This window comes from Thalia democratica, chromosome 3 (genome assembly GCF_965202585.1).
Source record: "Thalia democratica chromosome 3, ktThaDemo2.hap1.1, whole genome shotgun sequence".
Lineage (NCBI taxonomy): Eukaryota > Metazoa > Chordata > Thaliacea > Salpida > Salpidae > Thalia > Thalia democratica.
In genome coordinates this window covers 41,093,290-41,165,378 of record NC_139167.1, presented here as the reverse complement: position 1 = coordinate 41,165,378, position 72,089 = coordinate 41,093,290, and the positions used below count along the sequence as shown (strand labels likewise).

Genomic DNA, 72,089 nt, shown 5'->3' with positions numbered 1-72,089 from the left:
TTCGTATAAATTATACCTAATTTATTTTATTTTTTTTAATACTTTACGTTTCAAACCTCACATTAAGTAGTGCTAATTTCTAAATTTTTCTCCGCTGGTCGCTTTTTACCGTTTTGAAGTTCACATCTGTCTTTCGCAATTTATATCCCACTTATAATAAAAACACTATCGGGGGACAAAGTTTTACCCTTCGCGGCCCGCAGCTTGCCGACCCCGCGTTGTACTTTAGTTTTAATCTGAAATTGACGTCTTTATATTTAAATTCGTTTTAATTTGTTAAATTATTAGTAAAAAATAATAATTTTTACAACTCAGTTAAAAACATCGTCATACTTCAATAAAGTTATTGCAACATCGTCAAAGTACTTTTTAGTTGGACGTTTTTTACGAAGTTTATTAAAGTTCACTTATTTTTCTTTTATAATTGTATTAGAAATAAATTTTTAATGACTTTTTTTTTAAACTACTTAGAAATGATTCTTTTTTGAATATAACTACAGTTATTTTAATAATTTAAAGTTTTTAAAATTATTAAAAATATTTAATTATTATTACTCAAAAGCTATGAGAAACATTCAAATTAAATTTTACAGGTGTAAATAAATTAGGATACATTGATATTTTATTCAATAAGTTTTAATTAAAAAAAAAACAAAAGGTTTGCAAATATTTACACTAACAGTAAAAACGAAAAGTATAACATGCTTTTTGTTTTTTTGCCTTAGGATTTAAAAAAATGGTAATTTAGAAAACATAGTTATTAATAATGGCTTTTAGTTTTTAAAATAAGTTCTTAGTATAGCTTTATATTTAAAACATCTTTAATATGTTATCTAGAAATGTGTAATAAACAAACAAACATCTTAATATAAACTATCGAAAAATTTTAAACTATTTTATTTGTTTTTATTTATAATTAATTTTTTCAACTTATCGTTTAACATTTACAAACTAATTCGTCTAAAAAATAACATTGTATACAAATTTGAACTTAAAATGAACCAGTTTAGATAACTCATTTAATTTTTTTTCGACTCAAAACTTTGTTCTTTGTTTAAACTTCATAGTTCTCACTTCTCACACACTAAAGAAATAATTTAATAGTATTTCTACTAGCATAAAACAAAATGTCGAAAAAATTATTAAAAAAAAGACTATCACCACTGTAAGAATAGATATTGTAAGAATAACTTCTTAATAATTTTTGTATAATTTTTTTTAAACATTGTTTCATATTAAAGAATGAAATTAAGCAAAAGTCATATAAACATAGTTTTTAAAACTTAGTAAACGATACAAATTGACAAATAAAATTTTTTAAATTGATTTATTTAACATTAAAAGAATAAATTTATCTTAAATTTAATTTTTAGAAGAAAGCTTTATATACTGCTTTATTAGTTATAATAAATATGAAAAAAATAAAGTAGTTAAATTTTTTCTTTTTCTCTACCTATTAAATTTCATAGTCAAAAGTGGATTTGGTAAACTTGTTGTTCTACGTTTTAATATTTGTCTTTACTTTACCTAAGATGAAAACTGCAATCTTTTGAATAATAATGTTTCCTGCTACATCATGAGTAATCTATATTTTAAGTTTTTTAAACTTTATCAAAAACCTGTAATTTTACTTCTATATTAAAATTTTTCATTAGTTTTTGAATTGTTCAACTACTAACCTAAACTTTTAAAAATATCTAATATAGATACTTCAGTAATAATCAATAGAACTTTTGATACTTTTTAGAATGTTGTGGTATAGTTAGAACTTACACTGTTTGCAATAATCATTGTGTCCATGGCAACCAATATTTGCTTTTTTAGATTAAAATTGAAACAAAAGTTTAAACTAAGCCTAACCATAAAACTAACAAATCATTAACTATCAATTGAGGTAAAAAAAGTAATCACTAATAAGGTTGGCACACACTATAACCACTCTTTTTGTTCAGTTTTAACATTTTTTAATAATTCAGGCTTTCTCCTTTCCAAGTGTTTCATTTTTAGTTTAGTTTATAACTCATTTAAGAGTGTATAAGTATTGAATAAAATAATAAAACCAGAATATGGTCTTAATCAATTGAGTAATTAAAATGACAGTTTAGTCAAATTTATTTTGTCTGGATTATTTTGGTTTCTTTTAATGTAGGTTTTACTGTAGAATTAAGTTGCTCTGCTGCATAAAGATTTTCAAAAAAAAAATCAAAATTAGTTTATTTTATTTTATTTGTAAATAATGTTTAATTATAAGTTAGATATGCTATAAAATTTAGTCTACACTTAATGTAGTTATATTCATTGAAACATGTCTTTGTAATAATACTAATTTAGTATGCTTTGTCAACAACTAATTGTGCGTTTACTTTGGTAGCAGTAATCACATGATTCGGTTCTTAGTGCAGGGCTGCCATAAGGTCAGGAAAATTAGGAAAAACTAAAAAAATGACAAAAGTCAGGAAAAAATAGGGGTTTTTGAAAAAAAGTCTGGAAATTTGACAAAATTTTTTCTATTCCAAAGCTTTCAAATAGTAAAAAAATAATCAAAATCTTTTAAAGTCAGACTTAATTTGCAAAATTTTACTGGAAATTTACAAATTACTTATTTTCCAATGCGTTCATCTAATAAAAATTAATAAAATATCCTTTATAAAACTGCAAAGTTTTTCTATCAACAACTACTCTACTTGAACAAGAATTTTCTGTATGGTTTTTAGTATTGCTGATCTGTGGCAAGGACACTTCCATAGTGAAACTGTGATATATACACAAAAGTTTATCTTGCAAAATCATACACAGATGGTTCAATTCAGCAAAAAAAATGTTGTTTTAACCTGTATCAAAATAAGATTGAAAGCTTTATACAGTTTCAAGTGTTTAATTATTATTTTAGAATAAGTTGAAATTAAGGCCATAGGGGGGGGGGGGGGGTACAACATTTTTTTTTACAAAAATTAACGTTGGCTCTTATATGAAAGCTTCAAGTACAAACTACAAGCTAGTTTTTATAGAATTCAAAAGTATCATTTAACTTTTGAGAGATTAATTTTTTGTAAAATTTTTCCAATATAAACGTATGGACCGCAAATTTTTTGGGGTCAATTTTCTCAGAAATTTTAAAATTCACTAAAAATCTATCTCCTCCTTCATTTTTCAAGCAATCTTCTTTAAATTTCAGAAAACCCTTATAATAAAAGGAAAAAACGTTACTTTAGAATTTTAATAATTAAAAAAAAAAAAAACTATCACAAAAATTAAAAAAAAAGTGTTTTTTTTTCAAAAAAAATAAATTTTTACAATTTTTTTTCAAATTCCAAAGTAACGTTTTTTTGTTATTGTATAAAGATTAGACTCTAAGATTTTAAAGAAGATGGCTTAAAAAATGTAGGAAGAGATAGATTTTAAATGAAATAGTCTTTTTTTGCTGTTTTAGTTTTCCCTTCCCATAGGGAACCTATTATGCGGCCCAAATTTGACTGGTCATATCTCAAAAAATAATTTGAATTTTTTAAAACAACAAAAAGCATCTTGAAGCTTAGAAAAAACTCTATGAAATTAAATCAACTTGTAAAAAACATGGTTTACCCCCCCTATGGCCTTAAATTATTATGGCGTTTTATTTTATAAATATATTGCTGGTTCTTGAAAATGTAACATATTGAAGTTATTAATTTCCAAAATACTTAATTCATTATTTTACAGACTTACAGACAGATTTAACACCTTAATAATCAAAAAGTATTAAGACTTGAGTTCAGTATTCAAGAACTGTAAATTTGTTATTCTAGTTTGACAAATCTGGAAATTCAAAAGTTGTTTTTAAATTTTATTGTGAAAAGAATTTTTTAGGGTTGTTTGTTACTCAAGCTAACTTAGACTAGTTTTAAATTAAAAAAAAACTTAGATTGCATTGATTTATTTCAACAAATCTGGATATTTTTATTCTAAATAATGAAGTTTATTAAAATTTAAAAACTAGATTACAGTTTTTGATAACTCAAGTTCTTACCATTTTTTTAATCTGTTATATAATGCTAAGTAAAATTTAATAATATAGTATAACTGCCTTTCTTCAACAGCATAGTTAAATTTTAATCGTTTTTTATAAGAGTATGTAAATTTAGCTAACTAAATTAATTTTAATTCACTCAAATGGCTAATTGTAATTCGTGCTAGTTTTTTATGACTCTGACTGGATTTTTATTCTCAAAAGAGGAAACTTTGTTATACTTAACATTTGATATCTTCTTTTTTTTTTGATTAATATTAATAAATGTTTTTTAGTTGCCTAATTTGTACATAAAATACTCAATGAACTACACACTTATTGCACTCTTAAGTTTTTTTGCAAACCTTGCATGCTGTTTTGTTCAGCCTCCAGATGGTGGATTTCTTAAAAAAGATTACAGCTTAGGAAAACCTTATTCGGGTTAGTTTTTGGTATAATTTTTATAGTATAGTTTCAATTTTAAACCTTATTGCTGATTTTAAAAGTATTATTCTATTATATTTTAGCGTTGTAATGACATAAATTTATACTGTATACTGGACTGACAAGCAGTAGAGTTGTATATTGCTGTATAGTTATGGGTGACTAGAAGTTTAAGCTAAAAGTGTTGCTAAAATATTGCTAAATTTGTTGTATGAACTGGGTTTCTTCTATTCAAAAATGGCTTTGTTTCTTTTCTGTTTTATAGTATTCCAGAAGTTATGTTGGCTTTAAAGATGACAATTTTGTTAATTTTTTCATCCAAAATAACAATTAATACTTTTTAATTTTTGGTAATAAAAGGTAATCTTGCAAAAAAAAATCAAAAATATCCAAAAAAATCATATAAGTCTATTCTTTTACATTTTCTATCTGATATGCAGAATTTCAGTTGAAAAATAGCATAAGTTGTATTTAAACTTAAAAAATTGCAATAGATATATTTTGTTTAAATTGCTCTTTTTTTAAGTCAGTGGTACTTTTAGGGAAATTTAAGGACATACTTAAGGTCATGGTATAATCTATTCTGTTTTTAGGACCACTATTTTTTTTTTCAACATTTTGAATTGTATAATTTAAAAAAAAAAAGGTAATTAAATCTTTTAAATAAGTTGTATGTATTTTATAAATTTATTTATATATTTGATAGAAACTTTACCATATTAAAAATAATATTTAAAAAATCAGTGAAATAACAATTTCTGGTATTTTTCTGTAGTTTTTGTAAATCACTTTTAGAAAAAATTATAATGAATTCTTATTAATATTGAACTGATAAGTAGCCTGATTGCATATTCACTTACATAACTTTTGAAATAGTTAAAGCGAAAAAAAGAAAAAAAAAACAGTTTTGAAAACAAAAAAAAGTAATATCTACCCAACTGTCTATAACACCTTGTTTTATTTTCTTGTCACCAAGGGTAAACACCTTTTTTTTTTGAAATTTGATCTAGTTTCATATAGATTTTACTAAGCTACAAGATGCTTTTTACAGATTTAAAAAATTCAAAATACTTTTTGAGATATAACCAGTCAAAGTCAAAGGCAACAATAGGATCCTTATGGGAGGCGCAAACTAAAAATGCAAATAACTAAAATACTAAAAATCTATATCCTCCTACGTTTTTTGAGATAACTACCTCAAATTTTCAGTAAGCGCTCCTAGATATATTTAGAAAATTCTGTCAGAAAGAATTTGAAATATTAAAAAAAAATTATAATAAAAAAACAAAAAAAAATTTTTTTTTAATTTTAATTTTATTTCTTTTTTTAATTCTTTCTAACAGAATTTTCTAAATATATCAAGGAACATATCCTGACAGTTTGAGGTAGTTATCTCAAAAAACGCAGGAGAAGATAGATTTATAGTGAAATAGTCTATTTTTGTCGTTTTAGTTTGTGCCTCCCATAAGGAACCTATTGTTGCCTCCAACTTTGACCAGCTATATTTAAAAAATTATTTTAAATTTTAAAATCTCCAAAAAGCATTTTGTAGCTTAGTAAAAACTATATAGAATAAGATTAAATTTCAAAAAAAAGATGTTTACCCCCTCCTATGCCCTTAAGTAAAAATTGTTTTTGCTCAACTGCTTTTTACTTAATTTAAAAAGATTTTAAATGTATCTGAAACTAAATATAATAAAAACAAACTTTATAAAAAATGTTTCATTATTTATAATGGCTACAACTTTGAAAGGAAATGGAATGACAATTCCAAACTGGGACTTTAGAGACAATGTGATGATAACTAACAATTTTATTCGGCTCACTCAAGATACTCAAGGACAAAAAGGCTCTATTTGGTCGAAAGTGGTTTGTAAGGGTTGACTGACTATTCTAAGAATTTATTTTAAAAGCCAAAAGAGAGATCACCTAGTTAATTTTTACAAATGGATAGTGATAGTAATTTTTACCAAATGTACTAAATTTGTATAGTTTTAAAAAATCTAATTGTTTGTTTAAATATAAGGCATGAAGACCTTAGGAGTCCAACATTTTTTTACATATTGAGTTTTATATGAAAGTTCGAACTACAAACTATATGACTCTTAAAAAAGTCCTAGTAAACTTTTGATATATAGTAGGTTTTATTAAAAATTTTCAATTCAAATTTGCAGACCAAAATTTTTCAGTGTCAATCTTATTGTAAGTTTAATAGTTTACAAAATTTTATCAACTGGTTTTTTATTCTGATAAGAATATAATTTTTTTAATTACTCTCATTAATTTATTTTCATCTCCTTGATTAAAAAGTAAAATAAAAAGGAAGTTATTCCAATAGGGTTGATCACGCCAATTCGATCATCAGACCACAAGTTTCGGTAGACTGAGACCGGTTTCGTCCTTATTAGGACTCATCAGTCAGTCACAACCGAAAAACTTGTAGTTGTCAATCTACAAACGGTTTATTATGATTTCACATGAATCAACATTTGCTAGCAATGATCAGTGACGTCAGCATTGTCATTTGCCGTGCAACGTTTAAAACATTGTCCACTAAGCAATACATCTGGCACGCTTGTTTTAGTACAATCAACAAAAAACATTGCAACCAATTTTTTGTTGATCGTACTAAAACAAGCGTGCCAGATGTCTTGCTTAGTGGACAATGTTTTAAACGTTGCACGGCAAATGACAATGCTGACGTCACTGATCATTGCTAGCAAATGGTTGATTCATGTGAAAGCATAATAAACCGTTTGTAGATTGACGACTACAAGTTTTTCGGTTGTGACTGACTGATGAGTCCTAATAAGGACGAAACCGGTCTCAGTCTACCGAAACTTGTGGTCTGATGATCGAATTGGCGTGATCAACCCTATTGTTAAACTTGAGCTTGTCTCACGGCAAACGAAAGTCCAGGCTTCTGCTCTGCTGACTTTCGCCGATGTTTTTTGTTGAAGTTATTCCAAATGATAAGTTTTAAAATAAAATAATTCTGATAGTTAAAAGATTTAAATACTAATAAAAAACTTACTTTAAAAATTTATTAAACTTTTAGCCTAATCTTTTTAAACTTTTTAGACTGGTTAAAAAAGTTTAAGATAGGCTTTTAGTATCTTTTGAACTCACAGAATTCGATCCTTTTTATACTAAGAGTTACTTTGAATTTTGTTAAATGATAAAAAGTTAATGACAGCTTTTATAAAAATAAGCAAAAAAAGACCAACTTGTATAAAATAATTTGGATTATTTATAACCCCCCCCTATGACCCTAAGTTGGTTATTAAGTGAAACAATCAAATTTGTTGCTTATGAAAATTTTACGAAAGATCTGTTTTGTTTTACAGTTTTTAAGCAAACCTCTCCATATTATCACATGAAATTCTTGGCTGACTATTAAATTATTAAAGCAAATTATTTTATACTATAAAAAAGGACTCTATTTTCTTTTCTGAAAATAAATATTCTTTATACCAGGAATTCCTAAACTTTTATTCAAACGGCCCCCTTAAAAGAAATTAAAAAAACTATGGCCCCCTCCAACAAGATTACTCAAAAAGCCTACCACTAAAACACCTTAAACTTTTTTTTATCTTCATTATCAACTCCAGAATATCTAGTTTAAGTATTAAATTATGTCCTCATGGCGCCTTGTGGTCCCTTTACTGCTTATGGCCCACTATGAGAAACCCTATTTTATACTGTCAAAAGGGTTAATTATAGGAATTAAATTAATTAAAATTATAGTAAAGTATTTATTGTTATTAGAAAAATCTTAACAGTTGTTTTTTGCTTGATAATAACTCAAAAAAAACTTTTCAGCCATGCACATTTCATGATTGGGAAATCCATGTTCAGTTTAAAGTTCATGGTTCTGGTAGAACAATTGCTGCTGATGGAATGGCATTTTGGTATACCAGGGAAAAGATGGTACCTGGATCTGTTTTTGGAAGCAAAGATCAGTTTAAAGGACTTGGATTGTTTCTGGACACTTACAAAAATGGAAACCAACCAGTAAGTTGGAATATTTTCAATGCCTATTATTAATTTCACAGCTATGTTATAACTTAAACCAATATTATATAAGCCTAGAGTTATAAGTATTTTGATTTATTGTAAAAAAATTTACAACAATGTCTCCTTAAGTTTGCCCTTATAACTAAAGTTTTTTGTGTACACTAAAAGTTTTCTTTTTTAAGATTTACAGAACCAACATTAAATAGTTTTCTTATTTTCTTTATCAAAATTGCTAATACTTATAGTAAATAACAATAAAAACTTCTTTGCAAAAATGTTTTATCCTTGTTAGCTTTATATAAAAACTCTTCTGTATTTTTTTCAAATCAATTACAGAGTAGTTTTGATGTAAACACTTTTTAAAGTCTTATTTATTAAATCATTTAAAATTGTAAAATAGTTCTTTCCTGTAGAGTTGATGTACCTAGCTTTGTCTATGTTGTTTTTTTTTAACAATAAAAAAGCTATGTTTTTTACACATCACACAACAGTTTTAGCTAAATACCCTCTATTTGAAAATGTATTCATGGTATCATTATTCTTTTGTTTATGTAAAGTTATAGATTAATTTATTCACAAGCAAACGGTTTTTTTTTGTGAATTGTCTTGTTTACTGCTTATATCTAATGCAAAGAACTAATTTATTTGTCTATGTATTGTTTTAAAGGACAAATATTTAATTTAGATTTCATTCCCTCAAGTTAGTGCGATGATTGGAAATGGATCATTAAAGTATGACCACGATAACGACAACAAAGGTGAGTTTTTTACAGGTTTTACTTTTAACTTATTGTGAGCTTTAAATAACTGAAATAAATACTTTTTTGATAAATTTTTATCATTATTTTTATACTTTTTAAATTTAAAATGCGTTACTTAAAAGTTTTATTCCGTTGTTTCAATCAAATTTTTATATGATTTAGAATGTAGTGAAAGAAATACAGGTGCATTATTCTTTAAACAATCAACCAAAAAAGTACTATCGAACTTATCAATTTTTTTTCCGTGCATTTTAAAATAACGATTAAAGTTAATTTAAACATTAAGGTTTAAAAATATTTTATTCGGAACATAAAATTTTATTCTTAAAAAAATTTCCAGAGACTTCTATCGGTAGCTGTTTAACATCTTTCAGAAACAAGCTGCATGATACTTATATGAAGATAAGATATTATAAAGAAGAATTGTCTGTAAGTTTAGCACGCTGTTTTGTTTTCGTGTAATTTAAATAGAGATAAAGGTGTATTAGAAACGCAATAGTTGTTTTTAGTACTATACACATAACTTGTTTATGACTTTAAGCAAACAAAGTGAATTTTCTCAGCCGTTTAGTTTTGCAGGTGCAGTTTGATGTTCGCGACGATGGCGAATGGAAAGACTGCATGCGCATTTCTGGTGTTAAGCTGCCAACAAACTACTTTTTTGGATTTTCTGCTGCCACTGGAGATCTTGCTGGTTTGTTTGATTATTTATACTAGCTATCTACTAAACATGATATGTATTTTTTTATTAACTCAACCGTTTAATTAAATATTAATTCTGTTGTAATCAACTTTATGGTTTTCATCACTAGTTAGAATTTATACTTCAACTATTTATCCTTTCTTCTTACTATTTTTACAGAAAGCTCAATAAGTTTTGTTATCTAGTTGTAGTTAAACTTTTCAATTGTAACATTATTTCCTAAATATTTTCTTTCAAATGGTTAGCATACTTAAGCGTTTAATATTAAATTCATTAGTTGACAAAGTTTTCATACGTTATGTAAATATTTTTTTACTACAAAAAACAATATTATTCATTTTACTATTCAACTATTTTCTGATTAAATTGAAATTAATTTATAAAGTATTTGGGTTCACACCCTTTTCTATTCTAATAATCTGTAGTACAATAAAAGTTGGTAAAGATCTAGAGTGTTTGGATGTTTCACAGATTAATGTAATAGGAAAACATATTGAAAAAGCTTTAACATAACAGCTTAATTTTTACCATAAGCATTTAAGGCTCAATAGTTTTGATTTTAATTTACATCGTTAAAACTCCATTAAAATTTATAAATTATTACTTACCATTAGTCAATTAGTTTATTGTATGAGCACAATTGTTGCTATTGACGTTTTCATGGATGTTTATGTTTAGTCATGAATTCGTTTCGTTAGTCAATTGTGTAAATGCAGTAATACATTAAATTTTTTATTGTTTATAAATAAATTTACTTAGCTATCTCATCAAAAAGTAGTTTTATAAATAAAACCTTAATTGTTTATTTTTTAGTTAAGAGATAATCAAATCAATTCATATGCAGTTAGGTCCATATATTTATTTGTAAATTAAAAGACGTGATGTTTAACATGTGTTTTAGTTGTTTACAAGCAAATTCAGAAATCTAAATAAAAGTGTTGCAATTATACTTAGTATAAAAATTGCTTAAAATAAAATTGTAGGCATTCCCCTGTTACTGTTTATAGCAGCAAAATAGTTGTATTAGAAGTTAGTTAGGATCAGAATGATTCATCATATTTCCGTTTGTTAGCTTCTGATTTATTGTTCAATCAAAATTACTTTAAAACTCCTGTGTCAAAAGTTTTTTGTAAGTAATTAATATAACAAATATGTCAGCATGGCGGTTGCTTTAACCTTGATTACACTTTTTTTTTTAAGAATTAGTTAAATTCTTTTAGCATACTATCCAGTTTGAAGGTTTAACTAGTACTAGATTATGTAATGTGGCTAATGAGAACTTAAAGATACAGAAATGTTATAAAACCTCGCATCTAAAATCCTTACCTTGTTGTAGACAACCACGAAGTCATAAGTGTAAAAACTTACGAACTAAAAGCTGATCGATCACAAGAAGAAACTGAGGACTGGAGCTTGGTGTCACCTGGACTTTTAAAACCTGCAATGGGTTAGTGATGACTATAATTTGTTATACAATAACAGGTTACAAATAAAAAATGAAAATACAAACAAAAATAACCTTTTAAAAGATTATTACTAGATTAGACATAATTTATGTTTTTTTTTCTAAGTTGAATATTGGTTGCTATGAAATTATTATAGTAAGTTTCTGTAACAAAACTAACTACAGTAAATTGAGCAATATATTTAGTTAAGACAAATTATCTATAATGTAACAAAACTATCAAATTTCCCAAGTAATTTTCTTAAAAATGTAGATAGTGGTGTCTTAAAGTTTACGATTTATTTATTGTATTTTAGTAGCACACTTTTAACACTTTCTAATCATATAATAATGTCATTTCTTATATAATAGACAACAGAGGGGATTCAGACGCTTACAAAAATTCATCAGTGGGCGGATTCAAAACCTTTTTATTAGTAATAGTTGGTCTTGGAGTGGTGGCCTTCATATTTTACGTTATTTATCAAAAGAACCAAGAAACAAGCCGCAAGCACTTCTATTAAGGAAACTCGCATCTATTTATTTTGTGTTATTGTAAATGTTCTTGTTGTAAAGTTTAACGCATTAATCATAGTTAACCAAGGAGAACCTTACGAAACTTCTTTTATATGATACATTTATATCATCGTATTTTACAAACTTAGACAAAAATACTTTCACTAAAATAAAAATACTTGCACAAGCTTACATTGACCTACAACTCTAACTTAAAACTAGTTTTTGCTTCATTATTTATTTTTTCTCTTATTGGTTATACAATATATTTAAATTTCAGAGAAGAGTTTAAAATTACTCACTTATAATTTCTAATAATATCTTTCATACCTTTAGATTTTTTAACAATCCTCTAGTACTATATTTATTTACTTTTAAAAATAGACTTTTTTTTTTCACTTTAAAATATTCACATAACTTGATATTCTTTTTTTTGTCTCAATATGTTAGATAATTGACTTTTTTTCATTTGATGTGAGGAGTATTTGCGGTCCCTACTTAAAATGAGAACATGAGAAATAAATGCCATCGCTGCTGATATTGCTATGATTATTTCTACACTAGCGTATCAAATAGTGTACATAGAGATTTTTCTGTTGTCTTTTCTAAATATTTATACTTAGTAAAATATTGTTAATTTAAATTATTTTCATACCCTTTTTTAAGAACAAAGTTTTGAGAAAATGCATTTATTTTTAATTAAGTTTCATTAAAAAAATTCCAAAAAAAAGTTGTTCGATTACAAGTTCAGCTTTGCTTGTCGGATTTTTTCATAAATTCTATTTGCAGGACATTCTAGTACCATCTCCTTTTGTTAAGTGATATGATACATTCGAAGTTTTTTATTTAACAAGTATTAAAAGCAAAACTAAAAGAAACGATAGTATTGTTTACAAAGCTACACATTTTGATTCTAAGTTCAAGTGCTTGTTTATGTTTTTTTTGTTAAAAAGTCGCTTATGAATAAATTTATACTTTGCTTTTGTTTTTTTATTATGATGGTAAGAAGTAAAATTTGTAACTAAGATAAGTAAACATTTACTGTAACATATAACCTTTCAAGTTGAATAAGACAAATAATACTAATTCATAAACGATTAAAAGTGCTTAGAGGAGTGGAAGTTTTATTTAAAACAAAAAGTTTATTAAATGTATTTGATGATTATTTTATGTTAAATTTAGTGTTTCTTGTTTAAAAATAAATTTACTTATCTGTTGTAATCAAATTAAATTTACAAGTATATATAAGTGACCGAGGGTTAGGGGTAACAGTGTTATTAAAAAATTAAATAAAAAATAATAATTTAAAATTATAATAAACTCAACCCGTGCCAAATTGTCTTCGTGCAATTTTGTACGCTCGTGCAAGTTTGACAGCTACCCGTTTATATATTTTTAATAACTTAATCTGTCTTATATATTTAGTTGTTTAACACTAAATTTAGTTATTTTGCACAATTTAGTTTTAGTGACTGAGAAAAGTCGAAACGGCGTCAACATAAAATAAACTACGAATTTGTAATGTGTATCTCTTTAAAATTACTTTTTTTTTTTATTTATTTTTTTTTTAATAATGTATATTTCTTTATAATTTTTTTTGTTCTCAGCAAGTTCTATGAAAACTTACTTATTCAATAAATATTGTAATGTTTCAAAGACTCATAAAGGAAAATACTTGAACAAAAATTTGATTTTTGTAAGTTTGTGCACATAAAAAATCGGGAACGGGTCACTTATGCACGCAGGGTCATTTTTGTATGAGAGTAAAAATAATACATAAAAAAAGTTACCGACTGAGGGTAAAGGTTAGTGGTGACAGTGATAGAAAAAATAAATAAAAAATAACAGGAAAATAAGAAAAATTATAATAAATAGATTATAAAAACCAAAAATTTACCGACCGAGGGTGAGGGTTAGGAACAATAATCAATACAAAAAAAAATTAAAGTTAGTTAGAAATAGTTTGTTTTTTTAAACCTAAGTAAAAGTGTCTTAGTGCAAAACTGACGCCGTGCAAAGTTTCCCTTCGTGCTAAAGTGTCACCGTGCAAAAGTGTCCCCTCGTGCAAAAGAGTCGCCGTGCAAAAAAAAAAGCATATTTGAATCTTGGGGACAAAGTTTCTCTATGATAACTTCGATCCTCTAGAATACGATTCTCGGTTAGCATTTTATGATTTAGGTTGTGAACTGTTCCATGGATTCTGAATTCGTAGAAACATCTTTTACGTATGACCAGGAAGTTAAAGATATCTGAACTGTTTTTCAAAAGGTAATACCTGTCAAAAGTAGTAGTCCATGACATCTACAAGATCATATTGTGTAGAATTTTTAAACAACACTATATACAACAGAAAGTCATAAAAAAGTGTTTTTTTGAAATCAAAGTTTTCTAGTGTCACCCAGTAAAAAAACTTAAAAATAGTTAATAATAAAGGAGTTACATTCTAGCTGTATTTAAGTTAACTAAATTTATGTATGAAACGATCATAAGAATGTATATAATCAAACTTTATTTGACAAAAATAAAACTTCAATTTCTTAAAAAATAAAATACAGTAATATAAACATTTAACAGTTTTGTCCTGGACAAGACATTAAAGGTATACGTGGTGTGCGACTCGATAACCGAAAACTTCTTCGTGACCATGTCATAGGACCAATTATTTTGAGCGTCTTTATTTTATCATTCAATAAACGATATATATAAAAAATAAATAAAGGAATAAAGTTTGAACTACTATGTACAGTGCACTGGTTGCAGTTTTAATTTTAGATTCCGAAGCACTTTTAGAAAATATACTTAGATAGTTAACATTTAAGTATAAATTTTACAATTGGACATTTAACTAATTACCATTCATATTACTGAGCACACTTAAAAAAACCTACGATAAAAAATTGTCTAAAAGACTTAAATCATTAATTAATTTTTTCAGCACAAATTTTAATTCTTAGTATCTCATTAGTTTCTAAAATAAAATGAGTTAAATTATATACATTTTAAACTAAACTAAGATCTTTTATTTTTCATGTTATTTACAAAGTTTTAAACTAAAATAAAAAGCATTTAAGAATTTATTATCATAAACTGTATTTTTATATAACTCTCGAATACTTGCATTAGAAATATTTTTTATGATAGAAAGATCAAAATATTTCATATTTTCAAAACTTTTCTAATGTGTTGTTATATAAATAATATCGGTTCAATTTATCAATATGTTGTTATCTATTTTGCTAGTACGTCACGACTCAGGAATTCGTCTCTTGATATAATATAACAACGAAAATATTAATAACAATACATTAAAACCTACAAAGCTAGAGAGAACTTCCGAGCACAAAGCCAGGGCATAAAATTGAAATTCCAGCTGTTGCCCATGCATCTGGATCTCACACTCCACAATGAGAAGGGTTAAGTGGAACAGCAAGGCTAATACAACCGAGATTAATCATTGTCGCAGGAGCTTCCGAAATAACACTCAATACAGAGTCAGACTGCCTACGCGACTCCAGCTACGGATTTTTGATTGGAGTATTGCAACTTCTAACCGCGAGGGATATATTTATAATTTGAACAAGTTCTTTCTACCCCAGTTTTTAAGACTTATCCTTGTCTAATTTGCCCCGAGAGTTTACTACTTAGCTAATTTCAAAGCACCAACAAGTAAGTAGAGTTAGGCAAAGGTTTTACAAAGCTGGTGCCAAATTAGCTCCAAGCTTCCACCCAAATAATGCTAAACTATTGTATTTTCTTGAAGCCTAATTTTAATTTTTTTTCAACTTTTAATATGTTTTTAATTCAGTGGATACTATGTTGTGATTCTAACACGTTAAAAAAATTCGTTTAACTTCAAACATATAAGAGTTTAAGGACTAATTAAGTCTGTAAACTCAAGGTAGCTTTGTACTTTTAAAATAAGTTTTATACCTAAAATTGTATTAAAACCATCTCTCATTTTGATTTAAAGTACAGATTAAAAATTTGAACATTTTTATGTTAAGTTGTTGTTTAAGATGTTTAACAACAATCAAATATGCAGTTCTTAATATCTTAACAATATTTTGTATTCTTTTTTTTTGAGTTAACGTATCATTCCACATATAACACTTTATAAAACTATTGTAGTAACGAAATTTTGCCCCTATTGCTTTAGCGGTTTTTAAGACTCTTTTTAATAACATTAAAATTACCTCTTAACTTATTTAAAAAACTCAGTTTTGTTAAAAGTAACTAACATAAAATACTTTTTTAAACACTATTAATATAATAGTCTATAAGAAATAATCTACTAATCACAAACAAAAGTTTTTTCAAAAACACATCACTTCATTTTTAACAAAAATTGTGTTATAGGTAATAAATATATAGCTTCTGTTAAGTTTAACACACTAAAAAAAGTACATTTTGAGTTAATTTTTTCAATAAAATAACTAGTTTTTGGGAAGGTATACATATTAATAACATTATTTTAATTTTATTTAAGTACTAGTAAAATTTCAGTTTTTTGTACTTATTGAAAAAGCTCATAAAAAATTGCTTTCAAGTAAGTAAGTTAAAAAAACCAAAAAATACTTTAAAAAGTTTGGTCTAAGGACCTGGGGGCACAAAAAAATATTTTTGTCATCGAGTCGCTACCAAATTTAACTGAAAACTAAAATGGTTAAAATAAGAAACACTTAACAGTCAAAATTTAAACTATAAAAGGAATATATATATTTATCTATAAATAATGATACTATTAAACCTTAAAACTAAAGATAATTTTCAGAACAAAAAATATCCAACAAAATGTATATATAACATTTAAATGCTTATTTAAAACTGGTAATTTGACTTATTTCTAGTTTTAACTACAGTGATAGACTACCGAAATAGTATAACAAGTAATGAAAAATCTTAACATTGCTATATAATATTTTTTATTTTTTTAAAAAGTTTCTTAATGTTTTATCTGTCTTTATTTTAGCTTCGCTTATTGCATTTGTTTGCTTTTGTTCTCAATGTTTATAAAAAATTTTTGAATGTCTAACATTAGTGTTAAAATGATCATTGAAGCGTTTAAAAACTTATGGAACTAAAAAATAGAGCTTTAACTCAGCTCAATTAGCATTTTCTTGCAATTTTTAAAAAATGTTCTAACTTTAGTACCAATTATTTACCTTATCTTTAAAGCTATCTAAAATTTTTTTATTCTAGAGAATGCTCATTTGCCTTTAATTCAAAAAAAAATTCCATTAAGTTTGGGTTTGATTTTTTGAGTGGACCCCTTAGAAAACGGTCACTGAAGCAAAAAAAAAATTAACTTTTTATGACTATTTTAAATGTTTTACGCTTTTTTTAATCTAAACTGTTTTAATGTAAAACATGACATTTTACTAAAATTATCATTATTCAAATATGAAATACCTCATATTTCTTTTATGATTTCAGATATAGCTGGATCAAAGTTGGAGACTATAATAGTTTCCTTATTGAAAGCGCAAACAAAAATGGCAAATAACTATAAATCACTAAAAATCTGTCTTCTTCTTCGTTTTTTAAGATAAATGCCTCAAACTTTCAGGAAATGTTCCTTGCAATATTTAAAATTTCTGTCAGAACAAAATTAAAAAAATTAAGACTTTATGAAAAAAAAACTGTTTTATTTGTTTGTTTTTTTTTAATAATTTTATTTTGACAGATTAAACAGGTTGCAAAGAGCATTTCCTTAAAGTTTGAGTTATTTATCTCAAAAAACATAGGAGAAGGTAGACCTTTAGTGAAGTAGTCTTTTTTAGCAGTTTTAGTTACACGGCTGAAGTTGTATATAAATACATATTACAGAAATACAACCATATTCTAATTTTCTATTTATAAATAGGTTTTCCTAAAGTAAACACTAAACTTATTTTTATTTAGAATTTTTCAGAAACACCATAACTATTTTATCTTATTTAAATTAAAAGTTAATTTTTTTAGATCAGTTAGTTCTACGGTGTGTCAAAGTTTTATGTAACTAAGGTGATTATAAAAAGGTGTAACAGTCATTTTTATAGTTAATACCTCTAAAAACTTAATATTAAATTATTTTTTTACATTTTTATAGACAATTTAACTAATTTATCTTCTAAAATTAAGAGATAAACCTTTTAGATCAGTTAGTTCTCTGCTTATAAAACAATGTGTCAAAATTTCATTGCTTTATTGTAACAAGGGTGATTTTAAAGAGGTGTAACAGTAATAATTGTAGTTCATACCTCAAGAAGCTAAACATTAAACTTTTTTTTTACATTTCATATAAGCACCTTAACTATTTTATCTTTTAAAATTGAGAGTTAAACTTTTTAGATCAGTTTGTTATAATATAAAACAACGTGTCAAAGATTTATTGTTTTAACGAACTAAGGAAATTTTAAAGAGGTTTAACAGTCATTCATATTTATAAGTTATAAATGAGAATATGGTTGAATTTCCATGATATGAATTTGTATAAAACTTCAGCCTCGTGTTTTAGTTTGCGCTTCCCGTAAGGAAGCTCCTTATTGTTGCCCCTAACTTTGACCTACTATACCTCAAAAATTATACTGAAGTTTTAGAATCTCTAAAAAGTATCTTGTAGCTTAGTTAAAACTCTTTAAAATAAGATCAAATTGTTAAAAAAGTGATTTAACCCCCCTATGCCCTTAATAGTGATGTAAAAACTCCCCTGTATCCAAAAATATTTGTTGTTGCAAAGGGTAAAGTTGTTGAGACTGATATTTTCTTACCACTGAAAAAAAAAAGTTTAAATATTGATTAAGAAACCTATAAAAACTTTAATTTAAAAGTTGAAACTATCTGGTAGTTTAGTTTTATAGATTCCTTGCTATAAAAGCTATATCCAAAAAACTAAAAGAATTTGATTTTTCTAGTTATATAATCCTCAATATTCCATAAAAGTGCTGAAAAGCATTTGAGTTGAAACAAGCAGTTTTAATAAAATTAAAAAGAATTCTAATATTTTGAGCAAAATAAAAACTTATGTTACTTTTAATGTAAACTGTACTAAAATCAGATAAAAAAAAACAATATACATAAGTATTTTGTTTAGGTGTTGTAAGCTTAAATTTTTACATAAAATTAAGAAAAAAGTATTTTGAGTTTATTTCAAACAAAAAAATTAACCAAAACTGGCCCCTTTTAAACTTAAAATGTTTTGTAATATGTGAAGCAGAAAAGAAACAAAACCAGTTTTAAAAAGAAGAAACCCAGTTCTATCCAACAATGTTTAAAATTTAAGTTTACTTTTCTAGTCATCAAAACAGTCAATCACCTCTTGCCAGCTCACTGTACACCCTGCATATAGTTGTAAAAGTTTGTAAACATACTACTGAAGACCTATTTCAAACCACTTCTTAGTTTTAAGCTGATCCATTCAGTAATTGTGATGCCATAACATAGAAAAGTAAAAAAAAAATCTAAAAGAAGAATCATCAGTCCTAATTAAACTAGCTTGTTAAAAAAGTTAATTTTCTTCTTAGCAAAATTTTATTATAGCTTGAACAGGTTGAAAATTATAAGAAAAATGATTTATTTTTAGGTTATTTGTAATTTCAAAGCTAACAAAATCTTTTTATTAGTAGTTTGATTTATAGATTTAGTTTTCATCAAATGATGAAACAGAATAGTTATTTTGTTTAAATATTTATTTTATAAATAGTTTTATTTGACTTTTTATATTACTAAGTTAAAGTTTATATCTAAGACAACAGATTGCAGTAGTTTTAACCGTTAGTTTCAAAAATTTTGAGTAACTGTAAACATTAGCCTGTTATATTAAACTACTAGAGGCATTTAATTTAACTTATTGCTAATAGAAAATACTTTTGATTCTTTTATTAAAAACTATTTAAACTATTCACCAAAACTAATTTTAAGCTAGCTAAAATATATGTCAATGAAAGTAAAATCAACTAATAAATGTAATAAAACAAAGTTAAAAGCAAAAGAAGATAAACAGTCTCTTCAAACAGTGGTTCTTTCATTTTAAAAAAATTTTTGAACAGTAGCACATTTTAAAATCACTGAAATCCATTAAAAAATTCTTACCTTTTAAAGTATAATAAAAATAAATCTAAAAAAGCAATTAAAATAAGTTCTGATAAAAAATATGTCTTCAAGATGATAAAGTTTATTTCAAAGAAGATTAAACTAGAGTTTGTTCTCAAGCACAATTTGTTTTTGATTTTTTTAATTTTAACTGGGAAAAGTGTAGAAACAAACAAGAAACAGGGCTACTCAGGAATGATCAGGATAGTTTATAATAAAATAAAACTTAGGCTAGTTTAATGTTTTATCAGATATTAGAAAAGATTAGACTTGTTTCAAGATTTTTTTGCATAACTCCAGGTTAATAGGAATTATTCCTAAATAGAATGGCTACCTTTATTGATTTTAAGAATAAGAAAATAATAATTTCAAAAGATTTGAGTAATTTATTAACAATAAAACATAATTGTTTTATTTTTAAAGTTTTTGGCTCTTATGGTTTTTTTTTTATCTTTTTTTACAGAATCAGGCTATTTTTATGTAACTTAGGCTATTATTTTGTCACTTAGGCTTGTTCTTTAACTATACGGAGTGGCAACCCAGTGAAAAGTATCTAATAGAATAGTAAAATGATGAAATAAAATAATAAAACCTGAAAAGTATCTAAAACAATTAGCTATATTAGATTATACATGTCCGAAATGGTTATAAGCTATATTAAATACTTAAAGCTTAAAATATAGCTATTTTTATGCTAGTTTTTTTATTTGATACTTTTTCAAAAATGTTATTATGCAGTTTTTATATATTTTATTAGCAATTTTTTACATTATTAATTAGATGTTTATTTAATAATACTAAAGAAGTATTAATACTTATATATAATCATAGGACAGTTTGTTAATTTACTTTATGTTTTGATGCACAAATCAATGATAACACTAACAAACTTATATTTAAAGTATTTTCTTTGTAGAAAACGTAAGATTAAAAAAATGGAATGCTTATTAATAAATGAATCAAGTGGATCAACTACAGTTATTTCTTTAAATAATTTGAGCTTTGACACAGTTTTAACTTATAAAGATAGCATTGGTAGTGTTGCAAATTCCTTGTGTACAATAAAAAATGATTACATTATTTGGGGAAATGAAGGTAAATCAACGATAACTGTTTATCATGCTAATAATTCGGTACAGCAGGTTAGTTATTTTGTAAACAACAAATTTTTGCATCAAAAAATGTATTTTTCATTAGTTTTAAGCGAAGTTTTGTATACTGCTACTTACTTTTGATCTCAGTAACAATGTTAAAAACAGAAATTAAATGTTACCTATAAAAAATAATTATATTTTTATACAAAAAGTTTAAGTCAGTTACAGTAGAAGTTGAGTTGCAGTTATCTTTTTCTGATAAAAAGACTCTACAAACTGCTTTTATGCAGTTGTACCTATTTGTCCAGCTAAATAATTAGTTTTTACTTTTCGATAGAATTTGTTAACATGTTTTTATATTATTTTTTCTTGCCTTACTCTTAAAACTTAAAATAAAGTTAAATGATTTCAATATAGTTTTAATTTTTTGTAAAGTGAATATTATTAATCATATTTAATAAACATTAGACTGTTTTTCTAATTTCTTTTAAGTTGAAAAAAAAATTCTAAATATGAAATCTAAAATAAAACCCACCAAGTTAATTTATTAACTTAACATTATATCTAGCTTTATTTTAAATCAAGACAATTCCTAGTTTTAGATTAAGGCTATAAGGAGTTCAAGTTGTTTTCTACAAGTTTATCTTATTTTGTAGAAATTTATTTTAGACATCAGAACCCTTTTGCCCCTAAACAAAGTTTAAGGATTATTTTTGAGATATAATTTAAACAAGTTTTTAATGTTACAAACTAATACAACAGATTAAAAAGACGGTGTTAATATGATATATTTTTCCTCATTTTTAAGCAATATTATTCAAACTTTTACAGCTAGTCTGTTGCTAATATTTAAGAAATTTACTTGAAGGCTGGCTTTTAAGTCTGAAAAAAATTTTTTATAATGTTATCAAAAAACTACTTTTCTTTTACAATTATTTTTCTGTAGTTGAAAAAAAACAATTTCTAAAATGTTTAGGAAATGATTTATGAAAATTTCAGGTTTCTAGGTCATAAACAAAAGTATAGATAAGTTATAGTTGAAGCTTTTGAAAACATTGATGATAAAAAGTTGGCAGTCAATTGTTTGTGACAACAGATTTTACAAAATTGACTATCTCAAAAGTTAAAATTTTTGTATTCTATAAAAAGTGACTGTTATGCTTTTTATCTTCATTTAAAAGCCAATATTATTTTTATAGAAAAACTATTTAATTCCCTGTGGTCTTAAATGTTTTATTTTATTATTTCAATATATAAACAAGCTTAGCTGTAGTTAGAATATTTTTTTAATTTACTAACTTTTAGTTCTAAATGTAAACATTTTAGCTTTGATTTAGATATTGTATGTTTAAAAATTCTAAAGCTGCTGTTTTCAATATGTAGACTTTATTTTTTAAGAAAAAAAAGTTTTTTATTAATTACCAAGATTTTAAGTCATTATTTAAGCATTTCTCTACTTTTTAAAACTGAAACACAAACTTTACACAAATAATAAATTAAATTTAGATATATCTTCTGCTCTTAAATTGGCATTTTTAAAATTCCTCAATAAAATGCTTATTTAACACCTTTAGTAATTTTTGTAATATTAAGATTTTTTATTGTAGATGGATAAATATTCTAAAAATTTATTGTTTTTTTTGAAAGTGTATGTGGCTGATGTATACTTATAAATATAGTAAATATTTTATAGAAATATAGTTTTATGTATAAAACTATACATGGTTAAAGTATATACATGTTAATTATAAAATATATTTAAGTTTTTGTAACATAAAATAACGCAACTAAAGATTTGTTTTAAAAGGATAGTTTTGTTAAACTAAATTGTTTAATTTATTCAAACAGGTAATTCGGAAAGTTATGCCTGGTTGTATAACATGTGCTTGTGTAAGCGATAATGGTGAATTGCTTTGTGTTGGAGTTGATAAACGAGTAAGTACTTAGTATTGATCAACTTTTACATAGTAGTTGTTTTTGTTTTGTCTTAATTATGTTTAAAGTTATTTAATTTATATCACTATTAATATATTCCACTATGTATAAATTAGTTTTCATATAATTTTACCTTTGTTTATCGTATGTTAAAATATTTAATATCTTGTATTGTAAAACTCATGTTTAAACATTTTTCAATGACGTAAATCAAATTTTTACTTTTTTTATTACAAATTTAAAATTATACAATTTTGTTAACTCAAACCCAGTTTTTTAATGATATTATATATAAAATTGTTGTACTAAGCTATAAAGATATATAAGTAATGTTATTATATGAATGGGAGTATATTGCAATCTTTTTGTAATAAAAGAAGCAATCCAAGGGTAATTAAAAATGTTAGTAGTTTTTAAATAAAATTAGTTATAAAAGAATATTATATAAATTATACTTTCAAGCTTGTTTATCAATTAAATTATCTTTTTGTTACTTTGAGGGTATTTTCGCCTATAGAATATAGTTTTTAAAATAAAATCAAAAAGTTAATATTTCATAATTTTTATACGACACTCACATCTATCATTGATACTATTTATACATTTTTAATCTTTTTAAAAATCAAATGCAGACTTTCATTAATTTTTTAGGTTTTTCTATTTGACATTGAGTCAGGAAAATTAGTAGCAACAATGATCAAACATTCACGATCTATTAAAAAAATCTGCTTTATCAATAATGGCCAATATATTGCAGTTGCCGGTTTAGATGGTATTCTTACTATTTGGGACGTGTCTTTGATGCTTGACTCTTATCCCGAAGAAACGCAACACGATTCACCTTTCAAATTTAAACAAATATCAATGAGTCAAATCAATGATATTTGGTGTAGCTCGGCAACCGGTTTATCACCTAAAGTTTACGTAGCATGCGGTAAAATGGTTTATGTGTACCACGTTGAAAGCGATTCGTTTTCGATCAAAATGACATTTTCAAACATTGCAACTGCTGTTTGTGTCGATTCAAATGAAAGATCTGTGATAGTTGGTTTCAACAACGGAAATATATGTCAAGTTGATCTCACTGCAGCCGAAGACAAAGCGCGTATCCTCAATGACTGCACAATCGATTTTAAGGTCAACTCCAATCTAGATTGCTCTTTTTGGAAAGTGGGATGTCACAAAGCTGAAGTCACAGTCCTGAAAACCTTCTCTACTGTAAACGCTATACTTTTTGTCAGTGGTTCTATGGACAATAAAGTGAAAATTTGGAAGTACTGGAATGAAGAGTGCTTGAAAGAAATTAAAATGGCCAGCTGTGTCCAATCTTTACATCATTTCTTTTTTAATAAGAAAATATTTGCCACAAAATGTAAACCGAGGTATAATCTTCCCTCAAAATATTTACCATCAAGTCTAAAAGACAAGTCTGAGTATGAAGTTGGTATATTGAGAAGCTGGAACAAAAAAGATAAGAATTGTGACAGCATTGAAGTCGATAATATCACAATGGATCAATATTGAACTGATCGAGTTTTTGAAAACTTCTAAATTAGAATTTTTAGATTTATGTTGAATGTTTAACTATTTTTGAATGATTTTAGAAGTATTAGTTGAAATTTATTTAGAAAATTAGAAAAGAAAATTGTTTATGTTTTTTTAGATTAATTAATGTATTAATATTGCTATACTTTAAATTTGTAAACACCATAAAGAATACAAATATTCTAAGAACTTTGTTTATGAATAATTAAAAAAATTAAGTTATTAAAAATTGTATTTTATCCTTTTTTTAAAGATGTAAAATAACCGAACTAGTTTAAAAAGTTTAAATGAAGTTGTCATTACTGCTTAAATATGTTGAATTAAATTAATCTGTTCAGGTATATTTAAGATCCTTTCAAAATAAAGTTTACATTGAAATATAGTGTAGTTACAAATTGTTATGATAAATTTTCATACTATTTAATAACGTTTGGTATCTGTAGGATTAACTTCTGCATCCTACACAACATTCACATAGTCTTAGTTATATAAAATTTGCAACAATTTTCGATTGTATTATCTCTAAAACAAGTTTTCTAGTTAAAATACAGATTTTTTGCTGGAAGTAAAGTTTATTAAATTTAAATTTGTAAAAAATAAATCAGTTTCCCAAACCAAAGAAATGTTCTAACTATAACAAGTACTTCAAACTTATATATGCGGATAAGTATTTGTATTCTGTTAAGATAATGATAATAAACAACAAAAAACTAAATAATTTTCTTAGAGTTTTTTAATACTTTTTCTAATTTATGAAAATTTCGTAATATTTAACTCTAATTATAAATGTAAAATTAATATTTTACTTTTTTCTGATGTTTTACTATAAAATAAAGATGATCATCATAGAAGATATAGTATAAAATGAGTAGTTTTTTTATTTATGTCTTATACTTTAGCTGTGTGCACATGCATACAATTAGCTTGACTTGGCAAAACTTTAATTAAGAAAAACAGTAGAAATCTCAAAATCTAGTATTTTTACAAATTTCAAAATTTAATTTTATGTTAAATATCGCACTAGAAACCAGTTGTTAATAATTAAAGTTATTTTGTTATCGACACAATTTAATCTTCATAAAAGCATTGGTGTCTGCAAAGAGAGGCAAACCTTTTTGTGCTTAGCTGACCACAAAAAAGCTCCTTCTCAATAGATGATTTCCAATAAATAAATAAAATTCGGAATGTTGCTAACTTATAGTTTTCTATTTATAACTAAAAGAAATTGATTTTAGTTTAGTTATTTAGCAAGTATAGATTAAAATATAACTAAAAATGTAAAATTTTAATGAATTTAACAGCTTCTAGCATGCTAACTCCAACAATACAAACTGAATTATATTTAATAAAATAAAGTAAACTAAGAGAATTGGTCTTTTTTTTTTTTTTGTCTACTTTTTTTGACAAATATGAAGTGCCAAAATATCAGCAAAAAGCTTTATATGTGAAGTCCATCGTCATACTATTTTTACAAAACCCTAGCTTAAATAAAAATTATTAATTAAATTCTAGAAAGTGCTTTTTTATCTAATTATATATTACTTTTTTTTTTTTTTTGATAGAAGTTTGTTTACGTTTTGAAAGCATAGTTTAGTTAAAAGCATTTTTAACATTCCAATTAAAAGCTAATAATTAGTTCATCCATCTCAATGTTTAAATTATTCTGTTTTTTTTTTTCTCCTACCACTCAATCATATGTTTTATAAGTATATGTTTGTCAAGTAGTAATTAAGTACAAATTATGTTTTTAATACAAATTGTCTGCTCAAAGTAACTTATATTCTAAAATGTTATTAATATACTAATAATTTTTTCACCTCGAAATTATGTAGCAAAAGTGCTTACTATGTATAATGTCTGGTTTGGTAGTATTTAAGGTCTAAACTTCATAACTAAAATAAGTTAGTTGAATTAAAGTCTAAATTTATTTAAATTAAGTATCAACAAGTAACTTAATGATAAAAAAAAGCTTATCGAAGTTTAGTGTAACAAGTATAGATTTTTAGAAGCATTCGAACATATATTTTCACAGACCTATATTAAAGGTATAATTATATGCTAAAAGATACGTTTAACAGAATTTTTTTTTTGTTAACTGAGATATCGTCTGTTGTGTAAAAAGTTTCCGATACAAACGTATGGAAGAAAAAAAATCATTTCCGATTTTCTCATAATTATTAGAAAATCACTAAAAATCTGTCTTTTCCTTCATGTTTTGGTCAATTAACCTAAAAATCTTGGGAAATGTTCTTTGTATTAATAGAGAAAAATCCTATTGTAAGAATTTAAGAAAAGTTAAATTTATGAATTGTATGACCAAAGTAAAAAAAAAAAAATTTTTTTAAATAAGGGAAAAAAAACCAAAAATATAAATGTTTATCATTTAGTTAAAATTAAACTGAGAACGTTTTAGAAAAATCGCTTAAAAACTGTAGGATGAAATCGATTTTTCATGAAATATTCATTTTTTGCCCCTTTACTTTGAAACTCATTGAGCTTTCCGACTTTGTACCCTAATATCTCAATAATTAATTTGAATTTTACAAAACAGTAACAAGTAACTACTAGTTTAGTTAAAGATCTTTAAAATAAAATCAACATGTTAAAAAAGTCTTTAACCTTCCTTTGCCCTTAAAAGGATATTATGATTTTTTGATTTGTAATACTCAGGGTTGCCACTCGGTCAGGAAAAGTCAGGAAAATTTTTTAAAAATGACAAAAGTCAGGAAAAAATGGGGGGTTTTGAAAAAAAGTCAGGAAATTTGATAAAATAAAATAAAAAGTCAGATTTTGTCAGTTTAAATTTACAAAATTCCTTGTTTTCCAAAGCCTTCAAATGGTAAAAATTAATTAAAAGTCCTTTAAAGTCAGAAAAAAATTCCCAAATTTTCCTAGAAATTTACAAAAATATTTAATTATATTTCCAATGCCTTCATCTGGTATAAATTAGTAAAATATCCTTTATAAAGCTGCAAAAATTTTCTATTAACATATTGAACAAGTACCCTACTTGAACAAGCAGATTTTGTAAGCTTTTTAGTATTGATGATCTGTAGCAAGGACATTTCCATAGTGAAACTGTGATATATACACAAAAGCTTATCTTGCATAATTTTAGAATCAATTTTTTTTTGTTTAAGTAAATAATTGAGTTCTTTATAGCTAAGCAGTTAGTTTAGTATTTTATGTATTAAGTTAATGTGTATACTTAACCTCTTTATAATTTTTTCAAAGTTGTTTAAATTTATAAAGAGAGGTATATGCCAAATTAAGTTTACTTATTGTTTGTATTTTTGTAGAGTAACTTAAATTTTTAAAGTAAATAAGAGTATATTTATTTGTTACAAGTTTTATACTAAATGATAAAAGGAAATATTTTATACAACAGATATATAGTTTACTTTTTTATGTCTTTTTTTCACAGTTACTTAAGTATATTCTTTTTTAATTGATTTTTAATTTAAGGATTTTATACTAAATAGTTTGGGTAGTATTTTATTAAACTTAGTGAACAATTTATATAAGTAAACATGTTTTAAGTAAATACGTTTTATTATTAGATAGTTTAACTTCTAGGTTGTTTTACAACTTATATACTAAGTCTGACTAAAATTTACTTTTTTAGTTAGATTAATAGCTTAATACTGGTGGAGAGTAAATTTATTTTTCGTATAAGATATTAGATTAGAATTATTTGCACAGAAAACTATTACTTTATTTATTAGGTTTTCAAACTCAGACTAACCATTGTTATTTTTTCAGATCAGTATTTAATTGTTTTTTTATATTTTGTTTATGCCAAGGTTTACATATTTCAAGAATTCTTGGCTTTATGAAAAATATTTTCTGAATAATATGTCGTTTGTTTATCTAGATACATTTATGCTAGGAAATGCTAAAAAATTGTGTCTTTTTTCAGACAAGCTGTGTTTATAAGGTAATAATACAAGTATTTTGCTGATAGAGCTGTTTCTTACAAACATTAATCATACACAGATGGTTCAAGTAATGTACTGGAAGTTTGATGATAGAATTCAGCAAAAAACTGTTGATTTTAACATGTATTAAAATTAGGTTAAAAGCTTTATACAGTTTCAAGTGTTAGATTATGTATTTTAGAATAAGTTTAATTTAAGAGTTTGATTTAGAAAAGTCAGGAAATTTTTTTCAGCTTGATCAGTGGCAACCATGAATACTATAACGAAAAAAGTTTAATCCTTATATTAGGAGCCGTAAAACTCCCCTTCTTTTTTATTCATTTCACATCCAATCGTGTCTCATCAACATGTTCTTCTACAAAAATGTTTTAATAAAGATTGGATGTGAAATTTCAGCTTAGAATATAAATAAGTTTTAGATGATTACAGCTAATAGTTATATATTAGAACAAATAAATAATAAACATGCTTAAACTAAATTGTATATTTAAACAAACTTCAACTAATCTTCAGTGTTTTTAAATGTTCACCCTACGCTATCACTGTATTTTATTGTTAAAATTAAAACAATCAATTTTCTCGTAAACTACTTTTCTTTATGTCTAAGACGTAGAAAGATTATTTGATTACAGTATAATTTTTTGAAGTCCATATAGCTGTCAATAGAATATTAATTTATTGAAAATTGTAAAAAATCAACGCTCAAAAATTTTGGTCAAAGGACCTGGTGTATAGAAAGACCTTTCAGTAATCGAGCTACACAACAAAATATGCCTATTGGCGTGTGATCATGCAGTGAACAATTGGTAAATTTTGCAATTTCGTAAATAAATAGTAATGATATAATGAAGCATTTTACTTAACATATAGTTTTGGTTTTAATTATGAACCTGAGTGTAACATGTGCGGTTGTTCTAGTTAATTAAAAAGCACTTACATGATATTTTTTTGAGCTGTGAGGTTAGGTGTGTAAAAAAAAATCATCTAGACAACGTTATGTAGAGCAAAATAATTCATGATATGAACTGAATTTTGACAGTGCACAATTTAGAACAGAAGTTACATACATTTGCCTGGTCTTATTGGAAATGTCATTATTACTTTAAATTAAAGGTTCATGTATAAAAAGAAACTATCAAAACAATAGATTTTCCAAAATTCTATAGGCTACTTACTTACCTTAAAAGTTTGAATTTTATTACCGAATCTAGATAAAGACAGACTAAAAACATAAATATTTAGTAACTTTTAATTGACTACAAAAAGAATCAGCATTAAATAAAAATAAAAAAAAGGATTCTACTGTACTTACCAGTGATTTCTCTTTTTTTTTGTAGTTTAAACGCATTAAGTAAGTTAACAAAATTTTTGATGTAAATTTACATGTCTTCCTTTCAGAAAATGACAAATCAATTTATGAACTTGAAAACTCAAAACTTATCAAACATTAAATAATGCTCTTATAGACTTTTTAAAAAGAGAAAAAAAAATTAATCAATAAAGTATTAGTTCATTCAAATTTTAGTGGAACTTACAATTACACAAAAAGTATAATAGACTTTGCTAGTTTTTTAAATTAATAACACAATCAGAATATATTTAGTTTAGCTAAATTTGTTTTACAAACTTTTCATTGATAAGTTTTTATACGAACTTTGCTAATGATAACTAAAGTACTAAGAATAAGCTTATTAACAAGCTAAAAGCATGCAAGAAAAAACTAAGTTGCAAAGCAAAAAAAAAAATTACTTATACGTTTGTATAACTAATACATAAAAGGGTACGTAAATAATGAATAAAACTTAAGTTTTAAATCATGGTTTGATGGAATTAGGAAAACATGCATAAATTAAAAAACGAATTCTTACTTTAGTTAAGAATAATAAACGAATTAAAAGCTTTAGAAATCTTCGTGCAAAGTAGAATTTTAGATATCTGACCTGTTCATTCTGTTAGTAAAACAGAAGATACAAAACGTTATTGTAAAAACCATGGTTTCCGAAAGTAGTCCATATGACCCCCTTGGGAGCCGTTTTAGCAAGTCAGTGGGCGATAAGCTGTAGAAGGGTCAAAGTGAGAAGCCATGCATAGTAAAGGGACTATAAGGGGGTATTTAGATAATACTATACGCCCAAAACTTATACTAGATATTCTGAGGTTTGTATTGAAGAGCAAAAAATTCTTAGGCACAAATTACGGGAGATTTGAAGCTCTTTCTAGATAGGTAGGGGCGAACATTTTACAATTTTCTAAAATAGGGGTTAGAAAAAAAGTTTGGGAATCTCTGACTTAAAATATTAGTCATCTTTTTTTTTCATTACAGTATTCCTATTTTTGTTCACTAACTAATTATTTTCTTTTAATCTTTATGTTACAATGATAATTTTTTTTATCAAAATGTTGGTGATTTAAATTTTGTTATCCAAATAACATATATAAGCGGTTCGAATTACTTAACTTGGGGTAACTGAAATATACGAAGTGCTGATGAAGATTACAGCAAATGATCTAATCTTATTAAAATTTTATTAATATAGAATTTTTTTTAAGTCAAAACTTTTGCATTTGTTTCGTATTTAACAAGACTGGATGTAATCTTAAAAACATTTTTAAACGTTTGGAAATGGATATGCATAAATTTACTTTTGCAATAATTAATACGAAACCCTGATGTAAACCTTAAGTTTTATTTAGTATTATTAGTTTATTGAACAACAAAAGAAAAAAGCTCAAAATATTTGGTCCTAAGACCTGGTGCACAAGAACCTTTTAGTTCTCGAGTCTTACACCACGGATACCTTTTAATGTCTTGTCAAGGACAGGATTTTTTTCATAAAAGCTATTAAAAGTTTTGCTATATTTTTGCAAATACCTTTTTCAAATCTTAACTAAACTTTCAAAAGGTTCCTATTTTTTAGTTAGTGCTTACTTTAGTCTGTAAAGAATTGTGTTTAAATACTGATATTATTAAGTAAAGGTTTAAATATTTAGTAGTACGAATAAGCTCACTACAGAATTGTTAATAAATTACAAGTTTGTTTGAAAATCAGTAATAGAATAATTTTAGTAATGCAAAAACCTTTATAGTAGACTAATACAGAAATAATTATTGTAATATTTCTCAAACTAGTGTTTCGTTGTAGTTTTAAATATTAAAAAAAATAGGCAGCTTAGCCAATAAACTTAGAAGTTTAAAAAGAAATTCAGACTTAATAAAAAAATACGTAGTCTATTAGTCTTTAGCAAAGTTAAAAAAAAAAGTTACAATTTTTTCTACTAAACAAGGAAATAAAAAACAAGGAAAAGGTAATAAACTGTGCTTAATAAAGACTTTCTTATTTATAGGTTTTTAAAGTGATAACGCAACTGCTTTTATAACTTTTATATAAAAATTTTGTTTAAAAGTAAGTTTTCTTTATAAAGCAATGTAGACTTTTGTTTTACTACCACTAAAGTACATACATATAATACACATATGTTATGAACACACTTAAGGCAGTATTAAGTATTTATAACTGTTTAGTTTGAAAAATTATGTTAGTTTAATTATTTCTATTGCTTCAGCTTGTTTGATTTATGTTGTTTAAAATCTTTAGAAAAACTTTGTTATCAAAATAAACTTATTTTTAGCTAAATTTACTTTTAAACACATTTAGTTGTAGAGTAAACTTGTAAAAAAAAAGATAAACTTTTTTTAGTACACTACCTACTTTATTTAAAAAAGTCTAAAACGATAGTTCTTAAAAATATATAGTTTAGTTCCGATTAAAAGTTTATAAATTGCACTAAATACGACAAGTGCGACTAAATTTAATTTAATTTTTTATTAAAACATTGTTTTTCGTTTCATATTTCTATCTAAAATAATATTAATTTAGATTTTAAAAACACTTAGTAAATATATTAAAGTTAGAAGTGAACTTAACTTTGCGAGATAGAAATACTAAAAACAACAGCACAGACTTTATTAAAATGAATTCAACAATGACAAATAACGAGCATTTACCATTAAACAACGAAGCACCAGTAAGTGTGCATCAACCTAAAGTACATCAACAGTCACAAATAACCGGTACTTTTACTATTGATCACAATCACTATTACCACCAGCCGTATCACGTTGACGTTTACAATCGTCCCATACAGACAACTCAGTTGAACAGCTACAATTGTGTGGCAGAAGACTCAAGAATCAAGATGCATAGAAACTACATTTTACCAAACTCAAACGCGATGCAACAGACGCAACCCTGCTTTCATGGTAGTCAATCTTACCCCGCTTGTTATGAACAACACCGTTATGAAAGTGCTACTCAAGTATGGGATGTTTCACAATCGTACCAAAATTGTAATAAAGAAATGTTGCCTAATGGTCTGACAAGTTTCAGTGGAACGTCCAAACAAAACTTTTCCTCCTCTGCAAACTATGGTTATTTTACAAGTTTTTAGTATTTTTTAGCTTTTATAGTTTAATAAAGTATGCTAATTATATTTTTAAAGTATTCATTTTGTACAAAAAAAAATTCAAACTTAGGTGCACCAGAAGAAAAAAGTCAACTTTACGGTCAATTTGGAACATCTTATGTTAGTAACAGCGCACTCAATGACGAAGTTTATAATGATCCATACCAACAAAAACACATTGACCATAATCTGTTCAATAAACAATCAAGTTCACTTTTTAATGAAAGCAAAAAGCCTGTTTACTTAAACAAAACGAAAATTCCGAAAAGTTACCAAAGAGAGAGTAAAATAACAAAAAAACGTCAATATGGAAAATTAAAACAAGAAGATTATGACAAATCTGAGCAACGAAGGTTAAGAAATAATCTGGCATGTAGGGAGTCCCGCCAACGTAAGAAACAGAAAAGCGTTGAAATTAACGAAAAAAAAGACATGTTGGTTGCAGAAAACAGTTTTTTACTAGCGCAGTGTAGCAGCTTGTTGGAAAAGCGATCTTTGTTGCTGAACGAACTTGTTAGGTTTCTCGACAGCAATCCTTATAACTCTCACTTGCCAGTTTATCAGCAAGCAAGGCAGTTCGTAAATCAGTTTCATTGATATTTGAAAATATAAACAAGGACATTTTCTGAACATAGAGTTTTGAAAAATAAACAATTTATAGCTTTGTAAAAAAAATAATGTTGAAAAAGTTTATAAACCATTGCATTTTATATAGTTTTATTTTTTAAAATTAAATTACTATAAATTGTAGAGATTTATAAAAACAGAGTTTATAAATATTTTTTTTTTTTGACGTAGCTTCATATCTCTATGTGTTTTTTCTACAAACTTTATAGTTTATTTCCAATCCAACTACAAAAATAAAAGCTTTTATTAATAATTGCTGTAAGCATACCTGCTTAGATAACTTAGTGATTTAAATTTATTTACTTTTTTAAACTAACTAATAGTAAACAAACTTTTTTTTACCAAATCGTAAGTTTAAATGACGGTTTTTTTAACGCTTTAGGTCTGGTTTAAATTTTATAACCTCAAAAAAAAAAAAAAGATTTAAAGTTTTAAGGAATAATAAGAAAAGCTTTTTATAGTTAGTAGTGTATCATGAAAACTAAAGTGTATTAACAGAAGTGTTTATAACTTCAATAAAAATCTGAGTGTCATAAATAGGCACTAAACAAAACAGTAGTTTGTAAAAGTAATTTAAAATTCTCATATTAACTAATACTTTGTTCTTTTAAAACATCTAAATTGATCGATAGAAACATTTTAATTGTAGATGCAAATCATGCTCGATTATTTTTACTTTAATTGCAAATGTTTAAAGGTTTCACAATGATATACTAAATAGAGTGTACAATTTACTTACTAATGTTTTTACTCTTTAATTTATTTAAAGTCATATTAAAAGACAAAAGTCTGTACAACAGTTTTAACATTTATTTACAAAGTTTTTTTATTTGTTATGTTTTAGTCGGCTTAATTTTTATCCCCTACTTTATAAAAAAAATCATTCTGCGACTTTTAAAACCACTTATAAAACTTTTTTATTTCAATGAAAATTTCTTTTTTTATACCTTAAATAAATACTAAAAAGTTTAAATTCAATAAAGTTTGAGACATAAGAAACCCGGAATAAAATGAAGAAACTTATTATATGTAATTCTGTAGACATATATCATATAACATTTGCCTTATATATATATAACTATTAAACATGGTATTAAACTGAAACTATACTTATCGTGAACTATTTTGTGATTTTTTTTATCAAACACAACAACGTTAAAAGGTAAAAGTAATACTTTTTTGATCATTCTTTTCAAATCTTTTAAACACTGCGAACTAGTTTAGATTTTTCAAGGTGAAGTATTAAAATTGTCTATTTATAGCTGTTTCGTAAATATTCAAGATTTTTAAACTTTACTTATTAAATAAATTGTTTACGACTTACGAAGTACAGTACAACTTTTAGTTTAAAGTTTATAAAAATAAAAATAAGTTCAAAAGTTTCCGAAAAAGATAAGTTATATATGTTACAAAATGTTTTCAAAAGTCAATAAATTTAAGTTATTTATTAAACTTTTACTACAATCATCGACTCATTCATATTAAATATAAGAAAAACTATTTAGGTATTTTGTAGTAGAACAGTAAAGATTAAGAAAAAATATATATGCTTATTAGGGTAGGTCAATAAATTACAAGTAAATTGAAAAAGAAGTATTCAAATATGTTATAAATTTAATTTTCTTCATAACTAACGAATTTTAGGTTTATTGTTGTGTTAACATGCTAAAATATTTTATGTTTTTAACCTATTTATTTAAGAATTATTAGTTTAAATTTTACACGCTTATGCACTAAAATAATTTAAACAGTTTCTTTATTTAAATGTTTTAAATTAGAATATTTGTATCAATATATCTGTAATATTCAAAATATTAAGATATAGTTTTTACTTTTAACTCCTACTAGCAGATACTTGGCCAAAAACTTTATTTTTTCCGTATAGTATTTTTTTGTTCTACTACTGTCTTATACAACTAATCAGATAACACGGAAGTACAATAATGACATAAACTTTGTCTTATTTACTCATTGCACGATAGTAAGTAATATTTTGACTCATTTAATACTTTCCTTTGTTTTTAAAAAAAGAGAAATTGGTTTGTGGAAAGGGAAACAAGTTTGGAAAAACGTTTATTGTTTTTCTAAACAATTGATTGCTATATTTCAGCTTATATCCTACGAAGTTTAGTTTTTTATATACTTTAAATTAACCAAAACAGGTAAACATCATTTTAGTAAACACAAATAACAGATTAAAAAAAATTTGATGTACAAAAATGCTTTATATGCAGCTTTTAATTATATTAAAACAAAAAAAATATTATTTGTTAGCAAAAATTTACTTCAAGTATGTTAAATTTAACTTTTTAATGGATATCTAACACATTAATCTAAGTTTAAGTGTGAAACTAATCAGCAATGGTATGTTGCTTAATTTTGTAATCAATTTAATTTGTATACTAGTCAAAAGTATGATACTTCAAAAAAACTCAGTTTTCCGAAAAATTTAAATTATAAAATTATGCCATTTTTTCTTCCAAGAGACTCGTAAAAAAAGCAGAATAGAAAATATTGTCTAAGTATATTTTTAAGTACGTACATACATTTTAAAATAAAAAAAATACATAAAACACAAACAATCATATTATCTTTACCAATGCACCATGAACATTATTGAAGACGATCTTTTAAGTTATGATTAGCATACGGCTTTAATATTTGCTTCTTGAATTAGTTTTGAAAGTATTACACTTTTGCTAATCAAAAAAGCTTTTAATGCATTTGTAAACAATTATTTCAGAGCTAAAATTTTGAAATATTTAACTATTAAAACAGAATAAATTACATAAAACTAGATTTTTTACACATAAAGCTTTTTAAAACTATTCATGATTATTGAAAAACTATCAAAGTTTAGTTATCTTTTAAATTAATACTCGCCTATGTCTGGGATGAACAAAAAAATATAATTAATGTATATGGTGTTTGAGCTATTTTTAAAAGTTAAGTAAATAACTATTTAGAGTTAAATTTTCTACGTTTTATTGACAATTCTTATACTACTATAAAAACACTTAGTATTACAACTTTAAATAACAAATTAAAAACAAAAATCTTTTTATTTTTTAATATATTTTTTTGTTTTGTAGTTGATTTAAAACTTTAAAAGTTAAAAAAAGCAACATGCATACTTTTTAATTAATTCAATAGGTTTTAGTTATCAAAGTTTAAAAGACAGCAACCTATATAATTTAAAATGTTTACACAAAAAGTTTCTTCAACAAAAAATATATATTAGTACACTACTCATTTAAGTCAAAACTTTACTAGAATAAATAATTTGTTAATTTTTTTTTTAATTGAATTTTTATTAAACAACAGAAACTAAATTACTTTCTTAAATACATAATGTAAAAGACGTATTTATTTTACCTTGTGAATTTAAAACAGCTTTATTAAATAAGAATATGTTTCTTTCAAACTGAAATATCTAAGTTTCACTGATTAAAAACAAATTTGTAAATAATAAAAATTGCTCTGAAAATAAGTACGAAAAACATTAGGAACAACGATAATAATAACTTTGTAAACTTTGATATTGATTTTACAAGGAAAAAGCATAATTTTTTATAACAAAAAGTTTGAAGATTTTAAAAATATAAATACTTTACTAGTAAAAAACTTAGTAGGTTTCAGAAAAGCACAGAGTCACTTTAGCACGGAGTGTCATAACACAGAATGACACTTTAGCACGGCGTCACTTTAGCACGGCATTATTTTGCACGAAATGTAACTTTTGCAAGTAGCATCACTTGAGCACGATCGATGCTTTTTAGTTAATAAATTAAATTCTTATCAAAATTGTATTGAATAAAACGTTTAAAGTTGGACTTAATGTAGTCAGCATCATATTGAATAAGCATTTCAGGCAATTTGAAATGTAAATTGAAGGGGAAGAATACTAACCAAAGTTATGTTTATTTAGATTTATAATTAATAAATGAGGAAATTAAAAGACAAAGCTCGGCAGCCTATTTAAGTAAACTACCGTTTATATTTAAGAACTCACTCACAGTTAGCAATAAGTTAGAAAAAATCCTCTACTTATAATATATAAGTAATATAAAGCAAGAAATTGATAAACTTAAGGGTGTTTGAACAATTAACTACATAAATAAATGTTCTTAAATTTTATACTATTTTAGTTCATATGACAAAAAGTTACTAACAACTTGTTTAAACATTTACCTTGGCTGATAACATTAAAATCAATACTTTGTTTTGTAAAGCACTAGTGTATACTTTATTAAGAAAAATTGTGTGACGCGTGTATGTATAAACAAGAGTAACTTAACTCTAATTATCCTAAAAACTCCTAAAGTTTATGTCAAGGTTAAGGCGTAGAGCAACTGCTAAACAATACCTAAAAAACTTTTGTATAAATATTTTTTTCGGTATTTTCTTTTCCTGGGTTTAATGTTAATAAATAAATAGATTAAATTTTTTGAGTGTTTAAAAGGAAAAGTATTTTATTTCTCATTAAACATGTGCTATTGTTTCCAAAATTTCATCGGTGATTTTAGCGCAATATAGGGTATTTTTATAAATTTAATTTCTCAAAATACCTATCGCAGACACATTTGTTTTTTATGTTATAGTAAAAATGACAAGGAATCTATACACTAATTTACAAAACTTATACCAATAGGAATATAACTATTTTTTTCGAGGTTTTTACTAGCGATGTTTTGATACCTGTTTACTTTTTTTAGTATCAATTTTTAAATAAGAAAAGTCTAAATTGCTTAGTTTTAACTTATCTTAGTTTTCGATATACACTACACCATTAAAAAAAGGTAAAATAATTTTTTTATAAATTGGTACTTAAGTAATTCTCTGTAAGTTTTTTACTAAATTTTACAGTGTAAAATGCAAAAATTCGTTGGATTTAAACTTACAAAACTTCTGAAAATCTTGAAGCAGAAAAGTAATAAAACCAATTTTGAAACAAAGAAATCAAGTTCTATCTAATTATTTTTAACACTTAGTTAGATGTTCTGTTCAGAAAAATTATTTTTTGATAATCAATGGCCGCTTGACCGTCCTTTTCAGCACACTTTTAAGCAAGAAATAAAAAGTAAAAGTAGAAATTACAAAAAACTTAAATTATACAAGTTCGCATTGTATAACGATAAGTGATTCTACCGAAAATTTTCTTAACTAACATAACTAATTACCTACAAACTTGATTTCTAGGAACGATAATAACTTATAGTAAGTTTTTTACTGCGCAAATAAAATTTTTGTACATCAAAGTTGATTTAAACTTAGGTACAACAAAATACCAAAGGGTGTGCAACGTTTTTAGTCGGCTTGCAAGGTATGACAAAACTTATTTCTTGGTGGTCCAGAGCATATCAACTTCATTACATTCTCTAAGTTTACTAAATTATCCAACTATTTTTGACGAAATACTCATTTCATTTTACCTTCTTTTTATCACGTCTATTGGAAGCTTCAAACCTCCCGTAAAATGTACCTAAGATTTTTTTTCTCCTTCTTTTGAAATCCCGAATGCCTAATGTAAGTTTTAATTTGTTTTAGCGGGCCAGATCTACATGCTCGCCGGCTATAGTTTTATCTTTCGCCGGTCGGATTCAAACTAACATTTTTAAACATTGACTGGCCGTTAATTTTTACTCAGCGGGTATGATTCGGTCCGCTGTCCCGACGTTGCTCACCCCTAGTTTAGATCAAATAAACAGTTATTATATTTTACAAAAATAAAAGTACTAATCACATTTAAGAAGCAATAAAAGGTATTAAAAAACCAAAAAAAAGTTTTTCAGTATGAAACTATTAGTATTCTTGATACGAAAAAAACTTAATTACAAATAAAAATAAATAATTTGTTAAGAAATACAACGGCAAAACAAATTGTGATGGACGTAGAAAGTAAATTTTTTATATCTATTTGTAAGAACGAACTAAATATACTATAACCACAATGGCATCAAAAACTTTATTTTACAATGAAAATCTGTTAACAACTGTTTTTTTTTCGACTAATATAAAACAAAACAACTTACTTAGATAACTTAACAAAGAAGTGAACATAATTACTTTTCTCTTTGTGTGAGATAAATTGTTTGCATGTTCCACTAAAATATATGGCCCAACAAAATGCTTAAACTAAACTGTTCATAGTTTGATTGCCACATAGAAAAGATGCTCTTTTACACGTTTGAAAATTAGAAAGAACAAATTGTAAAAATAAAACTATGATAAAAATTAAAGTATCATTTCTCTACTAAATGCAAGGTAAACTGATAGAACAAAGAGAGAAGGCTGCTGTTTTTAAACAGTAACGATGCCCTTCAAGAATAATATAAAACTAAGACTTTATTAAACTAACATAGAACTGAAAAAAAAAGCTTGGAGAATTGAGCTGCATGCTGAGGCAGCATGTGGGAGTTTTAATTGAAAACAAAACTAGTAAGTAAGTTCGAAAACGGAATAAAAAGGTCTACGAATCGATAACCAAAAGGTTTAAAGTAACGTAAACTAAGTCCTTAAACCAATTATCTTGAGAAATTTTCTTTATTGTTCAATAAAAAATCAGTGTAGCCGAAATAAAGTTTAAAAAAACTGCTGAGGAGGTGGGGAAAAAATATATTAATTTTAATATAAGTTAACAGGTAATTTTTATTTAGGCTTGTAGTAGTTAAACCCCATACAGGTAGCTTTCAAATTTGCACGAGCGTACAAAATTGCAAGAGGGCACAAAATTCTACGAAGATACTTTTGCATGAGTAGATAATTTTGAACGGAGACATTTTTGCACGGGTTGATTTTTTTTTTATTAACTTAGTATCTTTTTTACTGTCACTGTTACCCCTAATTATTACACTCGGTCGATAACTTATTTTTTTTATGCCAACACTGTTACCCATGGTTGCCACTGATCAAGCTGAGAAAAATTTCCTGACTTTTTACCAAAACTTTCCTGACTTTTCTAAATCAAACTCTTAAATTAAACTTATTCTATAATATATAATCTAAAACTAGAAACTATATTTAGCTTTCAATCAAATTTTCATACAGGAGACTGCAGTTTTATAAAGGATATTTTACTAACTTATACCAGATGAAGGCATTAGAAATAAAGTTGAATATTTTTGTAAATTTTTGGGAAAATTTTGGAACATTTTTCTGACTTCAAAGGACTTTTAATTAATTTTTACCATTTGAAGGCTTTGGAAACAAGGAATTCTGGAAATTTAAACAGACAAAATTTGACTTTTTTTTTAATTTTATCAAATTTCCTGACTTTTTTTCAAAACCCCCCATTTTTTCCTGACTTTTGTCATTTTTTTAAATTTTTCCTGACCGAGTGGCAACCCTGGTTACCCCTAACCCTCGGTCGGTAGCTTTTTTGGTGCAATTTTGTCCCCTCAAGAAAATCTGTCTTCCCGTAACTTTGACCCGTTCCAACCTAATACATACTGTGCAAAACTATTGCAATTTTTATAAATAGTCATATATAATTTTTACAGACTCCGTAGAACTGTTCATACCTTATGAGCAGCAAAATTATTTAGTCGAAAAATGTATTTGTGATTGAAAAAACTTATTCCGACGGAGTTTACTAGGATTTAACGCCTCATTAAGTTATATTGGATATTACTTTGTATTACAAAGTTAAAGCAGAGACTCTTTTGCTAGTTAACCAAGTTTTCACAATTGATTTTCTTTGGAATAAGTATAATTCATAAACTATTTACAACTATCTAAATCTTTGAATTTAGTTGTAGATAACGATCAAGATAGTTTGCTAATCAAAATGTTTATGACATAAGTTATGAATGAAGACAAGTATTTTGTGCTGTTTTAAAATGTAACTATTGAATATATTTTTTATTTTAATCTCTTCAACTGAATAAACTTTAAAGGGTTTGGACTGTATTGCTAACTTTCCAAGTATAATTAAATTTTTTAACTACAACAATTTAGAAAGTACTCAACTTGTTAGATTTATTTTTCTATAAAAGTTCTATCTACACCAAAAATCAGGTTTTCCACTTTAGATTTCCCCATTTACCTGAAAATCCCTTAAATTAACTTATTTTTGCTTGGTTATTGAAACTTATGTGATATTATAATCAATTTTGCTTTTTGTTAAACTAATTTATTTTTATAGCAATAGCATTTAAAAAAGCAAGTTTTTAAACAATAACAAGTTTAGCAGGATATTACACAACATTTTTATTTAGATTTTTGTTAGTTTTCATTCTATGTGAATGAAATAAATATTAAAAGGTCACGTATTTGACGTGTGAAATCTGGAACATTAATTAGACACTGATTTTGTTCAGAAGTTAAAGGTATGCTATTATTTTATTTCATTTTAACTAGTTTAATGAAAAAGATTCATATAAAATACTAAATAAATCTGTATTGTATACCACTATTTTTAAAGTCTTTTTTCTTAAAAAATCAATTAAATACTGTTTTTGTTTAGAAGCTAAAGCAGCTTAAAGCCAAAAGTATGCTATTATTAATTAATTTAAAGAAAAAGATTCATATTGAAAAAATTCTATATCATATACTAATTTAAGTCTTTTTTTAATAATATAATAACTTTTTTTTTAATTAAAAGAGTAAAATTAGTTGCTAACATTTCTCAATTGGTAAGTTTTCAATGTTAACATAGATAGATCTTTTAATTTAGTAAGTCTGCCAATGACTATTTTATCTTTTTAATTAAAATGTGAAATTTTGCAGGTTTGTTAAAAAGAAATAGTAAGTTACATGTCAGTATGGCTGAAATACATTACAAACAGGTTAAATATGCTAAATAAGGTTAATTTCAAACTTAGATTTAAAAAACCCATTGATAGTAAATTCTTTTGTCTTTAGTATAAATTTACATACGTTTATCTACAAATTTTATTGCCTCTCCCTATCCCTTAATAATAATACTTCACATTAGAACAAAATGGACATGGGGTGTAAACAGATTAAAAGTACACTCAATTGCAGTGTCACCTTTAGAATAAAAATAAATATTTACAACTAATAGTGGTTATATTAATAAAATTATTTATCAAGCACAAGTTAAGTGTCAAATAAGATACACAACACAAATTTAAATTTTATTTCTTTATTTGTCATCAAGGAAATATAACTATAACAATTTTATTTCATAACAGTTGTTTTCTAGCCTATCTAAAAACCTGTAAAACTATCTTAAAATCTATTGTAAATTTTATAATCATTGTATCAATGCTAAAATATTTTATAATTTATAGAGTTAAATAGCATACACTAATTTTTTTATTTGAGTCTAAACTACAACAGTAAAGTTATATAATAAGCACTCTATTTCATACATTGTTGAATAAATTTATTATCTACCAGAACAGCGAAAAATATTTCATGATTAAAGTAACCAGCTAATTAGAAGATTCAAACTTGGACTCGTAGTCCTCTAGTGCAGCAGCCCGGTTGGCTGACATCTTTTTGTACAATTTGTGAATTCCGATCATTCCAACAAAAAAGGCTAGCGATGCATGAGCACACTGTATTTAAAAAAATGGATAATTTAAATCAATTGGGAAAACTTTTTTTGTATTAATAAAATAAAAGTAGATAGAGATACAACAGAAAATAATAAAAATGCGTAATAATAAGCTCTATAGACCTACGATACAGATTTCTCACACAGAAAAGCATTAAGTTATTATAAATTTGTACTTTTTAAAAAGGGGTAGCCGTCAAATTTGCACGAGGGGATAAAATTGCACGAAGACACTTTTGCATGAGCAAAAGCACGGGTTGATTTTTTTTCTTAATATCACTGTTACCCCAAACCCTTACTCTCGGTCGGTAACTTATATATATTTTTTTTACTATCACTATTACCCCTAACCCTTACCCTCGGTTAGTAGCTTTTTTTTTTTTTGTTAGTTTCGTAATTTATCTTTTATCTAATTTTTTCTGCTTTTTTACTCTAGTGCAAATTTTTCTTTGTGCAATTTAGTAATTTCGTGCAATTTTGACCCGTTCCCATAAAAAAAAGAGTATTTCTTATCATGATTTTACATATTAAAATATAAACATTTAAAATTGTCTACATACTTCAACGACTATAATTTGCTTGGATAATAATTTTTATTAATCAAGATTAACTTAATTACAGAGTTCTTACATTTTGAGCAAAAAACCTAGCCTGAGTTGGCTTTAATGAATGGCTAAAGTAAAGATAAGCGCAAAAAAAAATTATTAACACTCATAAACCATCTTTATTTTTTATAGTTATATACAATTAAATATCACTCAGAGCAGATTTGTTCAATATATGCTTGAATACTAATGTTTCAAAAAGTTTTAAAACAAACATTTATGAAAGCAATAAAAAAATTAATTAAAAATAAAAATAAATTTATTCAAGTATTAAAAGTTTTACAGGCAAAATTAGGTGTGAAAATTTTTATTTCACCTATATACAGTAGCAAGTAATCATTTTCAAAATATTTTTTTTAATTTATAGACAAACAACACTTTTAGATCACCACTTATAATTTTAAAGAACTAAATTTAAAATTCTTATTATGTTTATGATATAATTTAAAACTTTAAATTTAGCACTCAAATAAAAGTTTAAAACGCTCTATTTAAATTAGGATCTAGACCACAGTTTCCTAAACTTTTTTTGAAAAGGCCCCTTTGAAGAAATAAAAAAAGCTATGGCACCCTCCAATAGATTTCTCAAAAAACTACCATTAAAACCACCTAATAACTTTTTTTCTGCTGTTCATCATCAACTCCAGAATATCTAAAGTAAGTTTTAAACTATGACCTCATGGCCCCTTTACCGCTCAATCTTCAGGTACAATAATTAAATAACGATCTAAAGCACTACATATATATATATATATATATAGCGATAGAGATATGATGGTAATTAGAGGTAATTAATCATATCAAAAATTAATAAGTATTCATAAGTATTTGTAGGCGTTAGGACAAAAATTCAACTAAATTAAATGAAGCATTTACAACGAAAGCAAATAAAAACAAAAATAACAAAATAATTAAAAATAAACAATATAAAAAATATAACGATAGTACAATAAAATTAAAAATAGGATTATTTGAAGTGAGGGCACAGGGCAGCGAGCTCTGTTCGTTGATTAAATGATCTTTCTCTGTTTAAACTCTGTGATGACATTTCTTTCCAAGTTACACGCTTCTGGTTTCTTGGGGGTTTTATACATGATTGACCATAAGATGTTGCTTTAATTAAAAAGTTATAAATTAAAAAGATGTTGCTGTAAGTTTCTCTTTGTGTATGCAAACGACGTTGTTTGGGTGGATTTGTTACGCTTGAAGCTGGATTTGTGTTGGTTGTATCTGGTCTTGAAAGATATGCCTGGGGAGCCAATGTACTCTTTAATTATGTTTTGGTGTGAAGTTGTGGCTTTATACATCCCTCTTTTTTGGCATTGACCTTTAAACAGGACATTAGGTGGTGTTTCTGCAGTTGCAGAGTTTATCAGTCAAGCTTGGTTTGGATGGCACATTTTTGTTATGGTTGATTTCAGGTTAGTAGAACAGATATAAGTGATCTTAACTGTGTTTTTAATAAATAGCTTGTGCAGCTTGGAACCTTCAGTAAAATGTGCAACCATGAGCTGGAGGATGAACAGAGCTCGCTGCCATATTTCCTCACTTCAAATCATCCAATTTTTAATTTAATCCTATTTTCAGGGTTCTTACTGAAATTTCAAAAATAAATTTATAGGGAAAATCATAAAATAAAGAAAATTTATAGCAAACTATCAAAAAAAAAATTTTTAACGTTAAAACTTTTATAAAGGTACATTAAGTAAAATATGTCATTAATCGTTTATAAGCAGTCTTGATACGAAATTTACAAGAGTTTTACAAAGGGTTTTTGATCTCTAATTTTAGTTAAATAATCAAACTTTAATTAAATTGTGTTTAATATAAATAGGGGAAAATTATCCGTTAGGTGACGCCGTAGTCACAGTTTGTTCTGGAATTGCAAAGATTTTGATTTAAAAGAAATAATTATTTTTGGGTGCCTTTTTAACACGCGGTGTTGCTGTTTTGGCTTTCAAATTAAAATCACTGAGCAAAAAAACGTAATTTCTAGATATATTTACGTATTTTTCTAATTTTTCTAGGGTTTATACGGATTTTTCAGAATATTGCAAATTTATAGGGAATAATAGGGATTTATAGGGAAGTGGGAACCCCGTACTTTATTGTATTATAGATAACGTTTTTCAAATTGTCTTTTTTTATTATTTTGTTATTTTTGTTTTTATTTGATTTCGTTGATAACGCTTATTTAAATTTAGTTGTATTTTAGAAGAAATTTTGTCCTAACACCTACTAATACTTATAAATTCTTATTAAATTTTAAAATTACTATTCACCTATAAGTACCATTCATCTTTATATATTTATAAATTGTTTTAGATCGTCGTTTAATTATTGTACCTGACGATCTGTTATAAGGTAGTGAAACTTTAGTCGTGCTAATAAACATTTGGTAACTGAACGTTTTCTTATTGTTCTCGCTCACATTAGTGTTTGAGCACTTTAATATTGTTCAGTTAGAGACTTTGATGTCAATCAAATTAATTTGAGATTTTAAAATATTTAAAACAACATATGAAATATTATCAAGTAATTTTATGAAACTAAACTTTTCCTATTTAATTTGTTGGTTTTATACAATAATTAACTTGACTTCATTAAAGTAACTATTTTTTCTCAAAAATATTTAATAGTAGTTTAGGCATTGGGTTACATAAACTTTTAATATTAATATTCAGAGATTTAGTATTTTAAAACAATGAGCAGTATTGTAAGATTTAAAAAAAAATCATGAGTTAAATAAAACAATGAAAATAATCCCAGCTATACTCACATAGAAGTTACTAAACAACAAATATTAACAACCTTAATAAAAGCTTAAAAAAATTAAAATTTTAATAACTACTTAAGCAGATGTTAATAAAACTGAGATATAAAAAAGATTTTATGTTTTAAAAAATTATTACAAAAAATAAAATGATGGTTTAAAAAATCTACAAGTTTAATGCAAAAACGCTTTCAGACAACAGTCCGTCTTCAGTGAACTTATAATAAACTAAAAAACTTATAAATATTAAGAATTTTTTTAAAAGGGCTTATTTAACAAATAATATTATTTTAAAAGTTCACAAACACACCTTTAAAAAATTTAAATTATAAATAAAATAAACCAAAAATTCAACTGAGCTTAAAATCACTAAATTTATGAAAAATTAATTGACCAATGGTGTCATAAACCTTTAAAAAGTTAAATAAGTGTAATCTGATAAAATTAAGGTTCTGTAGCAATTTGGTAAAAACAGGGTTGTCACTCTTTGTGGTAAAAAACATACTGAGTGATCAAAAACTAGCATAAGTTACATTAAGAATAAGATACTGAGTTTATGATAATTAAAAAAAAAAATTGTGTCAAGCACTGAAAAAAAACAATAAGTACATTAAAATATCATAATTATAAGAAAATGACAAATTAAAAAATACAATTATTGAATAAAAAATATTTAAAACTTATTATAAAAACAAGGGTGAGGTTTCTGAAAAATTCAAACAAGCCAGAGAAGTTCTAAGTTTTCGAAAAAATACAAACTAGTCTGAAATATTCTCAGTATATAGCAACCCTTTAGTAATACAAAGTTGTAAAACAGCTTAAACTCTAAAAGAAAATATTAATATTTGAAGAAGAAAATTTTACCCTGAAATAGACTTTTAACTTAAAGAAAACTTTAAAAACTATCTAAAAAAAGATGGTTTTATGTTTCGGCCTAAGTTTCCAAAAACTCTATCTAGTGAGTTACCTAATTTTGTAAAAATTATGTTTATATACTGTAGAATTAAAATTTATATATGTAAGTTGTTTATGCTTCAACAAATACCTTTTAGTATTGCTATCAGGGTTGCTGGATTTTAGTTCAAAAAGATATTATTGGTTCTAATATTATTCTTATAAACAATGCTTCAAAACATGATCAAACAAATTTATTAGTACAACTCACTATTGATAATATTCAGAAATAAATGACTTTAAACAGCTTAAATACATAAAACATCACATACTTCTAGAAAAACACAAAAAATGCTTAACTGAATAGAATCAAGTGCTAAATGTGGTTTAAAATAAATCTTAAAATCTTAAATTTGTTTAAATGTTCTTTTTTAAATTATGTATTTAAAGAATGTTAGAGTAACTGTTAACAACAAACTCTCACATTTTAATCATCTAATATGTTTCAAATAATTTTCTTCTTAGGTGTACATTAGAATAAAATAGATTTAAATGAAGATTTATAAATCAAAAATTTTAAAATGTTAGATGATCTAATTTTGAAAGTTTATTGTTGCTAGAAGTTAGAAATTAAAATTTTCAAGGATTTAGGTTTAAATTATCATCAAAAAAAAGTTTGAACAAAACCATTTATTTGTAATTTTTATCAAAGAAATATCAGTTAAGTATATGTTTTATAAGTTTTCTAAAATTTAAAATTATTTTAAATCATTCACTTCAACTTATACAAAATAATATTTTTATATAAATTAAATATACATGTTAGTTTTAACTAAAATAAAATAATCTCTAACATTTAGTTGGTGCAAGGTTAAAACTATAACTTAATACTGATAATAAATAAAATAAATGAACAAAATTTAATTGAAAAAACTTTGAGTAATCAAAAACCATAACATAGATTATTGATTCAATGCCATAAAATCTAAATAATAACTAGTTTGTGCTTTTAAAAAAACTTTGTAATATTTTTAGCTAGTCTAAGTCATTTTTAGACTTACAAGATTGACCACAGTCTAGAATGGAGTTATTAAAAATTGAAAGTAATTATTAAGTAAAAAAACTAGCAGGAGTTTTTTTTTAAGTCTTATAAATTTAATTGAGTGGTAATTACGCCCAATTAATAATAAATCAATTTTAGTTTTCAAATATATTTGAAAAAAAAATTCAACAATAGTTGGCTTATTTTATTAACCAGTTTTAAGTTTTACAATTTAAAAGCAAACTAACATTTTCACGTCCCTGCATTGTGTAAGTGTTAAACCTAATCTTCCATCCTTTCAATTCAAATGGAGGTTCAGCGTCTCTGGGATGATGAATGCGTGTTGCGTTTGCTCCCATATTTTTGTGCTTTACAATAAACTATAAAAGAATAACTTAACTATTTATACAAGTTTACTTTCAAAACAAGTTTAACATATGGTTATTGTAATTGGTTTCCAAAACACATTTTTATAAAAGCTTTCTTGGCAGAAATTAATAATTAAACCCCCTTTTTTATTAGATAATGCCCCTTTACTAGTTAAATTCCTATTTAATTTTTGGTCACCTTACTAATTAAGGCCATGGGGGTCAAACATTTCTTTCACATAAAATAACATTAGCTCCTATATGAAAACTTCCAGTATAATCTACAAGCCAACCATGTACAAAATTTAAAATTTTTACTTTGGCAGGGTTGCCACTCTTTGAGTCAAAAAATTTTCCCTGAGTGACCAAAACCTTCCCTGAGTTTTTTTCAAATCCTTAAATTCTTTTTATTTATTAAAAATTTATCATGTTAATTCTAAGAATATTGAAGAACTTGCCGCGAGACTAAAAAAATTCTAAATAAGCACTTAAATATGAATAAAATTAACTTTTTTGTACAAAATATTGAAACTGGATTAACTAAATCTCATTCTAGAACTAGAAAAAAAAATTCCCTGAGATTTTTTTTAAAATCTTAAAATTTTTCTGAACTTTTTAGAAAAAACCAAAACTGCCCTGAGTTCCACTGGGTTAAAAAAAGAGAATTAAAATTCCCTGAGTGTGTGGCAACCCTACTTTAAGTTTGAGATATGAGATTTTTTATTTGAAGTTTCCAATACAATTTTATAAACTGCAAATTTTTCAGAGTCAATTTTCTTATAAATTTAAAAAACTAATCTACTTTATTTTTTGAGATAGAGATCTCAAACTTTCTGGAAACATTTATTTTTTAGTTTAGAAGACTTTTAATGATATGATTATTTTTTTTTTTTATAAAATTTTCAACTAAAAAAAATTGTAGTATTTTTTACAAGGTTGCTAAAGATTTTTAAGAATATTCTTCGAGGTTTTTAAAAGTACTAGTTTTGGGTTTATTTTTAGTATAAATTCAAGTTAAAGGTAAAAAACTGTCTTCTTATATAATTGTTTATTGAACGACAAAAAATACGCTCAAAAGAAGATTTGGTCCAAGCACCTAGTGTACAAAAAACCTTTCGGTTATCGAGTCATACACCAGAACAGTTTAACGTCATGCCCAGGACAGTATTTAGTATACATTATAGTATAATGACGTTGAAAATATACTGTTAAGTTACTTTAAATATGTGTTTTAGTAATAAAAAATATTGATGATGACAATAATTTTGACTATATGAAATATTTTTTGTGTCAAACTGAAATTTCACTACTTATATGTAAAAATTGCAAGTCAGGTTGTCACAGGTTTTCTAAATTTCTTCCAGGTTTTAGAAGGTACACACTTTTAGGTCTATTTTTAGTTTAAAGTTGAAAAGTGTGTAAGTAGTATAACAACATTAAAAAGATATATTAAGTCTACTTAAAATATGTTTTTCATTAAAAAATATTTTGATTATGACAACTTTTTTTATTTATATCATATAGTATATGATATATTTTTTGTGTCAAATACAAATTTTAATACTTAATATGTAAAAATTCTTTAAAATTCCAAATTTTTAGTGGTTTTTGTTCAAAATTTCAGGTTTTTTTTTAGCTTAAATTGTGAAATTCCAAACTTTTCCAGGATTCCAGGTTTTTTGGCAACCCTGTCCAGGTTCTTTTACAAAAAATTTCAAATTACAGGTTTCCAGGTAAAATAGCCACCTGCCAAGATATTATTTTATTAAATAGGTAACTTTTGTAATATGATTTAATGTAAACTATATTAGGGGAAGGTATAGTTAAAAGTGTAGCAGATGGGTTTAATAAATTGTGTGGTCTGGCAGCTTAGAGATCCTAATGACATTTTAAAAAACTCTCAATATTGAAATTTGCAATATTAACACATAAACAATTTTTAACCAGATTTTAATTTTTTAGGTTTTTTCTGAATCAAAGTTTTGTAATGTTTTGATAACAAATTAAAAATTAATTACAAAAATGTTTTTGATAGTCTAAAGACACTAAAATTATACTGTAATATTTCCTTTAATAGCATAGGGGGTCCATATTTTTTTTACTACAAATAACATTGGCTCTTAAATGAAAGCTTCAAATACAAACTACAAGCTAGATTTTATAGAATTAAAAATCTAATTTAATTTCTGATGCAAACATGGATTGCAAATTTTTTGGGGTCAATTTTGTCAGAAAATTAAAAAATCACTAAAAATCTATCTTCTCCTTTGTTTTTAGAGCTAGAGACCTCAAACTTTCAGGAAACGTTTCATTTATAGTTAAAAACTCACTCACTTGACCTTCAGAAAACGTTTATCCTTGCAGAGGGGAAAGTGAGAATTTCTGATGTTTTTCTACCTTTAAAAGACTTAAGTTTGAGATTTCAAAAATGTTAAAAAATAAAAATTTTATATAAAAATCTGGTGGTTTTTTTATTAATAAAAATTCTATTTTTCAAAATCAGAAAAATTATGCATTCAATCTTTTTAAAATTTAATAATGAACTTTCTGTAAAAATTCAAAGAAGATAGGTTAAAAAATAAAGGAGAAGATAGATTTTTTATGAAATAGTTTTTTTTTTCGCTTTTGGGCGCCTTCTATTAGGGACCTATTGAGTTCACCAACTTTAATCACTTATATCTCAAAAACTACTATTTTTTAAATGTGCAATAGATTTTGTTTATTGAACATAAAAAGAGCGCTAAAAATCTTTGGTCCTAAGACCTGGTTCACAAAAAAAACCTTTTGGTTATCAAGTTGTAGATCACTTGGATACATTTTAACGACATGTCCAGGAACAAAGCAGTTTAGACTTTGAACTTTTTAAAGCAGTTAAAAATGTCTGACAGCTCAGTTAAAACGCTATATTTTTAACTAGCTAATAATAAGATCTACTTGTAAAAACCAACATGGACCTAATAAATGGTGACTGTATAAGTACCTTATAAACTATTTTTGATTAGACAGCTATTATGTAATAATTCAATATTTTAACCTTAAATTACTATTAGCAATCATTTAGTTTATTTTTTATGTCATATATAAACTAAGGTCAGCAAACAAAATAAAAACACAAGCTCATCATTCAAACTCTAGTGCTCGAAACAAACTTATGCCACAAATATCAGAACCTGAAAGTTTTAAAACTATAAGAGAACTTCTTAAAATAACACTGTTTAAATTTAGATTAAATCGTTTAAAAATAAATTGAATAAAAAAATTAATACTAACTTTTATAATTTTCTTTTTTACTCTTTATAAAAAGTAATTCCGTCAAACTGTAAAAACTTGTCAGTACAAAAGAATTTAAGTCGTTCTGTTATACAAATATTGTTTTACAGTATTTTATATATGTTTACAGAAATTTCAGTAAATACTATTTTAAAGTAATTTTGTTGTTATAGTTAAAATCAGATAGAAATTTATACGATTCTTCTAAACTTCCAAACTATGACATATTATACAAAGAACTGTATACATACATGCTTGTTTTTATTAAAACTATTTAAAAACTTTATGTTACTAAAGTATAGATTTATTCTTTCAAGAACTTATTTTACAAACATTCATTATTTCTCCTCCAGTAGTTGAGATCTCTTTATTTGTTTTCTTAAAGCCAAAACATATAATGTTACTAAAGTATTTAAGTTTTTTTTGACTTTTGGAATTAATTTTAAACTATAACAGTCTCACATTATAAAATAAAATTAGTAAATATAATATGTTAACTTAGTTGTTGTTTATAATCTAACTGTTATCGTTGTAACCAAATATTTTTAAATTGACTAAACTTAATGCTAAAGCTTACGGTAGAAAAAGTATAAAGAAAAAAATAGAAAATTTTCAGTTATTGTTTATAATTTTAACGAGCATAAAGTTATTGTTATAGGAAAATTTATTAATTTTTCAAAAAACATAAAACTTTAATGTCAATTATTTTCCTTATCTTAAAAGCTATCTAAAATTTTTTTTTTTTATTTTAGAGAACGCACCTTTGCCTATAATTTAAAAAAAAATTATTTAATTTTGGGTTGGAATTATTTCATGGGGTCCCTCCAAAAATAAAGGTTTTTTTTCGTTTTTTTTTATCAAATGGTATTAAAACAAAAAATAAATATTTTTTTTTTAATTTTTTTTTTGATTTCCCTTAGTTTGCATGTTATAAAAACTCGTAAATAGTTATTTTATAAATAATGTTAATATCTTTTACGATTTGGCCCAAAATCAAAATGTAGTATATTACACTATCATTTGCCTTGGCCATTTCCTAGATAAAAAATTGATAAAAGGAAAAAAAAAGTTAATAAGAATGTGAACATACAACAAATTTAATTAAATTATTTTATTTTAATTTAGTTTGATGTAATTCACATTCTTATTAACTTTTTTTTTCCTTTTATCAATTTTTTATCTAGGAAATGGCCAAGGCAAATGATAGTGTAATATACTACATTTTGATTTTGGGCCAAATCGTAAAAGATATTAACATTATTTATAAAATAACTATTTACGAGTTTTTATAACATGCAAACTAAGGGAAATCAAAAAAAAAAATTAAAAAAAAATATTTATTTTTGGTTCTAATACCATTTGATGAAAAAAAACGAAAAAAAACCTTTATTTTTGGAGGGACCCCATGAAATAATTCCAACCCCAAATTAAATAATTTTTTTTTAAATTAAAGGCAAAGGTGCGTTCTCTAAAATAAAAAAAAAAAATTTAGATAGCTTTTAAGATAAGGAAAATAATTGACATTAAAGTTTTATGTTTTTTGAAAAATTAATAAATTTTCTTATAACAATAACTTTATGCTCGTATAATTTTAACAGTTTGTGTAGGTTTAAATAATATGATTCCCAAAAAGTTCGGACTTCAAAAGATTAAATTTTAGTAATATTCAAGTAAAAACTTCACACTCGTTTATTTAACATACATTGTCTAGCAAAGTTGTCATTTAGCCGTAATTCTAATTCGTGGCTACTGGCTAGTTATAATTTGTTTGCGAAACAGAGCTTTTGCAGATAAAGCTTTCTTAAAACAAGCGGTTCTCAAGCTTACATTTTTGCGCTTTGAATTCATAAAAACTTAACTCGTAATTGTAAGAAATCAAGGTATTTCGACTAATAAAAGTTTAAAAACTTAATCTACGGCAACTACGCTGTCTTTTTCTTTTAAATTATTTGCTTTTGACTTTATGAGTATGAAAATATTTTAAAAACTAAAAGCAATGTTTTTTAATTTCTTATTTGAAATCGCTTGCAAAACAAACTAAAAAATATAACAAACAAAAAACTGTTTATAACAATAAAAACGCTTAAAAAAGAAAAGACTAAATTAGTAATGTAAACAAATATCTGAATATAATCTTAAGCTTAAATACTTTGCAAAAACTATATTAATTTATCCATTAGTTTTTTTATTACCTATTTATACATAATTTTTGGTCTTAAAACAGGCTAATTGACATTTGACTTAATGTTTATATTCTATGAACTAATAGTATTGATTTTATTAAAAGCAACTACGTTTAAAAATCATTTAAATTTAAACAATTATATGCTTTTGGAGCTTGTAACCATAGTATTGTCAAAACAGGAGTTTTTATAACTCACACGGCTTTATGGCAGAAAACCTTATCAATATTTTTTTTTACTTATACAATTTAAACTATTCTATTTATACCAACAAATTCGGTTTTTACTTGCTGTTTAGGTGTGTGGTAATCTGTCATTTCAACTAACGCTTTTTCGAATGGTAAGCTGATTAAGTTATTTTTTGTTAATTAGTCCCTGCAATTTCAAACTAAAGTTGAATGATCAAAAACTAAGACAATTTTTTTATTTTGTTTGCTTTTAATTAATTATAATTAAAAAAACTTTTTATAAAAGTGTCGTTTCGTTGCGTAGAGGTTCTAATGACGACGAAGAAAAATGCTGCAGTTGTAAGAATGAAACTCAGGTACAGACACATGTAAGTTTTACATAAAATGTACAGTTTACAATTATTTAAGTCTATTTAAACTGTTTTTTAAAGTAAAATATTTTAATTTACCTTAAAATTTTTAATTTGTGTATTTATTTAAAAATTTAGTTTCAGAACTTTTAAACATTGCTATTGTTAGCATTTTCAGCTCCAAGTTTAAGTCTTTTACTTGTACTACAATCTGGTAAGAATTTCGTACAACTGTCATCTGCTTAATCAAATAACTTAAAACTTTTTCTGAATATTACTTTTTATCTTCAAAAAAATACAAGTTTTGATCTACTGCTTTTAAAAAAATCTCTAAACTATTATTCTATAAGCAAAAGATTTATTACACAAACGGTTTTTCATTAATTCCTGTTCTTATTCATAATTTATTTTGAACTTGTATTAAAATTTAGCGGATTTTTTTATACTATTTAAAAAAATTTATTGAATCTATGCTACAGATTCTTAGTAAAATAAAATAAAATCTTTAAAGTAATTGGAAAATTTAAGAAATATACGCAACCAAAAAACTTCTTAGCTTTATATGAATGAGATATACCGCTTATTAAACAGTTTTTTTTTTACTCACAATGTATACTTACTAGTTATAAAGCTATAAAAAATCTAAAAAACTTTAAACACTTGATGTACTTATCATACAACTAGTACAACTATAAGTTTTTAATAACTGTAATGTAAAGTTTTGAATGTACTTAATTTAAAAAAAAGTTTTAATTTTTATAGAATCTTAGTTTTGTTATTTTAATTATATTTTTTAATTTGTTTTTATGTTGATATTCGCTATATTTATAGATTATTTAAACTTTCTTAGGTTTTTGTTTGTTAACTTGATTACTTTAACACTGCTTTATAGTAGTTGATTCATTAAATTGTTAAGATAAAATTTAGTTTAGAAGTATGTTAAGGTTGTATTCGCTTCAAAGCATATAATAAAAAACTAGAAACATAATTTTATAATTTTTTTATTTCAAAATATAAGGTGAAAGAAAATTATAGGCTAACCATTGATATTATATAAAAAAGCTAAAACAAATAAATCTGACTTAAACAAGTTTGTATTAATTTATTATTATTTTATTCATTCTTTGTCTAGTTGCTAATGAAAGTACCGCCTAAATTATACACAATAAAATAAATAAAAATATATTGGACGTTTTTTTATGCAAAAAAAACAAATTGATAATCTTGTCTAGCAGACTTGTTTTTATTAAGCTAATCACGAAATTTTTAGTAGCTGCACACAAATATTCCATACCGTTCATAAAAACATAAACATATGTTTTTAAAAAAAACAGAAAGCTTAACAATCAGTTATCTTTCTAAGCTAAACAAGTTTTTCGTTTTATTTCATATGTGTGTTTTTCATTCATCAAATATTAGTCTTTCATGCAAAAATAAATAATATTAAAAAACCTTGTTTATTTATATGTTAATTTTATAAAAAATATTTTCAAAAGCTGTAAGTATATAAAAAAAAACCGAGAAAAGACTTTCGTATTCCGAAAACATTCTCTTTGTATGTACGTTGGATATTTTTAAAACTATTTTCTTTGTAAAAACAATTTAAAAAGCTTTATACATTTTAAACTCTACAGCATTTTTTAAGTAGGTTTATAAGTATTTTGAAATGCATATTAAAAACGTTATTAAAAATGCATATCAAGTAAAAGTTGTACTAAAAGCATTTCAAATTTTTTAAACAGTAATTTTCAAATAAATAGATTTATGCAAATTTTATATTTTATTCGCGACCGGTTTCGGTGGCAAGAGATTGCGACCTTTTCAAGCAAAAATAAAATATTTTATTTTTGCTTGAAAAGGTCGCAATCTCTTGCCACCGAAACCGGTCGCGAGTAAAATATAAAATTTGCATAAAACTATTTATTTATATAAGCTCTTTACATTCCAGTTAATTGAGCATTCTTTTTTAGTTAAGGCAAATAACTATATAAACAGTAATTTTCTAAATGTATAACAAAAAATTTGAAACTAAGTAATATGAATTGATTGTTTTTCCCGTGAAAAATTTAAATAAACTACGATAAGTGCTTAGGCATTAAAAGCTGCATTAACTTTTATTCTATTATTTACTTGCAGAATATTTAATTACAATTTTCCTTTATTTTCAGAAAAGTTTTTCTTTCTTGACTAAAGGTGTTTTTATTACTCAAACATTTTGAAATAAAAAAAGTGTCTCTAAATTATTTAAAACAAAATAAAACTAAAACTTTAGATAGCAACATTAATTGGTATTTTTTTCGGATTCAGTCTGTTATAGCTTCGTTTTAGTTGTAAATTTCGTTGTTCTATATTTTCTTGAACTTCTTTAAGATCGTTTTTAAACTTATCATAGCACTTTAAAGCTTTTTCTTCAGTAAACCAGTACGTATTGTAGGTGCCAAGAAATTCCTATAGTAACAAACTATCATTACCAAAAATAAAAACATTGGTATTAACTAATAATACTATTGAAAGCTTGAGTAAGCTTAAATATATATTTATTCGATTGAGCCGGTAAAAGGAGTTAGAAACCTGAAATTAGTTTTAATGTAAACAATAGATTCTACTTTACATATATTTCAACTAACGTCTGCTTCTGTTAGCTGTGACAAACCATACGTCATCGCAATAGCCAATACCGACTGACTAGGGTTAGGTAAACTGTGTAAAATTCTTTCCATCGAGCCCTAAAATTTCAAAACGTGTTGTTTCTCTTTAAAAAATTATTTGGTAGTATTTTAGGTTGAAATTTCTTCTTTTATTTATGTATTATGCATTTCATTATCAAACATAGATTTAAGAGTACGCAAAACAGTCTGTAATCAAAGTTTTTAAAAATTCGTATTATTTTAATAAGCTTATATTACCTCTCCTTTTTTGTGGCTCGGTAGGTTCATAAGAGCAGGTGAGTTGGGAACGAAATGGTAATTTTCAAACTGCCCAAAGTTCACAGCCGTGTGCTGAACAGAACACGTAAACATAACTGTAGTGCTGAAATCGACCTTTGATAAAACGTGGCATAAAGATTTACAAATATATATGTTTTACAATAACATAAGTGTTTAGTAAGAAACTAACCAGAGACTTGATAGTACAAAAGCTAGTTGGAAAGCCCCTATTGTTTTCGTCTTCCCATGCGATGCCTTCTGTTACTATTTCATGTATCCAATCTTGAAGTTCAGTATCATCTATTACATCCTGTAAAATAACATGTTGCAAAAAATTTCAACACAGTGCTTTAGTTTCATGTAATTAAGAAACATATTTATGGTACTGAACCATGTAGTTTTGTTAATTTTAAACTGTATAGAAAATATTGGCGAAAGTCCACAGAACCTAAGCCTAGACTTGCGTATGCCATGTAGTGTGATTAAACGTTTATACTAACTCGACTTTAAGTTTTGATGATAAATCTTAAGTACTTAAGTACTTCATTGAATATATATTATATATTATTACTTATAAACTTAAATAACAAAATATAAAGGTATTTTCTTAATAAATATAACTATTTAAATATGCCTTTACTCGTAATAAATGTCGATTGTCAATTTTTAGTAAGAAAAGCAATAGATAATAGTTTATTAATTATTTAAAGTAAATTTTATTAAACTAAAAGTGAATTAAATGGCGACTTAAATTATAATTAATGTTTAATATTTTTAAAGAATATGCAAGAAAACTTGTTTTTGTTATCTAATGATAGCCAATGACTAAATTCTTTGAATATATATATGTGTATAGTATTATTTACAATGTTACTTAAAAATCAAGATTCTATACAAAATGTTTTACAACTGTTTTTATTCTTATATTAGACCAAAAAGCTTTAAAAAACTTTAATCTAATTTAAACAACTTCAATAACAAGAAAAAATCTTTTTTCAAAGAAAAAAAATTGACTGTATGTTTATTTTAATTTATCTACAGACACTATGTACGGTACATTTAAATAAACATTATAAATTGTTCTTATTCAATAAGGTTTCTAAAACATGAACAGGCATGATGGATAATGTTTATTTTAATAAAAAAAAATATTAGAAAAGTTTTTCTATAGAATTAAGACAGTTTCTTAAACGGTTTTAACCATACATAGTATTTATTACTTAAGTCAAAAGTAATTCAATAACTTGTATAACTTTTGTTTTTTACATACTTTAAGATTAATTGTTTATAAAGTTTCCATAACTAAAGTTTTGTAAACTTATTTGTCTTTAGAAGAAAAAAAAACTTCACACAAATAACGTTTCAGAGAACTTATAAATTGAATTTCTATTTTATTGTATGCAAACACTTACTTGATCATTCATGTAATAGCAGCTTAGCAACTCTTTTACAAAGCTTTCCATTAAACTCCATATTTTCAACGCATCATTAGCATACCAATAGTTTGGTATATTTTTTTCAGATAAGCCTAAAAAAATCATTAGCCCTTTTAAATAACTTATAAATATATTCACCTAATATTGTTAATTAAGTTATAAAATTAAAATAGGTATATTGCTTTTAAAATAGGTTGTAGAAAGTTAAAAGAAGTTTAGAAACTTACGTTTATTTTTTATTACTTCGGGTATACAAAGGTCTTTCCACATAAAATCTTTGTAGCCACTTTTAACAAATGAGAACGGGTCTATAAAATATATGTTTAGTGTTTTACGACAAATTCTAGTATAAAGTGTCTTTTAGAACACTTGAGCTAAAAAGTATCTAAATGTAGACTTGTAATAATGGCATTACGTTTTTTACGACTTAGCTTAAAATTTTATAACAATAAGCGTTTTAAATTACATTTATTTTGTGGTTAGAGCTAAATTATAAAAACTAAAAGTAATGAAATTAACAAAAGTAATTTAAAAGCTTTCCAAAAATGAATGTAAATACATTAGTTGGGTAAAAAACTTATTATAACGATTTTATAACAAGTTACTTAAAAACTTTTATTTTAGAAATTAATAAAGTTATAACTATTCATGTTAGCCGAAAAATTAAAACTATGAAACTCAATTTTTAAGTTTAGGAATATTATTTATGTTGTTTTTATAAATCGTAGTTGCTAAAAGTTAATTTCTATATAAAAAATTGACAGAGCGATAGCGTTTAAAACTTTATAATGGTGACTCTAAAGCTAATAATTTTTATTATTTAGCCTGTAATGTGCGAAGAAATATTTATAAAAAGAAAAAACAATTACAATTAAATTCACGGCTTTTCAAAATTTTTATTACTATTGGTATTAGCTACATTAAATACGCACTTCTTTTCTTTTAATTATGTACAATTTTACTTATTTTAAACTACTAACCTACTGCTAAACCCTTTGAAAGTCTAGAGTTTTTAGGTAGCAAAACTTTTCTACCCACTTCATTTATAGCATTGACTGTTTTGAGGTGGGGTCTTAAAAGTTTATATACTGGATGAACTTTTGAAAAGCATCTAAAAAGAGCCAACGCAATAGGTTCCATTATAAAATGGCAATGCAGAAAGTGATAAACCCACTGTTTTAAAAAAAAAACTTTATTTAAGTACAACAATATTATTATAAACTTACTATATGTAGCCATTTGAAATAAACAGAAACATTCAATTTTTACTTTTTAAAAACTTACAGAATATAAAAATATAGTCCGTAATATGTAAATCAAGTAAAATAAAAATGATAAACGATAAGTTAAAGACTACAGAAATTACATTACAAAATCCATGACAAAACAGACAAAGTTATTCTAAGTTTAATACTAGGGGCCGTACGACCCACGAAGTATGATCGGCCCGCCAATGCTTAAAAAACCTGAAGTGGAATCTTAGCTTTAAAGAAACTTAACCGGTTGCGAAAAGAAAAACTGCAGACCTCGAGCATGTAAATGGCCCGCTAAACAAATGTTTGTACCTTACACTAGATATTCTGAGATTGAAATGAAGAGCAAAATAAAGTCTTAGGTACAATTTACTGAACTTGAAGCTTACATTAGTTATGGTGAAAAAAGTTATATAGAATAAGTACTTTGTCAAAATTAATTGAACAATCGAGTAAATTTTTGTGAATTTAATGAAGTGCTCCGGCCTGCAAAGAACTAACTTTTTCCACACATTTCCCACCCTACAATGCACCTAACATCTAGCTGCTTACATTTTAAGCATAAATCTTATGAATTAAAGTTAATAAACTCTAACAAAGTCGGATCTGCTGCCAAAATTTATTTTTATAATACTAATATTTTTTTATTCATTAGGCAGTTAAATTAAATATCTATCTAAAGTAAACCTGTTATTGAAGGTATATTTAATATTTTACTTATACCAAACTTATATATATATTCTTGAACATTGTTATTTGAGAAGCAAATCTACATTTACAAATTATTTTTTAAATAAGTTGCATATTTTCATCTAAAGATTAAAAGGCTAAAGTAAAATATAAGAACTTAAAAAAAAGACTAGTTGAACGGATTATAACATTATCTTGTAGTAGTTTACAAACAGAACACGAAAAATAGATTTTATTAAATTATGTAAGTACCTCATGATAGCTTGACAAGCTGCATCTATAGTGCATTTTAGCCAACATCCAATCAACTTGTGATTGACAATCATCATGACCGGCAATATGCAAATACTGTCTATTACTTCGTTCTAATTGGATAGCAATAGGCACAAAGTCGTCATTTTTGTTGATATATAAAAGAGCCATTGCAGGGCAGCACCTGGCCTCGTTTTTTGACGGTAAAGTTGTGTAAACAAGATCTTTATTATCAAAGTAAATCTTGCTCAAATCGGATATGAATACTCTTCCGGTCTAAAAAAGTATGTTAATCAAAATCGGGTATAAACAAATAAAAAATTCTGACATTTACTATTGAACTAAAAAAAAAGTTAAAGTACTTCGAATTCTTTATCGAGTCTTAATACTATTTAAAATTAAGTTGTTTCAATGTCAAAGATAGTTATTTTAGTTTTTTCTGATAATGAATATGTCACAAACTTATACAGAATAATATTTAAGAAATTTTTCTTATAAACTGTTTTCACATTATTTTTTTCAAATGATAAATTTTTATGATTTATCTTTTGATTTTATTTAGAAAATTTGTTTGCTAGTAGTTAGTAAAGTTTATATTGGCTTTACTGGAAATTATTATCAATAAAAACTGCTCAAAACATCTTAATATATAAAAACTTAAGTTACCGTCAACGAGTAAAGTTAGTATTTTTAACATTTATTTTTAAACTTAAGTTTTTCTTCCTGAAAAAGTAATTTATTTTCGAATAGCATATAATTATTATATGTTTTAATTATTTACTTTCATTTCTTCTTCTAAAGTTTTTCCTGTTCTAAGTAAATGTTTAACATCGTTGTTTGTTACATTAAAGTATGGAGGAATTTCATGGCAAGATTCAAACGCAAGTGGTAAAGTTCCATTAAGAAGTTGCCACCCTTGTCCTTCGTCTGTCTCCCAGCTTAAATATTTGGTAATTAACATTTTTAAACTCAAATACTATACAAGTTAAGATACATTGGTTTTGTATTTGCTTTTGATTTTTGAACAATAAAACGTAAAAGGTTAAAAATTTTTGTTTGTTCATATTTTATTTAAAAAGCATCAAACACAGTGTTAAACTAGATTTATAAAGCAACAGTCTCACGCTTTCAGAACCAGCTTATGCTAGTAATATTAAACTTCAAACTAAAATTAATTTTTAGAGAACTTTTAAAAACTAATGATAAGCAAGTACTTTGAAACTATTTTTCGACTCTTACAAACTGTATATAGATAAACAATTATGGAAATAAAAAGTAAAATAAAACTGATAAGTTTTTACCATCACCTGTCTACTTTTTTGATATTACAAACAAAATTTTTATAAAACATCTTTTACTTATAATAACATTTTTAACTGCTAAAAAGTTTTTATTAAAGTTACTTTAAGGATTTCTCATATAAAACAAGTCAACTTTAATTTCCTAAACAGCATTTATATAAATTAAAATTCGAATTTTATTTTCTACTTTTCTGGATTTCATAATTTAAAAAAAATCTAATTATACTTAATAAAAAAGTTCATCGACTTCATCAATAATTTTTTATATATACAGAACTTCTTTTAAACATGTTTATCATTTGAAAACAACATTTAAGTATGTGTAAATAGTTTTACAAAAAATAATTAACTATAAATAAATAAAGGAAGTTCTACAAAAAAAAACATTTTTGTTTCTTTGAATGACTTTTTAATATCTTTCAATCTTTATATATTATGTTAGATATATTTAGCTATTTTAGCAGACCAAAAAAATTATAATAAAAACTTTTTACATATTTTTTTTTAAACGATAACTTACGATTTGTATTAAAATATTATTTATAATTTTAGTAATAGTTTAATTCTTAATTGAGGTCTAGTGGTTTAAAAATTGTCTTTGACTAAAAACAATTTAAAACTACAAGCCATTAACCGAATTACAAAACCTGATTTAAAACATTATTGTACTTCATCTTTTAAAAATAATAAAATAAAAGTCTAAAATAGAAATTGATTGGGTGTCAATATAAACTTTAATAATACTTTAATAAACTTTGTAGAAACGAAAAAAAAAAAAAAGTAATTTTAGACTACTTAATTTTACGTGTAGAACTTCGACTTTTTGTGTAAAACATCACTTGGAATAATGTGAAATTAGCACGAATTTTTTTAGTTAGTATAACTATATTTTTTGGGTAGCTGTTAAACTTGCACCAGCGTACAAAATTGCACGAGGGGACAAAGACACTTTTCCACGAGGGGATGAAATTGCAAGAAGATACTTTTGCACGAAGACACTTTTGCACGAGCAGACAATTTTTGATGGATAAATTTTTGCACGGGTTGATTTTTTTACTAATACTTTTTTTTAGTTTTTAACTTTCACTGTTACCCCTAACCCTTACCCTCGGACGGTAGCTTTTTTTTTTAATTAATGTTTTTTTTTTGATAATAATTTTTATTAGTTTTTATTTTACTATCACTGTTATCCCTAATTCTCGGTCAGTAATTTTTTTTTTTTGTTATTAATTTATCTTTTAGTTTTTTTTCTGTTTATTTTTATTTTCTGTTTTTTTGTTTTTTTTTTTACTCTTGTGCAAAAGTGTAACTCGTGCAAAACTGACCATTGGAGTCTTCGTGTAATTGTCTTCGTGTAATTTTGTTCCCTCGTGAAAATTTGTCTTCGTGCAAAAGTATCTTCGTGCAATTTTGTGCTCTCGTGCAAACTTGTTCTCGTGCAATTTATTCCCATCTTGCAATTAAGTAACCTCGTGCAATTTTGACCTGTTCCAATATTTTTTTAAGCAATAAACTAAGATTTTAAAAGTGCATTAATTATTTATTTTCAATTTCTTACTAGAACATAACAATTGAGAAAAAAAAAGTTTGTTGAGCTAAATTTTCCAATTATTAAAAAAAAAAGATATGACATAACTTGTAGAATAGCATATGAAGTAGCTTAACTAAAAGATAAATTCTGATTAGTAATAAATGCAATTACTAATACGATTTTTATAAAGTACCTAATTTAATTGAATGTCATTTTTAATAATAAAATATTTTTAAAAATTAATGTTTGAAACAAAACTTAAAGCTTACTCTTTTACATATTCCAATTTCTCAGGCAGCAACATTTGTGAAAATTTCCAATAACATTCCAGCGATTTGATAGGCTTAAAAACAGCTAAAACAAATACAGTTTATTAAAAACTGTGTAAAATTAAGTTCATTGAGCTACATACATTTATAATAGTATTTTGTTGATAAATATTATTAAATTACTTAAAAAAAATTGTTATCGTTTTCAATGTAATGTTCATTTGAATCTTCTATACTAATACATTAAAAAAGTAAAAATTAAAATATTTTAGTTATGAATTTTCCTAGCGTCACTTAGATATTTTAAAAGTTCTAAAGGCTTAGCATTATATGTTTTTTATTTAAAACTGTATATTATTAAAAGCATGCTGTTTAAATTAAAATACAAATTAAAATGCTGTTTAAAACAAAATACTAATTATAAAACTTTTAGTTTTAAACTACTTTTTTAACATTAATGAATATTAAACAAAACGATTTTTAGTCATAACTAAAATACATAACTGTAAGATAAATCACTAACAGAATGTTATGCTAAAACTGTTAACTTGTATTTGTACAAAACATAAATTTTCTCAACATTATAACCATTGCTTCGTATTATTGTTTTGGTTGTTATCAAGTTAGTTTAATTATTGATATTAAATGTAATATTTTGAGGTATAATATGTGCATCATCTTTAAATAAAAAAGTTGTAAGACGTTATTAATGTTATACTTTATGTAGATCAATAACAATTACAAAACAAATAGTCTATTATAGGATATTATTACACATAGTTTATAAACATTATTTTTGAGTTAAAAATTCATTTTGTATAACATACTATTATTAATGCTAATTTTTATATATTAACAGCAATATTTTGTTGAACTTTATTTTAGTAACACCGTTTCGCTAAAAGAACAAATCATGAAACATAAAAAAGCTTGTTTAGTTATTTGTGAAACTTTTTTTCAATCTGATGAGCTGTTATTTAAGCAAAACAATGTTATTTAAGTAACTTTTACCAAAAGAACGTATTTATCATATCTCCATATGGGGAAAATTTATATACATATGCCTTTGTTTCTATTTACATTATAATGTTTATAGGTTAACAAGAAAGTTTACTAGTTTTGAAGTAGTTATTAAAATGAATTATAATTATTTTTGAAACTAGTATAAAATTAACTTTGTATAAACTAGTTTGTATAAAGTATATTATATGTATAGTACTAATAAAACTTACGTAAAACATTGTTTTTTGAGCACGATTACACCGTTTTATATATACATATACAAGCTTACACGTGCATATGTTCTATTTAAAAATTTAAATGTACAATATGGCTAACAACCTCTATAAACATTTATATCTTTAAAATAAACTTGCTTTTATAGATAAACTTTATTTTTAGAACAAAACTTTTCAACAGTAAAAATATAAGGAAGATACAAACTTTGAAAAGTTTCTGCAAGAAATTACCTTTAATAATTATCTTAATAAATAAAATTTGTTCAAATTTTAATATTAATTATTAAATAAGTTTTAGCAGCAAGTTTTTTCAAATTGTTTTGTTGTCTTTGATGCACCAGCATAAGCTTTTTTTATTCATTATTAAAAAGAAACCAAACTTTAGTGAAATAATGTATAAATAAAAACTAAAACATAATAAGTTCTAATAGAAGCTTCAAAAAACATGGAAAACTGTTAGTATGATTTTTTAGTTAAAAAATCTTTGGTGTTTTATTTTTGATCTAAATGTTGATATTAAAAAATATGTAATCATATGTACTATACAAGTAAAAAAAAAGAAAAACTAAAAAAATCAAGAATAACAATAGAAATGAACAAAACTTAAATTTATTACTTATCGTTTTAATAAAACTATAAAAACAAATAAAAAATAGTTATTTATAAAATTTAAAACTTTAGCTTGTGAAAATATATACTTTTTAATAACAGTACAGTGTACGATGATACAAATTAGTTATTATAAAACTTATTATTCTATATTACTTATAACATGATGAGATAACTTTCATTATAACACTATAATCAACAAATCGTTTTCTTTTCTTTGAAAAAAATATTTTCATCAACATACAATTGTAGTTTTTTTTCAAAAAATTAATACTGCTAAAAATTTTATAATAAAATTTACATAATAAAATTTTCATAATTAAAGTTTTTTGTTTTTTTTATGATGGTCATTTATTCATTCTAATCGTTTTAAATAAACTTCAATTATAAATAGCATACCTTCAACTCGAGCAATTACTGCATTCAGTTGTCCTAAAAACCTATGACCGTCTAAACCTCTTTCTCTTGACAAAGTACGCTTGAATATACGAGGCAAGTTCTCGTAACCTGATGCTTTAACATACCTACAGACTCCGCTAGAAGCTTCTTTTCTATCTACCCATTGGAACTCATTTTTGTTTCTTTGAATTTCCTTATACCTAGCTTTAATGCGGCGTCTACAGGCTTCGTGTTGAGGAAGTTTAGCTGATTTAAAAAATTGTTAAAATTATTGGTTTTATTTAAAATAGTTTTTTATATAAATAAAAAACTTTTTGCTTAAATTCGATAGAAATTTATTCCCGTCAAGTAGAAATTAGGTTTTTAATGCTTTTTGTTTCAATACCACAATAATGAAATACTAAAAAAAAATTTAATAGTAGCACATAGTTTTCAAAATGTTCTTAAAACTTTATTTGGTCTTGGGATTTTCAATCAATCAAAGTGCTATACTAATTCTAAAAGCATTCAGAGAAGATGGGGCATAAATAATGACCTCTTATATCGTATTGCATTTGAGTATACTTTCTTTAAAAAGTTCTCAAACATTCGTTTTTTCAATTATGCTTTTAAACATGAGGTTAAAATTGAACACAAAGTAGAAGTTATATATATCTAGTTTATACTATTGTTTAAGCTATTCATGTTTTACCAGAGTCAAATAGCGTAGTTAAAGATAGCTTTAAACTTTGATGCATATTTTTCATAATTATATTAACTAAAGCTTAGAAAAAAACAAGACAAATTTATCTTCGCGATTTTTGAAGTAAAAAATTATCTTATAAAATATTAAATTATTAAGTTAGTCAGATTTTAAATCTATGTTTTTAATTTCGTATACCAACCTATACCATCCATTATTTCGTACTCGTGGTCAATGTATGAATAAACCGGAAACAAAACTGTGATATCATCACGTGTAACAGATATTGTCTCACACAACCATTCATCTCTTACGTAAAGCCAATCGTCTATTCCTAAAGTACTTTTTTTTTACTTTTGGATGCATTAAACCCGAGTTAAAAAAAAACATTCTATAAGAAAAAAATTGCTGGCATATTTTAATCAAATAACTTTTTTTTCAAACAGAACGATATTGCCCTTTTAGCGTAGAATCTCCTGCTTGAAAATTACTTTACTATAAATTCGTGTAAATAGTGCGTTGCTTTTTTTTTTATAGATGTATTTTTTTCCTTTACTTCGAAAAAAATATAATAAGTTTGCTATTCAAAAGGAGTGATGTTGACGTGACTTTTTAAATATAAAAAGGATTAAACAGCTTTAAACTTTAAGATTTGTATATAATTTTTTTTAATAAACTTTTAAATTGTAAAGAAAAATTGAAATTGAGTATTGTGCAATAAACAACTAAACTCAAATGTTAGGCTTTTCATGCATTGCTGTGGTAAAAAACTTTTACCAAAATTTTAAATACTTTTATGATTATAAAACACTAAACTACTGTTTTTTTTTGTTCACTAATTTGCAAAAATTTTGTAAGTACGATTAAATATCATAGTTTATAAGTATTAAAAAATATTATAATTGTTACTAGACCTTAATAAATAATAAAATAATAAAAAACAGTTTTATGTTAAAAAATTTACTTTCTTTTCAAGAAACAAATTATTTTTTGTACTATTGATATTTTTAAATAAAGAAGTTATTTAGTTACGTAAAACTAAAGTGCATACATATAAACCTTTATATGTGTTTGTAAAATTGTAAGAAAAACTATTTTAGAATTATGTAGTTTTTTACAAACAAAAAAAAATAAAGATCAATAAACTTAATAATGCAAAAGACCAACGTATCTTAATGATTTTAGGTATCCCAACATCTTTCATCTTTACATAAAAAACATCAGTTGCTCCTAATTGAAAATCATCTCTGAGTAAAATATCCAAAAGATGCCATTCAGTTTTTACGTTATCACCATTGGAACCAATTAATTTTATATAAACATACGAATTTGTGCCCGCATCTCTGTAAGCGTCAGAAGTCTAAAATAAGTTTGTAAAGATGTTTTGTACTTAATAACTAATTTAAATAATTCGTAAAACACAAATAGTTAGCCGCTATGTTTTTTGAAATTGTAACTATAGTTATCGCACAGTTTAGTTGAATAAAGTTAAAGATAAAAATCTCGATTAAAACTTGAAATATTAAGCATAAAGTATGACTAATATCATTATATACCAAACTAGGAAACTGCTACAATAAACTTATTCCTTGATAGTACTTATTTCTTAAACAAAAAAACTGAATTACATATACTGTTTTTTATAAGGTCTAACGGATATAACTATCTATTTCACCATAAGTATAAATTTCTAGTTTGTAAGAAAATACAGAATTTTTTTTATTTAGTTTTGTAACTCGTTGGTGATGCAACGTAAAATTAAAAAAAATTAGTCAGACAAAAAGTAAATTACAGATATACACTTTTTTCTTCTTTATAGAAACTTAAAACATTTTTTAAAGCAATTGTTTTAACGTTTTTCTAAAAGGTCACCTTATAAAGTTACTTGATAACAAACGAGTAAATATGCTACCCAAAAACACATGTTTTTACAATTAGCACAACATAAATATTAGCTATTATTACTTATACTACTTTAATTTTATAACAGCAAAAAGCTAACAGAGAGAATTTTAATTGATTTAAAAAACCACTTTTGTCATTTATATAATAAAGTATATAACTTTGAACTCACTTTTACCGTGATTTTATAAGTAGTTGTGTTACTACTCATTTCGAAAACCAAGCAAATTAATACTTCTCTATTAAACTAAAAAAAAATACAATAAAATTAAAAAAACAATCATTTAAAATTCTATAAGCTATTATAATTTTATAAACATATCTAAAAGTTTTCAATGTTTAAAAAGCAACATGATATTTTTAATTTACTTTAAATTTTACCACGTAAAAATGTACTATTGTTACTATATTACTCATTATCAAAGTCTTTTTGTACTTTTTTTAAAACAATACAAAACTTGTTTATATAAGATTTTCTTCACTTTAAAATGAAAATGTAAGTACAAGATAATTTTAAAATATAAGAAGCTAGTACCTTTTACAGACTAAATAATACCTATTCCATACAATTTTTATCAATAAATTCCCTTATAGTATTTCTAACAATTAAATTTTTTTATGGTTTAAAGCAGAATTTATGAACTATAAATTAAAAAAAAACGATTAAGTCATATTTTACAAACATAAAACATAAAAGCACTTAATATATAGATGTATTATAAAAATTTTCCGACTAAAATTTAAACATTAAGTACAAATTGTTGTAAAAACAAAAGCAACTGTGATCACAATTACATGTTTAAAAAATATAACAGAATACATTTCATTTTCTTTAAATTTATTTTAGTACATTCGTAGTAAGGCTCATCAGAAACCGTTTCTTACTGAATTGGAATGAATACAAACTAATTTGTATTCATTCCAATTCAGTAAGAAAATATTTCTGATGAGCCTTACTACGAAAATACTAAAATAAGTTTAAAGAAAATGAAATGTATTCTGTTATATTTTATAAATAAGTTATGCACCGGAAAAAAGCTGTACAATTACATGTGTTTAAAACAAGTAATAATCTTTTATTAAAAATTGTAAAATCAGTTTCAATAAGATTTGCTATACATAATGTCGGCTCATTTTTTATGATTATGTATGACTGATTAATTTTTCATTACAGTATATAAAACTTTGCTATAACACTTTATAATCAAGCCCTACTTAAGCTTTGGTTTGACAAATAAAAATTTATTGATTTCAAGTTACGCTGCATAAACTTATCTGCAGTTAGCATTTTATTGAAAAAAAAAACTTAAACGAAAAAAAATTGACCTTTTAAAGATGTCAAATGGTTACTGGATTCAAAAATAACTAAATAGCAGTAAAAAAAGGTTGATTAATTAAAACTATATTTCTATTAGTTTATAAAAGTTTCAAGCTTGTTCATTGCTAGTAATAAAATTGTATTCCTCTGTTCCTTTTTGCTAATAGTAGTGAATACGTTTTTTCCTCTTCTCGTTTTTTTTTCTGAAAATGTGTTACATACTGAAAAAGGCTTATTACCCCTCATGTACATATGTTTTAATGTTATAAAAGTAGTTGTAACAAACATTTAAGATAATATTTCAAAACAAGAATATCTGGATAAAGGTTGTTTAAAAAGGTGAAAATATGAATATGCTATGGTTCATTTCATTAGTTAAAAGTATTTAAAGTATGTATACTACACACGTGCGTAAATTTAAACGTAAGTATGTAGGTAAGCTTAAAGTGGTTGAAAACTTAACCTTCTGAAGTAACCTTCCACCTAGATACGCAATTCCTTGGTACATACTGCCAGTATGATACGCACTTTTAGCCAAAAAACGCTGTGTTAAAATTTATTTTTATTTTGATATGAATTGAAAAAAAACATAACTTAAAGTAGTAACACAAAAGTATTATTTAAAAAAAATAGTTATACTGTATTAAATTCAAATAAATTAAATCTAAAGGAACCAAAAATTAAGTTATGAACTTAGAATTGTATATCAAATCCAATACTTAAAACAAGCATGTTGCAGTTTACTTATTTAGCGAAAATAACGAACAGTGCTATTTAAATTTGCATGCCCCATAATTATAACATAGGAATAAAAAACTGAAAACATCATATAAATTTCGATATACCAAAATAATGAACAATGTAATTAACATTTGCGCATCCAATGGTTGAAAAATAAACGTAAAAAGTTTATGAAAATCAAAAATTTAAATAAATAAAATTAGTCAACAGGGCAATTATTATTAGCACATCCCATGTTTGCAACATAAACGTGAAAAAAGTAAAAAAGCGATATGAACGAAATGAAAGAACTTTGCAAATGAGGTTGATTTAGAACTAGATGATTTTGAACTAATCTCTATTAGTTTAGATTGTCGTTTAGGTTTACCAGATACTTTGTGCTGCTTAATATTTTACAAATTTTTAAACCCTAAATTAGCTATTTTGAATAAACATAATTTGATAAAAACATAATCAATGTTTTCATAAGTATTTATTAATCTAAAATTATTATTTAAATAATTATATATATAAAAATTTTAAAGTTATAACTAAATACAATTAGATAAAAAAAACCTTTATGGGTTGATTATAAATAAATACATATAATAAATATCCAAAACTTATCATAACTTTAAACAAATATGTTTAGTTTTTATGATGAAAATTTTTATATTGGGGTGTTATGTTTTAATAGTCATTTGTAAACTTTTGTGGCTTTTAACACGTCTGTATTAAGATTAATGTGTAAAATTGAAGACCAAACCTTGTTAGGTACGCACTGCCGATTAAATACAAATTTTGCGCTGTGTTCAAAGTGCGT

At 25.0% G+C, this 72,089-nt stretch overlaps 5 protein-coding genes across 5 annotated transcripts; 3 read left to right on the top strand and 2 right to left on the bottom strand.

The window, feature by feature from the left end:
- The first annotated feature begins 4,285 nt into the window (after positions 1–4,285).
- LOC145831422 (vesicular integral-membrane protein VIP36-like) lies at positions 4,286–12,851 on the top strand. The gene is made up of 8 exons (XM_082938680.1): positions 4,286–4,426; positions 6,183–6,298; positions 8,252–8,443; positions 9,132–9,204; positions 9,548–9,636; positions 9,787–9,901; positions 11,247–11,357; positions 11,727–12,851. The coding sequence occupies exons 1-8, from the start codon at positions 4,309–4,311 to the stop codon at positions 11,876–11,878; spliced, it is 966 nt and encodes a 321-aa protein (XP_082794806.1). The 5' UTR covers positions 4,286–4,308; the 3' UTR covers positions 11,879–12,851.
- An 8,017-nt stretch (positions 12,852–20,868) lies between these two features.
- LOC145832296 (WD repeat-containing protein 18-like) lies at positions 20,869–24,493 on the top strand. Its single transcript, XM_082939613.1, has 3 exons — positions 20,869–21,082; positions 22,883–22,969; positions 23,621–24,493. Exons 1-3 carry the CDS (start codon positions 20,876–20,878, stop codon positions 24,491–24,493), a joined length of 1,167 nt encoding a protein of 388 aa, XP_082795739.1. The 5' UTR covers positions 20,869–20,875.
- A 7,927-nt stretch (positions 24,494–32,420) lies between these two features.
- On the top strand, positions 32,421–33,763 carry LOC145831854 (uncharacterized). The gene is made up of 2 exons (XM_082939197.1): positions 32,421–32,881; positions 32,987–33,763. The coding sequence occupies exons 1-2, from the start codon at positions 32,425–32,427 to the stop codon at positions 33,511–33,513; spliced, it is 984 nt and encodes a 327-aa protein (XP_082795323.1). The 5' UTR covers positions 32,421–32,424; the 3' UTR covers positions 33,514–33,763.
- Positions 33,764–42,877: 9,114 nt separating this feature from the next.
- On the bottom strand, positions 42,878–48,756 carry LOC145831874 (uncharacterized). The gene is made up of 2 exons (XM_082939225.1): positions 48,629–48,756; positions 42,878–43,067 (listed from the first exon to the last, which is right to left on the bottom strand). The coding sequence occupies exons 1-2, from the start codon at positions 48,737–48,739 to the stop codon at positions 42,942–42,944; spliced, it is 237 nt and encodes a 78-aa protein (XP_082795351.1). The 5' UTR covers positions 48,740–48,756; the 3' UTR covers positions 42,878–42,941.
- Positions 48,757–56,777: 8,021 nt separating this feature from the next.
- Positions 56,778–69,470, bottom strand: LOC145831710 (allene oxide synthase-lipoxygenase protein-like). The gene is made up of 14 exons (XM_082939025.1): positions 69,401–69,470; positions 68,494–68,686; positions 67,529–67,660; positions 66,645–66,890; positions 64,399–64,483; positions 62,079–62,235; positions 61,298–61,573; positions 60,083–60,275; positions 59,330–59,410; positions 59,079–59,194; positions 57,857–57,976; positions 57,646–57,780; positions 57,367–57,465; positions 56,778–57,187 (listed from the first exon to the last, which is right to left on the bottom strand). The coding sequence occupies exons 1-14, from the start codon at positions 69,437–69,439 to the stop codon at positions 57,008–57,010; spliced, it is 2,052 nt and encodes a 683-aa protein (XP_082795151.1). The 5' UTR covers positions 69,440–69,470; the 3' UTR covers positions 56,778–57,007.
- Between the last annotated feature and the right edge of the window lie 2,619 nt (positions 69,471–72,089).

What these genes read in the sequence shown, in the direction of transcription:
- LOC145831874 (XM_082939225.1), bottom strand. Translation starts at nt 48,739, where the DNA reads ATGGGAGCAAACGCAACACGCATTCATCATCCCAGAGACGCTGAACCT. An exon ending in CAATGCAGGGACGTGAAAAT is followed by an intron (nt 43,068 to 48,628) that starts GTTAGTTTGCTT and finishes TTTTAAATACAG; the next exon opens with TGTGCTCATGCATCGCTAGC.
- LOC145831422 (XM_082938680.1), top strand. Translation starts at nt 4,309, where the DNA reads ATGAACTACACACTTATTGCACTCTTAAGTTTTTTTGCAAACCTTGCA. An exon ending in CTTAGGAAAACCTTATTCGG is followed by an intron (nt 4,427 to 6,182) that starts GTTAGTTTTTGG and finishes CAACTTTGAAAG; the next exon opens with GAAATGGAATGACAATTCCA. An exon ending in ACAAAAATGGAAACCAACCA is followed by an intron (nt 8,444 to 9,131) that starts GTAAGTTGGAAT and finishes TATTTAATTTAG; the next exon opens with ATTTCATTCCCTCAAGTTAG.
- LOC145832296 (XM_082939613.1), top strand. Translation starts at nt 20,876, where the DNA reads ATGGAATGCTTATTAATAAATGAATCAAGTGGATCAACTACAGTTATT. An exon ending in CTAATAATTCGGTACAGCAG is followed by an intron (nt 21,083 to 22,882) that starts GTTAGTTATTTT and finishes TTATTCAAACAG; the next exon opens with GTAATTCGGAAAGTTATGCC. An exon ending in GTGTTGGAGTTGATAAACGA is followed by an intron (nt 22,970 to 23,620) that starts GTAAGTACTTAG and finishes TTAATTTTTTAG; the next exon opens with GTTTTTCTATTTGACATTGA.
- LOC145831854 (XM_082939197.1), top strand. Translation starts at nt 32,425, where the DNA reads ATGAATTCAACAATGACAAATAACGAGCATTTACCATTAAACAACGAA. An exon ending in TTCCTCCTCTGCAAACTATG is followed by an intron (nt 32,882 to 32,986) that starts GTTATTTTACAA and finishes ATTCAAACTTAG; the next exon opens with GTGCACCAGAAGAAAAAAGT.
- LOC145831710 (XM_082939025.1), bottom strand. Translation starts at nt 69,439, where the DNA reads ATGAGTAGTAACACAACTACTTATAAAATCACGGTAAAA. An exon ending in CTTATAAAATCACGGTAAAA is followed by an intron (nt 68,687 to 69,400) that starts GTGAGTTCAAAG and finishes AACTTATTTTAG; the next exon opens with ACTTCTGACGCTTACAGAGA. An exon ending in CGAGCCACAAAAAAGGAGAG is followed by an intron (nt 57,466 to 57,645) that starts GTAATATAAGCT and finishes TTGAAATTTTAG; the next exon opens with GGCTCGATGGAAAGAATTTT.